We start from the raw sequence: 71564 nt of genomic DNA on the forward strand, positions 1-71564 counted from the left end.
TCTGTAATGAGAAGGGGTGTGGTCTAATGACATCAACACCCTATATCAGGTGTGCATAATTATTAGGCAACATCCTTTCCTTTGGCAAAATGGGTCAAAAGAAGGACTTGACAGGCTCAGAAAAGTCAAAAATAGTGAGATATCTTGCAGAGGGATGCAGCAGTCTCAAAATTGCAAAGCTTCTGAAGCATGATCATCGAACAATCAAGCGTTTCATTCAAAATAGTCAACAGGGTCGCAAGAAGCGTGTGGAAAAAACCAAGGAGCAAAATAACTGCCCATGAACTGAGAAAAGTCAAGCGTGCAGCTGCCAAGATGCCACTTGCCACCAGTTTGGCCATATTTCAGAGCTGCAACATCACTGGAGTGCCCAAAAGCACAAGGTGTGCAATACTCAGAGACATGGCCAAGGTAAGAAAGGCTGAAAGACGACCACCACTGAACAAGACACACAAGCTGAAACGTCAAGACTGGGCCAAGAAATATCTCAAGACTGGTTTTTCTAAGGTTTTATGGACTGATGAAATGAGAGTGAGTCTTGATGGGCCAGATGGATGGGCCCGTGGCTGGATTGGTAAAGGGCAGAGAGCTCCAGTCCGACTCAGACGCCAGCAAGGTGGAGGTGGAGTACTGGTTTGGGCTGGTATCATCAAAGTTGAGCTTGTGGGGCCTTTTCGGGTTGAGGATGGAGTCAAGCTCAACTCCCAGTCCTACTGCCAGTTTCTGGAAGACACCTTCTTCAAGCAGTGGTACAGGAAGAAGTCTGCATCCTTCAAGAAAAACATGATTTTCATGCAGGACAATGCTCCATCACACGCGTCCAAGTACTCCACAGCGTGGCTGGCAAGAAAGGGTATAAAAGAAGAAAAACTAATGACATGGCCTGCTTGTTCACCTGATCTGAACCCCATTGAGAACCTGTGGTCCATCATCAAATGTGAGATTTACAAGGAGGGAAAACAGTACACCTCTCTGAACAGTGTCTGGGAGGCTGTGGTTGCTGCTGCACGCAATGTTGATGGTGAACAGATCAAAACACTGACAGAATCCATGGATGGCAGGCTTTTGAGTGTCCTTGCAAAGAAAGGTGGCTATATTGGTCGCTGATTTGTTTTTGTTTTGTTTTTGAATGTCAGAAATGTATATTTGTGAATGTGGAGATGTTATATTGGTTTCACTGGTAAAAATAAATAATTGAAATGGGTATATATTTGTTTTTTGTTAAGTTGCCTAATAATTATGCACAGTAATAGTCACCTGCACACACAGATATCCCCCTAAAATAGCTAAAACTAAAAACTACTTCCAAAAACATTCAGCTTTGATATTAATGAGTTTTTTGGGTTCATTGAGAACATGGTTGTTGTTCAATAATAGAATTATTCCTCAAAAATACAACTTGCCTAATAATTCTGCACTCCCTGTAGTTGTCCAGGTTTGTAGGAACTGTTTTATGGAAATGAGCAGGTCAGGCTAAGACGCTCTATAAAGAAGCCCTGCCAGGGCCTCCTTTCTTTTCCTAATGGGTGCTGCTTGGTTAACAAAGCATTTTGGTTTTTGGTGTTGGCACATGCTCACTCATACACCAACGCTTTCAGACATGGCATGCATATGCTGACAATTACTCAAGCTTTTTTTTAGTTTCTTTATTTCATGAAAGTATTTAACAACCTCCCAAGTCTACATATGGTCTCACACCTCATTGACATATACTTTGAATCTGCTGCTAAGGGTTTTTTTTACACTGCTGTAATTGCAGCTACTAGAGCAGCAAACTGATCTGGGTGTTTATCACCAAAGATAAATCAATAAAATTAATTGCTTTTCAATCTGGCAATAAACTACAGGGATTTCACCACAGCGCCTACATTAACCTTTAATGTTGAAATGTATCCACTTTAAAGCTTCAGAGCGCCAATGTGCAGCTGTCACTTTAAAAATAAACTCCAATACTGAGAATTAGCGATAAAATAATGATCTACAAATAATTACTTTCCACTTTGCAGGTTAAATCCTAAGAGCAATGATTTTCTGCAGTATTCATTTCCTATGTTATTGCAACAGTGTTCTGTTTCTTATATTCTTTATTCATTTGTAATCCCTGTTTCATCATCATCTGATAACATCAACGATTGGAGTAGGCAGCGCTCATAGAGATCATTTTGTGCCCCTTTTTGTGTGAGTGCACACAAAGTCTGAATCAGAAAACCTGGCTGGTAACCACACTTGTGACTGTGATTATCTTCAGCTGGGATTTGTAAAGCCAGCCAAAGTCAAAGGACCGGCTGTGTTGAAGCTCCTTTGCAGTAAACCCCTCAGGCCTGTGATAAAAATGAACTTTGCATCTGGTACAAGTTATTCTACTGTGGATGGATAATTTCAACACTTTGAGCCAACATACTGAACTAAAATTTAAACAAAAATGCAGCAATACTAGATGAAGCAGTTGACATTTAATTTTACAAGCTTTTTGGCTGTTTTATTACTGGGACACATGTTTGGGAATCTGAGGGATGTAGATTAGATAACCAAATACCATATGCTGGGTCAAGTTCTAAACATTTTTTCCAACACATTCACACATGACACTGTAATCTGCAGGCCACACAGATTTTAAAGATGAATGCAGCACTATTACTTCAGCAGATAAAAGAAGCATATGTTAGACGTCTGCAGCTGTGACAAATATCTACAGTTTGTTTTTATCTCCATTTTTCTTGTGACTCTTCACTGAAAACACAAAGTGTCCCATTTATCATTCAGTCTCACTGTCCAGACTCTGAATCCGAGTCACTGTAGTCTGCCACCAGAGATGTGACTCCTCCTGAGCATTTACTCCGGTCCTCCACCTTTCCATTTGTCAGTTTTTTGTCTGCTTCCTCTGTAGGTCTGATATGTACTTCCTTGAAACCATCACCATTTGTCTCATTCTGAACCATTTGTTCCGATACTATACATGGGGTTTCCACTGTGGGTGTGGCCAATGAAATGTCCCCATCGCTTGTGCTGACATCATGGTGTGACTTTCTGCAGGTGATGGTGGCACACTGTTCAGTCTTGTTTCCAGACTGTGATGTCCGTTTGCGGATTAAAGGACTGTGTGAGGAACCCAGGGCTTTGGCCACAGCTATTTCTTTCCCTTGGAGTCCAAGCTTATGGAGCAGGCTGCCTGCAGCACCACCTGGTGGTGTTGACGCAGAGTTAAACCATGAACGAGAGGCGATCTCCTTCCTTTTGCTCTGCTGTTTGTCCTCATATGCTAATCGGAAATGAGGAGAAAATGATGCAGAAATTGTAAAGGATTTCAGACATTTTCAAAGTGAGACGGTAAATAATTCACTATACGCTCTTTAAATTTATATACTTGTGACAAAATATGTTGCTTACAGTCAGGTGCCTGGTAGGTAAGTAGTGCTGCCAGTTTCTTATCCTCCTCCTTCTCTGGTAACAGTGGGATGGATAAGTTGGTTCTCATCCTCACCGCATTATCCTTCTCCTCCTGATCAGCCAGAACTTTCTTCTCTTCCTATACAGCCAAGCAACACGACAAGGAAGACATTGTATGAAACTTTTAATTTTGTCATTAAAATCCAGAGCTTGAAGGAAAATTTGAAAACAAAATCCAGTCACACAGGCCTAGAGACTAGGTAGTAGCTGCCTGGCAACCACCAAATACAGGAATGTGTATTCCCTGACCAGCTGAGAGTACTATAGGTTGACTCCTGTTGGTCTGTGCAACACCGTACACTTCAAACAAGTGTAAGCTGTTGCACTGAAAACCTGTCTGTGATTACTTCAGTCAGTAGCAGATTGCCACAGTCAGCCATGGTTTATAGGAAAGGCGCAGACTTATGTATAAGCATTCGCCAACTAGCAGTAGTAAAACACCCCAAAGTGTCATGCAAACTGGAAATGAAGCTTGTTTACCTTTACAGTAAAAGTTGTGTCCTTTGAAACATGCTGGCTTCAGCAGTGGGGCACAAATTTTGTTTTAACAATGAAAACTGTCAATTTACAAGTTCTGTGGGACAGTGGGCAATCCTACAAACTATGAGCACTAAAGTTTGTACAGCACCCGCTTTCTGGACAACTTTACAGTGACAGCCAGAAACCCACAGCAACCAGCCAGAGAACGAACATTTTGGTTCTGATGTCCAGAGGCTGCCTGGTGGGGTCGCTGACAGACGTCTAGGCCCGTGATAACACAAAGGTATGTAAAAGGATGAGTAAAAGACTATTACAGAGAGTGTTGAGGAAAATGCAGTTACATGCATATTTTATTTTCACTAGCAGTAGTTTAGGTCTTTAATGTGAATATCAGTTCACAGACACGTGACTAAAATAAATGAAGAAAATGCTTGATTTTTTTGAAAACACACAAAAGAAAATATGAAAAGTGCCGCTGTAGGGGGCAACAAGATTTAGCTTTTCATTTGAAACATGCTATATTCTATGCATTATAAATTAACACAGCAGACATTAAAGTTTTACTGGCATGTGTTGTATTTTTCTTTTGAAATGTGTAATGACTGAGTGAAAATATAATAATAATTTACAATGGTGTACTTTATTTTATAATGTCTTAATGTTTTCTGCAAGCAAAGGGTGTCATTCCAGCCACCGACCTTAATTTTAGGCCTGAGTGAAACATTTAGAAAATGTTACTTCTGAATGTCTAAGCAAATGAGAAAAGTAGTATTACTGCAATGGCCAAAAGGATGTCAATATCTTACTCTGAATTTCCTACGGAGGGTGCTGTTGAGCTGGAAGTCATCCTTCTTCCCGGCCTGATAGTCCTGGATCTCTGACAGAGACGGCAGAGCCTTTTTTAGCTTCTCCTTGTCTTTCCCACCGTGGTCCAGTTTGTACATGGCATCCGTCTCCAGCTTCTCCTTCTCTGCCCGCTCTGTCCAAAGAGGAACAAGGAAAGTTACATTGTATCGAGTAGCAACAAACAAGCACTTTTTTTGTAAAAATGACATCAGATTACATCAAGTATTCAAACAACCATTTGTGGAGATGTCTTTTGATGTGATATGTGCTGTCTATATGATTCTGTCCAACACAGAAAAATGATTATTTTGTGCATAATATTTACACACAGTGCAGGTAAGAGCACTGACCAAACCATTTATTTGTTTGTAAAAGCCACAACTGTGTTACCTGTAGTGAGAATCTGTTCATTCTCAGCCATGTCCCAGCGCTCCTCCTTCCTGCGAGCCCCGCTTACTATGACATAGTCACAAGTGGCTGGATCTGTCTGCATCTCAATGTAGTTCACACAGAGATGGCACTTCATCCGAAATCTGGTTAAGGAAACAAGATTTTAATTCGAGGACAGCTTCAAGATGAATTTTACTGTGATACTGTAAAGTGCAGCATACAAACACACACGTTTATAGTTCTGATTTAAAGTTTGCACAACAGCAAAAGCTTTTTCTTTTAACAGCTGACCTGATCCCCCGTTTACCTGTAAATTGGCGTGGTGTAATAGTTCCCCACTTTCTTCTTCTCCGCGTTGTACCGAACCCCTGTGCAAACAACACATCAGTGTTGTGGAAATGAAAAGCAGGACTGATTGTACCTCAAAAAAAATGATACAATCTTATCATTCATTCATTCCAAACTTACCCATGCCAATGTGATTTTTGCAGCCATCACACCAGATGTTGTAAGGCATCTCAAACCTTGATGGAACCAAAATAGATCATTAAAACATGTAATTTGGGTGAGTTTTAAAGAAAAACCCTTATATACAAAAGCTCCAGGTTCTGTTCAATGTTTCTGCCATTAAAAGGAAACGCTTTATTTTAATAGATTCACCATTTGGCTATTTTCTGTAATTTAACACAAAAATGATAATAAGTTATTATAAAACAATAAAACTAAATCCATACAATTCTAGACAGAAAAAAGCTAAAGCTGGAGAAAAAGCCAAACAAAAATGAATACTAATCAAAAACACACAAAACTCTAATAACTATATAATACACATATACACGTACATGTATCATTTTTCTTATTTTTAATCATATGGTGATGGTGGTGGTAGAATATCATTCATGAAGCCACAGCTATACTGTGGCGTCTGTCATTTGAATGTACAAATATTTTTGTGGACGGTAACTCATACAAGACTGAAAATGTAATAATTTCCCATCTCCGGCCTCAGTTCATTACTACTCTACAAGTGTGCACTAACCTGATAATGAGGATGCCCTGGGACAGTTTCCGGGCTCTCTCACGCAGGGCGTGGGTCTTATGGTAGCCGTTGAGGGATCCATGCTAAAGATAACGAATGATAAAAATGTAAGCCGTGCAAGAAAGTAAAATTAAAACAACTGACACCCATAAAGTTTGTGTGATCTAACATACCTTGGCCGGATCAAAATCTGGAGGATAATACTTGTTTGTTCCCTTTCTTTCACCCTGTCAAGAAAACAATGCAGAAGACTTTATTAATAAAGAATACAAACTATTATTCTTTAGCTAGTATTTCCAATTGTGTGCATCCCTGGAAACAGCTGAATTAAAGCTTACCATTGTGACAACTGGAACGCTGCCCCAGGAGTGAACTCACTCCTTTTCACCTGACAAAAAAAGAAGGTCAGTCATTGACACCACACTGTAACAGTAAGGTTAATGTACCTTTCATTGTAGCAATTTAAGCGCCCTCCTTAATTATTTTTAAGAATATTTGAAAAGTATCCTGTAAGTTAGGAAACATACTGATTTCGCAAGGAACACATAGCTTTGCATATGTTATCATAGTTTCACTCCCCGAGTATCTTCTAAACCACAGACAGCATAAAACACCGCACCTCGCTACCTAATATTTCAAAAGCTGGTGAAACTGATTTCATCTGAAAGCACGTTGAAACAAATAGCCCAGTAATCTTTTAACAAACAGCTAAAGACAAAATGAAGCTCTGATTCGGATGTATAACAAAAGAAACCAACTGTCTTCGAAGCGCAAAACGTCGAAATTAGTTTGTTAAAGAGCACGTGAACACTGAAAGCATTTCTGTTACACTAGTGTCGTGTACATTAAACACTATATCAAAAGGTATTTTGACAAATTGCTGGAGAGGATGAGCTATCGCAAGCTGGCCGAAGGCTACGTAGCCTTAGCAAAGCTAGCTTGCTACTTAATGTTAGCGCCTGCTACTAGCGTGAATGAGAAGAACGTGAACACAAAAACATCCATAAATAAAAATCACTGCAGTGACATTTGAAAGATCCAACAGCTGTGATTACTCGTGGACGAAAATCTAAGGTATACTCACAAACAACCTTGGAACTGCCGTTTGTACTGCTGCTGCACAACAACAACATCAGAGGGTTGATGGGTAATGAAGACGTAATTTCCTGGCATCGGAAGTGGCGTCACGTCGAAAAGCCCTCTGGGAAGCGCCGGTATCGGGAGAAAAAACGTGTTTTTGAGCGAGCTAAAAACAATTCGCCTGTCAATGCCGCAGAAATGGAAGCGAAAGTGGACTCATACAAACGTTATATCTGTTCGTTTAGCGGCTGCTCGGCTGCCTACAACAAACAGTGGAAACTGGACGCTCACTTGTGTAAGCACACGGGGGTGAAGCCGTACTCGTGCGAGCGCGACGGCTGCAGTAAGGCGTTCTGTAGTAAGTACCACCTAGCGAGGCACGAGCTCAGTCACAGCGGAGAGAAGCCTTTCCGGTGCACCGTGGACGGCTGCGCGGAGGCCTTCACCACCAACGCAAACCGGGCCCGACACATCGGCCGCATCCACTGCCTGGAGCCGAGGAAATACGTCTGCAGGTTTGAGGGCTGCGGCCTCGAGTTCAAGAAGAACAAACAGCTCAAATCTCACATGTGTGAGCAGCACACTCAGCTGCCCCCTTATCAGTGCACTTATGAAGGCTGCCAGATGCGATTCAGCTTCCCCAGCAAACTGAAGCGTCACGAGAAGGTCCACAGAGGGTACCCCTGCAAAGAGGAGAGCTGTGTCTTCACGGGGAAGACCTGGACCGAGTACCTGAAGCACAGGAAGGAGCAGCATAGAGTCACCCTGAAGTGTGAGCAGTGTAGCCGAGTGTTCAGGGACACCTGGTTTCTGCAGCAGCATCAGCACATCCACTCTGAAATGAGAGTGGTCCTCAAATGTCCCAGGGATACCTGTGACAGGTCGTTCACCACTGCCTTCAACCTGCAGAGCCACATCAGCTCCTTCCACGAGGAGCACCGACCCTTCGTCTGCACCCATGCCGGCTGTGGGAAGACGTTTGCCATGAACCAGAGCCTCCAGCGTCACAGCGTCGTCCACGACCCACAGAGGAAGAAGCTGAAGAAGCCAAGAGCCAAAAGATCTCTTGCTTCGAGGTTAAGCGGTTACTGTGAAACAAAGAGAGTGGTCTACAAAATGCAACCCGAACATGCAGCGCATAGACAGTCTTCACAAGAGAAAGCTGACCAGCCTGGCCCTTTTGAGCTGGTGTCTCTCCTACAGGACGCATCCTTGCTGTGCAGCCCTGCTGTGGACAGGCAGGGACTTACAAACACCCTGGCTACACCATTATCAGTGTAGCGTCAAATGAAGAGGAGCACCCCAGTTTTGTGTGGACAGCAGGCACTTTTAACAGAGCATTTATAATATATATTATTTGTGACATGGTTGTTGGGAGTCTTGGTGTTGAACACTGGTCATTGGTTGATTCATTATAATTTACAGTCTTTCTGAAAGGGAATTCAGAATGAAGAAGTGGAACGTGATCCTGGTTGTCTGTCCTCTGGGTTATGTCCGCTGCAGTGTTTCATTGTAGAAAAACATTACACTGTTTTGTTTTTCCCCAGAGCCATTCAGTTATTTATGTTTGGTGTTTGTATTTAAGAAAATATTTTTTTTTTACTGTATAAAACTTGAAAAAATGTGATGGGTGTTTTGTTACTACATAATGACAGTATTTCAATAAAACCTGTGGAATGTATTTGTTTTTCTTGAGTGCTCTTATATGTTCATTTAAATAAGTGGGTCATAATATAACCTGTCCAGGAGTTCAGTACAACTAAAATGCAGAGCTCGGTGTTGACATTTATCTGTTGGTAATTCAAGTCTTAAGACTAATAATAAAACAGTCTTCAAATCCTTTGAACTCAGGGTTCGTACGGGTGCTTGAAATCCTTGAAAATGCTTGAATTTCAATGTTGTATTTTCAAGGTTTGAAAAGTGCTTGAATTTCAGATGTGGTGGAAAAATGTGCCGTGTTGACCAATCAAAAATGATATGGCAACATGTGGCATCTGGTTGTTTGGGAAGAGGGGGAAGTTTTAGGAGTGACCGGCGAGAGAGAGAGAGAGAGCAAGAGTTTTGAAACCTGAGAGATTTGTGACGTTTACCGTGTTTGGAGTCTCTTTTAGTGTGTTGTCTTGTGTGGTTAGTGTGTAGTGTAGTCGTCGTTTTGTTTTGTGTGTCAGTTCTACTAGTGAACGTCACAGTTGCTGCCTTAAAGCCACCAAAGGCAGATTGCAGTGTAAACGCTGAGTGACACACCTGCTGTCAGACCTGCAGGTTTATCCCTGTGCTGTTCTCATCTGTGTTATAGTGGACACAGATTATTTTTTGGAGTTGCATAAATAATTTGTGTGCCTTCTTCTTTGATGTAGAACACCTGATTGTTCTGTAAATAGTTTTAAATGGTTATATAAAAAACGTCTGAGCCTTGGCTGCATTTTTAGGTAAATAGTACCATATAACTTTGTTGTTTGCAAAACTTGTGCACATTTTAAAAAAATGTACAGTTTCTATTTGCATTTCAAGTTATGAAAATGATTCGTTAAACATGCTTGTGGTTTTTACAGTCAAAAATATCACTTTCTACTCATGTTTTATGCACAATATTTACATATTTACAGTATGTCAAAATGAGTAAATAACAGATTGGCAAGATAAACAGTTTTTAAAGGTGAAACATAGAGGCCAAAAGTAGTCAGAAACGGCCAATTATTCCCTGGACCCCAGAGGGTTAGACGCTAAAAGCAAAGTTGTCACCAAGTACTTTTTATATTTGTGTGTATTGCAGCTTTTTTGAGTATTAACTTGGTGCCTTTGGGTGAAATAATGGTAATATGAGGGACCGATCCATATGGTCACAAAGAATAGTCACTTGTTTCTGTGCTACCAAAGTTTCATTCAAACTGTTTATCGTCAGCACCGACACATTAAACTACTTAAACATTATAAATGTCTTCAAGCTCACACTGAGGCCTGTGGGGCACTATCAGCCGCTCAGACAGTTCACACATTTATGTGTGTTTGTATATGAATATTTCATACTTTAAGGCTGCCTGTTTATTTAAGGGAGATGAACAAAATACATTAGAATTCTACATAATAATATGACAGATGATAAATTCAATAGATTTTAAGTTTAAGCTTGTGCATTCTTAAAGTCTTATATGTTGAATTGAACTATGTGATGTGTTCAAAGCCTCCCAGTCAGTGCTGTTCTCCATGCCTGTCTGACTGTACATGATGTTATTAGCACAAACACTTTAAAGGTGATCATTTAGGACTTCAGCAATAATACAGACAGCAATGTAGTTAGCAATAAAACAGTTTTATTGGGAATTAACTTAAAAAACAAACAAACATCTGTCTCCTATTTTCTGTCACACAGGAAAGAATTTCTCATCAATATCTGATGAGAAGACTTATTTATTTCTCTTTGGGGGGGTTTTCAACAGGAGAAGAATATCTAACAAGTTGATTTGTTCACATCTTAATTTTTAAGTGAAATGTGCATTTTGAGTTTATACACTATGTATATAAGGCGCCCGTCCTTTTGCAGTATTTTTGTGTGGTGTGTTTTTCTGTCTTAACAAAAGGGGATCAAAGGTATTTAAGTTCACCTGGGATGATTTGTTTTAATTTTCACATGGTCTTACAGAAGTGATGCGAATTGAAACATGCACTTTTTTGAAGGGGGGGGGGGTTCTGGAAAAAAGCTTGAAAAGGGACCTTGAAAGTGCTTAAATATGTACTTGAATTTCACCCTGTGAACTGCAGCATAATCTAAAACACTAAATTTTTCACAGTGATGATAACAGTGGTATTTATTTGGAAATAATGTCTTGCTGTTTAGCATTTTTGTTCACATCCCAGTCTTTAAAGAGTTTAGGAATGAAAACGAAACTTTCACCCTGACACTACATGGCTAAACATAACAATAAAAACATCTGGACACGCCTGTCTATAAAATACAATAAATGAATTATATTCCGTTTTGCTTTAGAAGTGTTTCTAAGTTTCAGTTGTGTGCAGGTATCCCAGAAGTCTTAAAAATATATTAATTACATCTAATAATAAAAAGCCTTGAGTACTAATTTGTTTAAAAGGCTTTGCATCGTGATGCAACTTTGGTGCTCTACAGTTCCAGCTTTTTTTTCTATGTGAAAACCGATTACATTCTCTAACTTCAAAGTCTAAAAACCAGCTTAAAGATGGTAAAGTGCCACAGAAAAGGCCTTGAGGATGATGAAGATCTTGCTCACCGACCTGAATGTCAGTCTGCAGAAACAGAAGAAGCGAGATTAACAATAAATTGAGAAAATCTCTGAAGTCGGTCTCTGTATTTTTAAGGTGTTTTAGAGTCAGACTCAGACAACAGCATAATAATATGGACAACTTTGGTATGTTGGTATTCAAAGGGGTCTTCAGTTGAACTTTTGGCTACTAATAGACACCCTGAAAATGTTGAAAAACAGCAGTATCCTACACCCTGTGTTCAGTATGAACTTTATCTCACCCCATTCATCACGTTTGGGAAAACTGGATGAGTGTTTGGACAGGAGCAGATATCTGCAGCCAGGTTCCAAAATCTAAGAGCAGATTAATGCCAATGATAATGGAACTGCCTGCCTGTCTTATCACGTACAGGTGAAATGTCACTGTGTCATCATGGTCTAGGAGTTTTCAGCTGATGCCAACAACCTTGCACAGCCTCAATCACAGGAGAGGTGTGTGTGTGTGTGTGTGTGTGTGTGTGTGTGTGTGTGTGTGTGTGTGTGTGTGTGTGTGTGTGTGTGTGAAATCACCTGCTGCTCAGATTAGCTGGAATGAAGCCCTGTGCATTCTTGTGCCTTGATGACAAACGATAGAGCGTCTCCGCTTGGACCAACAGATTTACGGCATGAATAGGAGAAGCTCCGTGCAAGTTTGACATTCCAAGGCTAAATCCTCTCTGAATATTTCCAGTTACAGGAAGGCTGCTCCCTTCATTCCTGACCCGCTCAGCTCAGACGAGCCCTATATGGACTGACTGTCTGACCAGCTCCTCCAGGAATGCACCAGAGACTGCAGCCAATTAGTATTCATAGAATTCTTGGGGGTAACTGTGACCGAGGACCTGTCCTGGGGCAACCATATCACCTCAGTTGTACGGAAGGCCCAACAGCGCCTCTACTACCTGAGGAGACTGCGGAGCGCACACATTCCCAGATCTCTGATGTTGAACTTCTACAACTGTGCCATCAGCAGCGTTCTGACGGATGGATTTCTAGTGTGGTTCCCCAGCTGCACCAAGGCCGATCAGCAAGCACTCCAGCGGGTGGTGAAAGAAGCTGGCAGAATTATTGGAACAAGTCTGCCAGAGATCAGTAATATCTTCCCCACTCGCTGTCTGAGGAGGGTGCACAGTATCCTGCGGGACCAACATCACCCTGCGCGCCACCTTTTCCATCTGCTGCCCTCAGGGAGAAGGTACAGGTCTATACAGGCCAGAACATCCAGACTGGCCAACAGCCTGTATCCACAGGCTGTGAGGCTCCTGAACTCTCTGCCCCCCTCTCACGGACAATAACCATATCCAACTTCTTAATAGCAATGAACTGGTCTGCATTGGTGCATCATATCTTTATTCTCTTCCCCCTCCTGCCCCCCCCCCCCCTCTTTCTTAAATAGATAACTATCATATCTGATATCATATCTCACAGTACAATAATATTGAATGGGTTGCATTGTTGTATTTTGTCATGTTTCTCAGGTCTTTGTCTGAATTTCTACGAACATTATTGCTAAGGATTGTCTTATTGCATTGGAGTCACACTGGGTTAAATATGTACACTTGGGTTTTAAGGGGTATTTATTATTTTCTTCTTTTTTTTGGGTTGTACGGAAGCCCCAAACGCAATTTCATTGTTCTTGACAATGACAATAAATAAATAAATACTAAAAATATGAGTGTAACATGTCCTGTTATCAGTTCCTATTTTAAGAGCTTCCTACATGACTATTAGAGTGATAAAAGCCAAATTCATCATGTAGAACTAATTCTTCTTGGATGACACAACTGCAAAACCCTGTGATAGCTCTGCAGTCATCAACACACAGATGCAATATAATACACACGCTCTTACTTTGAAATGGAATCACACTCTTTTTCTTTGATGAACATTAGTTTCTCTGTTTTGGGGGCAGGGGTTGTTGTGTTTGTAGGTTTTGAAACCTACACTGCACACTGTGTATTAAAAAACTTTCCCCATTACATGTATGATGGTGAACTTTTCACTTCATCAAATCAGTTTTTGCAAGGCCACAGTTATCCCAGTTTCTGTCTGAACATGATTATAGGCTGATGGCACTGGTTTAAAGGTAACTGCTATACAAACTTGTATTTGTAACTCAACACTTCACTGATACTTGAAAATGTAGTTAGATTGTGGATAATTATATATTAGAAGCACACTATGTGAGTATATTCAGTCAGTTGATACAAAAAGCACAAAAAAAGTATAATTTGTATAATTTAAGAAGTGTTACAATTTTAAAAAACCTTGGTGACTAAACTCGCTTTGGTACTAACAATTGGTTTAGGCTAAAAAACTAATAACCACATAAAAGCATCTCTGAGTCCATCCTTTAACTTGCTACAGCATGGAGTGTATTGTAGGGCAATGAGGTGTCTTTCTTCGTGTTGGACTGTACAACATTTTCCCACATACTGAGACAATTTCTCACAATTTGACTTGTTCTAGTTTTTCTAAAAGCCGACTTGCATATAAAATTAACAGGTAACAGCAATTTCAAGTGTCATTAGGAGAAAATGTAGAATATATGACAGGAAGAAGACTTTAGGTCCACTGCACTTGCTTAGTGAAGGAGGTAGGAGTATCACAATCAAATGTTTAATGCCTCTCCTTACCCAGGTAGGATAATTTTCCTCATTGTTGAATGGACAAACACTAAGGAAGCAGTACACTCTAAAGGAAATATATCTTTGATTGTATGCATGTGCTTCACAAGATACAAAAAACAAGGTGCTCAGCATGTAGGAATGCAGAGGCAAAGTGTTATGGAGGGCAGTGATTTTCACTTTAAGGATTTACAATGCTTTGCAAATGTAAAAGTAGGCCAGGAACCAGACAGTTTATTAAAAACCTAGAAGTCAAAGAAGCTGTAATGTGGCCTCTGCAAAATTAGGCCAGTCTAAAGAAAATAGAAAAATACAGGCAAGCATTGTTTTTGGATTTGAAGAGGCCACCAGTACATGACCAGTGGCCATGGCTTATTGGAAAGATGTAGATTGTAGATTTCCTGTGTTTAGGATTGTTGTCATGCTGCATGCAGGACAATGACAACTTGACCAAGTTTTACCTGTCATACAGATGGCCTTACATTTGATTCTACAATACTCTGGCATACAGAGGAGTTCATGGTTGACTCGATGAGTGCAAGGTTCCCAGGTCCTGTGTCTGCAAAATAAACCCAACTGACCATGCCACTGTGCTGACAGTTTGTATGAGGTGTTTGTGCTGATCTGTTGTGTTTGGTTTTCACCAAACGTGGGAATGTGCATTATCTCCAGACATCTTCATTTTGGCCTCGTCTGTCCAAAGGACATTGTTCAAGAAGTCTTTTAGTTAGTTCAGATGAAACTCTCCAAAACAAAGCTATGCTGACATATTCATTTTAAAAAGGATTTGTCTGAATAAGGCATACTTGTTCAGTCTTGTTCTAATTGTACTCTCATGAACCTTCATGAACTGAGATGAAGCTCTTGGGGTTTATTTTGCAGTTTCTTCGGATATTGCACATCTTGGGGTGAATTTGCTGGGGCGTCCACTCCTGAGAATATTGTGGCATTGTGTTAGAACGCACCTGAATGCTCCAGGACAGCAAACGGACAAAAACTGCTGACACTGCTGAAGATCATTTAATCGAGTAAATGTGATTATCAGCACATGACTTACCATCTTATTTCCTATGTAAGCAGTAAGTGTACTCAGTTTTCCAGGACTCCATAGAGCCTGCCTACAAAGTAGAAAAAGACCTTAATGGCAAGAGGTGTTTGCAGTGGGATGAAAACAAGCAAACAAAAAAGAAAAAACTATTCAAGGTTTGCCTTCGTTTTTAAGTGGGGCGTAACAGTTTGCACAGTGCAGGGCTCCGTTTTATTCAACCAAATAAGAAAGAGATGTTTCAAGCACCTCTGCTCTACATCAGGTCATTGGTTCTCTGTGGTGCATTAAAAACAGCTAGAGACATTGACTCATTTCTTTTGAAATTTTTCTAAATTAGAAACCATGTGTAAACATCAGCAATTGGATCCACAAAATTATATATATATAAAAAAGCACAGTACTTACAGTGATATCAACCTACTTTGTTTTATTTTGACATACAGGTTTTGATACTGCTTTAAATGCTGGGTTTCTAACTTTAGAACAATATCAGTCAGTGTGCTTGATGATGTCTGATAAATAGCATCAGATTTCTATCTTTTCTGTTTTTGTTCATTTACAGAAACTGATGCCACGTTCTTTCCATTCCTGTCTTTTGACAACAGTGGAATTCCAGACGGGCTCGTCACCCTGTAATCCAAAAGGATTGCTCTTGCTCCACTGTATTTCTCCCACCACCTTCTCCCCTTTCCCTGTCTCTTCCTGTCTCTTTAAGAAGTGGAAGGAATGTGTTGGGTCCTTTGCCCTTTTGTTTTCTGGTTTTCTATGCAAATAGCTGGGAAATGGAAGCTTTCTGTAATAAAGGTCTTAATATTCTGAGGACAGCCAACTGAAAGTTTTGTCCAGGCTACATATACATTTACAATAAGACCAAAAAAGATAAGCAAGAATGGCTGGACACATTTAAGTGGTGTCTAGCTGTGGTATTGTGGTGTTTTTCTCTACTTGACTGGTCCTGTTCCAAGTCCTGAATCCATATGGCAATTTAGTCATATGAGAAAGATTTAACCTTTCACCTTTGGTTTTAAAAGAAATTGTTTGTTTTTCAATCGCATTCAATGGTTTTCATCAGAAGATGGAAGCAGCAAGTGTTATTATGTAACTAAAAAGTGGAACATCACTTACCACGTGTGACAAATATGGTCATAATGAGGGGGAGAGGGTCTGCGTACAAATAAGACTCCTGGTGTCAGATGTGAGCGAGCCTGTTGATTTATCCACATCAGTTCAGTGATTGTTGGTCATACACTCTCTTCTCCAGATCAGGAATTCATTTTAATGCCCAAATCCAGTTTCTGAACTTTGCAGACATTTTCATGTTTAAATTTAAATTCCACATACCAAAACACATAAAGAATAAGAGCTAAAGAATTACAAAAGATAAGACGTGCAAATCGTGCTGTGCTGATAGCAAGAATTACAACACAGCAATCACCAGAAAGAACATTAGTTTTACTGAGTCTTCTTAATATTAGAGGTCTGGCTTCAATCCTTTGGACAAAATGAGTGTGTCCAAAGAGATTTTAAGTGTATTTATTACTGCATTAAACAGCACCAGTTCTCATCTATTATACCACTGTTGATATGAATTACTGAGGACTCATCCGTAAGTCTTGAACTAATAATGGCCCACAAAAATTATTGCCAGGAATTTCAATAATTCTTTCAAGGATCAGGCTTTGAAGCCTGAGTAAATTTCTCGATTGAATGAAAAATGAGTATATTTTTAAATAAGCTCTTTAATGGTAAAAGCCTTGTCTATTCATCGAAGACTCAGGCAAATGTAATAATATATAATATAAAATAATATCATATTTTTTGCTCCTCCTGAACTGACTGTTACAAGTTTACCACTAATCATTTTGTCTTCTTCTCGTTTAATTTCTCTATAGGTAGAAGTCGCCACATTTAAACTAGATTTGGTTTAATTCCGTTTTTAAACATTTAAACGCTCACATAAAAACAGAGAGTACAGACTGTCCTGCGGGAAGTAATAAAATCGAAACACAAGGACATTATGTAAACTCCTCGTCTGCTAATTCTGTGTAAAAGCACTTAAAATGTTTCCTCCTGACCTGCTCACAATAACTTTAGTGCATTGGGTCTGTGCACATTTTTACTGCCGTGCAATGAAAACTTACAGGCCTTTTTCTTCGCCTTATATTTTTCAGAGCATTTCTGAATGCTCACAACTTCCGTAGTGCATGTTCAATATTTTGAATATAATGTTGTCATTCATTTGGGATTTTCATGGCATTAACTCTCTTAATCTCATATTAAACATTTACCAAGTGTATAAAATATGACCATGTTCATATTAGAAAACAATTTGGATACAATATGAGCCTTGTGTCATAAAAAGGAGACCTTTTTATAAGATGTTGCTGTTTAGACCAGCCACTTATCCCAAAAGGTGATATGACCCTTCAAAGTTTAGTCAAAAAATTTGCAGAATTAGGAGAAAACATCCAAATTAACAACGCCTGTCTCTGTTACTCTATGTCACGGATACTAGGTTTGCAGTGAAACTACAACATATCCAATCCCCAAGTTATCTCCAATGCATCCATTCGAGTATCAAAGTCTATGAATAATAGATAGAAAGCACTTAAAAGCATAGCAGAAGGTGCTTGTATGAGTGGGTGTAAATGAGGCAAGATGTATAAAGTGCTTTGAGTCCTCAGGTAGAGTAAAAAGTGCTGTATAAGAACCAGTTTATTTATTATTTGTTTTTCAGTGCTGGATTTTTGAGATAATGAGGACTCAAAAATGCAGGACTGAACAAGGCAACTTCAAAGTGGCACATCTAAACATACTCCTATATACTGTACTGTATGTAAATAATCATTGTATTTAGATACATTTTTTTAGGGTTCATTAAATTCGCTAAATTTGCTTTAGCCCAGAGAATATGATATATATACTTTCCGAAAGGAATTTTGAAGCGTTAGAGCACAGGCTTTCCACATCACCTCAGTCCATCTCTAATAATGGATGTCCCAAGCAGAATATCTTTAGTGGGAAGCACAGAGAAAGGCCAAAATAAATGCACAAAGTTTGGTAACTTACAAATGAATTTGAGCTGATTGCATATCTTCAGAATGATAAAGATCATTTGCTAAATAAGGACCAATCGGGCGTTCGCCCTGCATGCGGCTGGCAGAAACTGCCCCCAAATACGAACTTTGATGAAAACGTGAAATTCCAATAGCACTGCCTGTTTGGGCCCTATAACTGTTACATAATCCACATTCTACATATTCCACTTGTCAGCCACACATTGCTGGTGAAATCCCTCAATTTACAGACCAGCTCAAGAGAAGTCACCCAATGTGGAATGTCTGTTGAAGCAGCCCTGTTATGTTCTAATTATAGCCTCCTCTTGTTATTCTTAATGTGTTTCACATTTTCACGTCTCTTGCATTTAATCAAGAAGCAGAACATAAGAGGGCCCAAATATGAGACATTCCACAATGACTCAGTAGGTCTTTTTTATTTCTCAGCCCGTAACACTTCTCATGCATTTCCTCCATTGGTTATTCCCTGTATTTATGTTTGGATAAATTACTATCTATGAATGTTTGACTATTTGCTTGTCTGCATATCTACTGATTCACACAGTCGCACATACCTCTCAGCATTACCAAAGTGACATCACTGTCCACCACTGAGGAGCTTTTAAGAAGCCCTGAGCCTTTGGGAATCCATATTGCTAGGGGCCAGCATCCTCTGGAAAAACATCTGGGAGAATCTCAACAATAAACCAGTGATTTACATCAATTAGATAATCCCAACAGGACAAATTCTGGGTCAAGCGCCCGCCTGCCCTCCTACGCTCCCTGTCAGGCTCAGGTGAGTAGGATAGTCTGTTGGCAAGTAACGGGTTAGTGTCTGTCTCCCCGCTACACCTCCTTGCCTCATCCCTTCACCCCCCCTTATCTCCTGGGGCTATATATTGGAGGTCGCGACTCGTCTGCATCTTAGGCATCACTCGCAGACATACAAACCCACCCCACTTTGATCGACAGCGAAAAACGAAGACCAGAACATAGAGATGAGGTCCCTGTTGAAGTTTGTGGTGATTCTTTTCTGCGTCGAGAGGGGACAAGGCCACTTGCTGAGATCGCTGATTGGTAAGTGAAGACTCAAGTGACGGTTGGAACCGATGACTTTTCGCTTTGAGAATGTGAAAATGAAAGTAAATATAGTTGTAAGTGGGTTTATCAGTTGTATAAATGACTTTGTCTTTTCCAGATCTGAAACGACAGACAGCATCTGCACACATTTCTCCAGATGAGGACAAAAGGAGCAGTTATTCAGCTGTGGAAAACAGCCACATGGAAGCTTCTGGAGTCGGACCATCTTTGAATCCCATCGTACCGATCCCAGTTCGATCACGCCGCTCAGCTCTGGACTCCCAGTGCGGCCTCCACTCCATCCTGCTGCAGGTTCGGGACCTGGGGCTGGGCTACGACTCAGATGAGACTATTTTATTCAAGTATTGCAGCGGCACGTGTCCCCGTGTGCGCTCCAACCACGACCTCACCCTCACCAACCTGCTGCTCACTGGACTTCTCCCCAGCCCAGTGCTCGGGGAGCTGTGGCACAATGCACCGTGCTGCAGGCCCACCCACCACGAGGACGTGGCCTTTCTTGATAACTCGCACCGATGGCACAAGGTGGAAAAGCTGTCAGCTGCCGGCTGCAGCTGCGTGGGCTAGATGGCTGAGAGTAAACGGGTACTGTAAAAGGGGGACATGAACTTGGCGAACCTTCTCTTGTAATCTCTGTAAATGAATGAACTTTTGTTCTTTCGTGGTGTGCAGTTAATGAAGCGGAAATCAGTTCTTATGAAATGAGAAACTCAATAAGCTGAAAATAAGCTGTTTTCTTTATGACTTCTGGGTGAAAATATCAAAACTACTTAAATGTTTGATTGCAGTTGCTGTTCTCATTGACTCAGTTTTAATGGCATGTCCGCTAATAATATGTGTTTATGGGGCATTAGAAGTTATCTGTTCAAAAGTGCATTGATCGTTTTTTGTCTTTTAATGAAAGCTTTACTATTTTATTATTGCTAACTGATTTTTGTTGTAAATATTTTCTGATCTAAAAGGGTAAACTAAGCTTACGTGTCAACGCAATTCTTCAACAACAACGTGACCATTTTGTAAATACACTCATATGTATTTATTTAAACTCTTTGGTGCGATGTTGGGGTTGAATAACAGAACTGACATGTACAAAGCTGCGTAGACACGCCCAGTGGTTCGACAATCACTGCGGATTGCAGTGGACAGTTTTTTGTATGTAAGATAAAATGTATGTATGTAAGATAAGTTATTTATTTATTTGATACTTTTTTGTCATTCTCATTATATTTATTTTACAATTACAAATTACATTGCAAATCTACGATGTCCACAATCTCTGATAAAAATAAACTCTTGCTGACCACATCTGTATTTATGGGAGTTTTCTTAGTTGAAAAAGACACATGCAGTAAATGCGTTTGTGTAATTTACACAATGTTTATTATTGAAGGATTTTATATATAAAAAAAAGAATGGCACAAATACAAAAATCACTCATTTTGCAAGCTTGTCTGTTTAACTTGTGGATTTGAAGTGGATTCACAATCACAATGTTTATGTCTGTGAACCAAAGCCAAGTATTTTTCTTTCTTTACTTTTTGCCTCTATATGAGTTGGCTGGTTTGTTAAGGATTCACTTGTCTTCTCGTCAGACTGATTACAAATTAAGAATTTAGTTTACTGATGTAACTCAGCTTCAAACAAAAACAACTCTAATACTTGGAACTTTTTAAGAATTAAACAGTTTCTTTTTAAGATTTTATTCAAGCTGAACCTTTTTCACTTTATTTATTTTTGAGTGGAACACAGAAATAAAATTAAATGGAGGAACATTTCTATTTAGCTCTGATAAAAAGCTTGGTTTCTCAGGCATGTCCATTATCACTGGGTGCACACCTAATCCCATTTGATTAGTATGCCAGAGAACAGGTTCTCCTGGTAAGACTCACATAACAAACACTGGTAAGACTCACATAACAAACACTATAGTGATAACTCCAGCACCAAACCCAGTGTTTCCAGGCACAACATCTGGCTGTGGGAGGAACAGGTTTGTGCGCTTCTCTAAGGTCCGTAAGATAGACTGTATGTACAGACAGCAGGTTCTTGTTTTCACCCTCTACGTGGCTATCACATCCTCCTCCATCTCCTCTTGCTCTGCGCCCCACACTTGGACACGCCCCTCCATAGCTGTGAGGAGACGGGTCTCTGTAGGGTGGAAGGACAGGGACTGGACAACTGCTTTCCCCACCGGCAGCTTCAACGACAAAGACCCCTGAAAGTAAAACAAGCAAAAATGTTAGTTTGGATGCTAGACTGTATGCTTTTAGTAAAGAATTTTTGTGTGGGTTTGACAAATAACCTCCACTATTCATTATTTTGTCACAAAAAATCACACAGGTTCTACATGATAATGATCTGCTGGGGGTTTGCACTGAGAACGCTCTATTTCCACCCACTGTGGTTCTGACTAACTCTTGCATTTCACCTATTATTTGAACAAGACATGCAATGTTTTTCATGTATTAGACGTTTCTGAAGACGACATTTTCAGACCATTGGTTGCCATCATTTTCTGTGAAAATCCAAAAGATGTGTTTCTTATTCAGTACTTCAGTGCTTCAATCCATCCCTGTGCTCTCATTTCCAAAAGTGGGCAACATTTTGGTGGCAATCAGATTAGCAAATTAGCTGAGATTAGCCAGCCTGCTGCTAAATTTATAATCCCAAAATATATCTGCATTAGCAGTAAGGCTAAAATAAGACACTTGAATGACCAAGTGGGAACTTAACCATCAGTGGAAATGCACAGTCAGGATTAGCAAGGCTAGTTGTGCATATTAAATCCACCTCTACGCAGTCTTTTTCCAGTAAAAAGTTAGTATACCAGCTAAAAAAATATTGTTTTTGAGCCTTTAAACTCACAGAGCTGATCTGGTAACTTAGCGGGCTATTTTGAAATTCAATTCATCAGCTAATGCTATAAGCTAACCATCACTAGATTTGTGTAGCAAAGCTAGTTTACACTCTGGATCTTGCCTGCTTAAGATATCATTTATAAAATGATACATGTGTCTGGAAATGCTACTTGATTATCTTCCCTGGTTACTACACCTAACTGTGATACTAACAAATGATTACAGATGTAAAACCACATTGATGCAAAAGTGACTGACAGAATGCAGATGTTGTTCACTTCATTTAATAACAGTTGTTTTCTGCAGAGGCCCTTTAAGTACCCTTTGAAAATCAAATTCATAGTTACCTCCACCAGGTCCCAACAGTAAACGTGTCCGTCCTCTGAGCAGCTCAGGACGTGCGTGTCTTTACTGGACAGGCAGCAATCCAATTTGTAGCCCTTCATCTTGTGTCCGGTATACCTATAAAAACAAGTATATGATAAAAACACGAGTTAAAAAACGTATTTACATCAGTAAACCGTACCATTTAGAATCTTGTAATGATTCACTATAATTTAACTGCGCTCTGTGGTAAATTTCTAAATTTCATTTTATGTCATTTGGACCTGAGGTTATGTTAAATGTTGAGGTATCTCGAGTGATGTCATTCGGACATTATTCAAGAGCACAACCAACGGTCGCGAGGGACAAATGTATGTTCTCTGACAAGCTGATGGGTGGTTCCTGGCTGCTGCTGAGCGAAACTTGTTGCAAAGAAAATATTGCAACCAGTCAGCTTGTCAGGGAACAAGTTTTCAGATTTCAGTTAGTAACAAAAAGGTAACAAAAAAACAATACTTCTTGTATTGCTTTTACTTTATGAAGCCATAGTGGCAGCACATCACACTGTAAGTGAAAACAATCAGCACTCACTCTCCCAGCATTTCACCGGTGCTCTTGTCTAGAAGTCTGAGTGTTGAATCCAAGCTGGAGCTCAGGGTGCACTGACCATCTTGACTGAAACACACACAGGTAATAGGACCTGGAACGCAAGGATAAAAACACTTCAGTGGTTTTATATTTTCAGTGAAACTGTTTTGCTACAAAAATCAGTTTAAAACAGTAATATCTGCTGAGATTAAACTTTAGAGTTAGATTACTAACTGCTGATGAAGTCAACATGTAGCTGTCCCATTCTCAGGTCGTAGCGCCTCACTCTGCCGTCCACCGACCTAAAACACAAGATCATTATTATTATAAGCTACCATAGCAAAAATGAACAAAACAGTTGAATAAACGAATCAAATCTCTGTTTTTAAATTGTGAAACTTTTAACATGCAGGTTGTTTTTTTTTTTCAACTATGTCTGAAGTGCTGACCCGGTGAGCAGCTCGTGTTGTGCCACCTTGAGGCTGCTGATGCCGTCCCGAGCTTCGTCTAGAACCTGGATTGGCTCATATCTTCTGGATCTGGTGTCCCAGCACCGAACCGTCCCGTCTATGGACCCTGAATGACGAGAATACATAAAAATGAAATGCAGTAAATACAAATGTAATAGTTTACACATTTGCTAGGCAAATACGAGAAATACTAAAAAGAGTTCCATTAAAGCATGGAAACTTTGAGAATTTACAGATAACTGACTTTGACATAAAGCAGACACCGGTTAAAACATCCACATTCCATAAATAATTTAATGTCATTATGACTCACCAGACAATATGACTGTTGCCTCCTCATTAAACTGCACGCAGTTAACTTTCTGCAAAGGAAAATTTGAAAAGGAGACAGACAGTAAATATTACATAAAACAAGTACACAGGCACAAACAACAGTGCAGCCGCCATGAAAACATGCAGATGTTTTTCAAATGAAATACCACGATGCCCAAAGTGAAACAGAGCTAAAAAGAGAAGGACCCACCCCGGCATGACCCCTGAGTTTGCGTGTGACCTGGCCAGTGGCAACGTCCCACAGAATCACCGTCTTATCTGAGCTACATGAGCAAATCTGGCTGTTGTCATAGGACCTGTGCAAAGAGCCAACGAGAAAAGGTCATTCATTTATATTACTTCTGATCCTATATTCCTGAGACTAAAACCCTGTGGACAACCCAATGGTAATTCTCTCACCCATCTGCATCCAAAACCTCATATCCATGACCACTGTACGTCTTCAACAAGGTGCCTCGGCTCGTACTCCACAGTTTTAAAGACTTGTCACTGCCACAAGACAGCAGGTAGTTCCCATCAACTTAAAAGACATGGCACAGAGACAAGCTGATATAAGTGGATAACTCAGAACTGAGGAATAGAGCTTACATACTTTGAACTAATGAAATAAAGAACATATTTTATTGAGTTGACCTGAACTTGTAATATTTTATTATGCATATATACATTACAACCAGATTTAGCAATTGAGTCTGTTCAGTCTGTTCAGCCAGCAGCTGAACAGACTGAACAGATAATTTTGGTGGGGCTTTTTCTTACTGTTGAAGCGAACAGCCCTGACAGCTCCTTGCTGACAGTCTATGGTCCTGAGAAGATGTTGAGGAATTTGAGGAGCCTGAGGTCTGGGCTGAGGAAATGCCATCACTTAACCTCTGTTTAAAACACACACATACACACAAACATTTTAGCTACCCACATTAACATCTCCTTCTAAAATGAAAGTCAGAAGCAAGACAGAATACATGTGTATGAATGGGAGAGAGGCGGGTGTTATGGTGATGATGCAAAGAGTAGTAGTGGCACTGCAACACTGGGGGAGATTAGAATTAGATTAGATCAGAGAGACAGCTCAGGTCGAGCAGTTTGGAGACAAAGTCAAAGAGCCAAAGCTGAGGTGGTTTAGACCATAGTATTGAACAAAGGATGTGGAGGTGCCACGTGTGAGGGAAAAGACGAAGACCACAGAGAAGACAAACTGATGATATGAAGGACATGCTGTGGGGATCCCAAACTGTTAAATTCTTCTGAAAGTAGTAGTGTGCTGTAGATTTAAGACAAGAGGTTTACACGGCTACAAAAATTTAAGCTGGTTACGAGTATGATATTACGGAGTATATGATATTCATACAGAAAGGACAGGTTTTTTATTAGCTTTCACAAAAGCACTACATACCAACAGAAGTATTTAAACTATTTAAGTTACATCACGGATACATTTTGTCAATTTCTCCTTATTCCATGAATGACTTAAAAGACCTCTTGACTAAAAGCAGTCAATTTTATTTACTTCTATGTAACTTATTTCGCTCACTTACTTTTACTAAGACACAGTTTCAGGGACGTGTCATGTTTGCATTCTTGATTAAAAGCAACGTTTCTGCTCAGTTTGTAGCTACAACCGGCTCCTTTAAATCATTTCTTCCATGTTTGTAGCACAGACACGCAATGCATCATGGGAACACTTATTCCCGTCAAAATAAAAGCTCAAATAGCATTTACCGCTTTGATATTGGCCTATGGATTGGGTTAAGCTTTTATTGTTAAATACACCGGAAACGACTCTCTCTGTCGACGCTTTTCCTGAAGTGGCTGGTCAGCTGTCTGTCGGTTTTCGGTGTTTAAACTTATTTTCATTTGCTTACAGTAGGAACACCTTGAAACATACTATGTCATCCAACAATATGGCAGACCCGAGGAGGCAAAATAAAATCTTAAGGTGGGCGTTTAAATCAGTAAACAAGTTTCTACGTTATAGAATAGAGCTAACAGCTAGCTAACCTATATCATTTATAATGAGTGAAGCCTGAAAGGATTAACTGGGCGAATTAGCTGTAGGACTTAATATATACTGCTCTTGGTTGTTTAATTTTTTCCATGACACAAAATCGTCGTGACTAACCCAACCTGTTCCCATTTTGGTTTAACCGTTATTTACCATTGTGATTGTCAATGGGTCTCTTTTGAGTTAGCTGTCAGTCAGTAGCAGTTTTCATAAAGATGTACAATGGTTAACTAAGAAGTTGTTGTAGGGAAAATGTTAACAGCTGCAAATCAAAAACAACCAGTACCAATAAATTAGGCAATAACTTGTAAAATGTGTGTTTATTTATATAAACTTAAGACCAGAGATTTTAACAGTGACCAAGAAACAGTAAGTTTCCCTTTTAGTTGTCTTTGGTTAAAATACGTTTGTGTTGTGACAGGTACAAACCTCCCAGCACAGAGACCAACCCGACACTGGAGGACCCCACGCCTGACTACATGAACCTGCTCGGCATGATCTTCAGCATGTGTGGACTTATGCTCAAGGTGACCTACACACACACAGCCCTCCTCACACCAAAACTCTGACTTCCATCTCCTTTGTTCTCTGCATGTTTGTGTGTCCACATAAACATGTGTTGCCCAGGAAGGATAGAGCTTAGTCCCATTCATTCCATTTAGAAGATTAAAAGTAAACCTGCCTTTTTAGATGAAAGGATGAACAGCAGCTATTGACGTGACCACAAAGGACACGATGAGTGGGGGGGGAAAAAGACGATAGAGCTGAAGTCATTCATTCAAGGTCCAAGGAGAACATTTTTTTTAACTGACTTTCTTTCAATCACCAACAGGTCATTTTTACTCATTTTTGATTCAAGTCAAAAATTTTAGAAAGAGCATCTTAAATTTTAGGCAAATGCTGGGAATTATTGCATTTGGTGTTTTTAAAGATGGTGTACAAACAGTGGCAACACCTAAAAATGTACTCTCTTGCTGTTTTCACATTTGCACTTAAGCTCTGAACTTTTGTACACATTACTCAAAGGATCCCTGTGTGAGAATGCAGCTTTCTGAATCAGTTGGAGCAGGCATTAAACACACTTTACTCTCTTCCAGCTCCTCAGTATATAAAACCTGTGGTCTTATTTTGAGCCCATGTGATTCATGTTCTTTCTGTTCCATTCTCTACTCAATACTGTAACTAAGGATTTAGTGATTTAGAGGCTTGTTTGAAAACAGATTTCAGGACCACCCTTGGCTTCAGACTAGATTTTTCCTGGAATGCTGTTATCCTATTTGGACCTCTGTCCAAATGGGATAACAGATGCTTAACACAGCATAACCCCCACACGGGTTATGCTGTGTTAAGCATCTCTGTATGCTTTCTGTGATACGAGCACTTCCAGACCACATAATTGTTCCTCATGTACTTCATGTACCAGTTAAGAGCAATTTAGGAGCTGTGCTGTTAGATGCCCCTCTATTTCTTTAGCAGATTTCAGCCTTGCAACTTTTTCACCTTTTTTTTTTAAAAAAGGTGAAAAAGCTAATAAGCTCGTCAGAACATAAAGACAGTCTAAAGCTGACTCATGTGTTTGTGTTTCAGCTTAAGTGGTGCGCATGGATTGCAGTCTACTGCTCGTTCATCAGCTTTGCAAACTCCCGAAGCTCAGAAGACACCAAACAGATGATGAGCAGCTTCATGTGAGTGTACCATCCCATCTGTGGATGCACTATAAACACACTACGCAATGCATGTGTGGCAGTCCTTCGTAGATTGTTTAATATTTATCGATGTTGAAGGCATTTGATATAAAATTAACATTTTTTGGCTCGAACTGGAACAAACTTAAACTATTTTTGTTAGTTCTTAGTTATAATGGCAAGTAAAATGAACAAATGTTTAGATTATAGGAGAGGATTTTGCATTTTTGAAATTGGAGTTTAGACCTATTGTCTTGCTGCAACTGCAAGTCCAGACAAGCCAGCTTTAATGTCCAAAAGCTTTTAAATGTGTGACCTGTGATGGACTGAGCAGTGAAGGAAACTTAGGCACAGGTTAAAGTCCAAAAAAATGATTTTTTTATTTAACCCAAAAAACGTAATTGGTTAACTCATGCAAAAAGAATCAAAATCTTGGGCCCATAAAAGAGGTCAAAATAACAAAACTCTACTCAAAGTTGACAACACAACTGATAACTCAAACAAACTGACCTAACTTAACGAGACAAAGGGGAAACTTAAATAGTGGCTGATCAGCCCACAAAAACAGGAGAAGGGGTAAAAACACACAAAACCTAACAAAACCAAACATAATGAACTCCAATCCCCCCCCTGGTCCTGAGTTATGGCGTGAACCAATTTGTAGTCTTCCTTTAAAGCTCGCTCCGCCCCTTTTCCACCTCTTGGCTCCTTAATCAAGGGACTGGAACAGCTGCAACTAAGGTAACTCAGAAAACAAAAAGTTAATCATACATAACAGTGTAAATTAAAATGTGCGCACTTATTTTAGAATGCAGTGTTATGTGGATATGTGAATTAACTCTAAACCAAAACCAGTTATTTATTGTCCTGTAAATTAATTCCTATATTTAAAGAAAGAAATGTGAATGCAATGTTACTAATAAGCCTCTACACTAACATGGTGGGTATTACCACTGTGTGGCTGTAAGTGCAGCCGTCACAGACCCCTCTAGGTGGTATGTTCGCCTATAAAAGAGCACTACAGTAGGGCACCTGTCCAGGCTTCACAGACAGATTTGCAATGAGGAAAACCTTGTCCATTGTCTGAATGACGTCGTATTAAAAATGAACCTAATGCACTCAAAGATTAGTAATGCAAAATGTTTGGCTCGGCAAATAATGTCGGACGACGAGTTAAAGGCACCAGCCTTGTGTGTGTAGAAGCTGGTTCAAGGCCAAATTTAGGACACTGGTATCCTTGTGTTATTAAACAACGGAAAGTGGCTATGCAGGATAAATGGACAGTGGAGAGCAAATATGACATTGAGGTTATCAGATGAAAATGGTCCCACGTTTGTGGGTGAATTTATGCCATAGAAGCTTCAAAAGGTTCAGGCACAAATTCTACTCTTAGCTGTGCTCAACTGCAGTATTTCATAATACCCAAAGTATTCAGCAAAATAATACAATTAAAAGCAACAAGGAGTGTGTTTTTGTTTTGTAAGCAGTGTAACAATGAGTCATTTTAAAGAGCTCCCCTTTGCAGAAAAAGGTGCTACAAAGCAAAATTTTAACATGCCTTTAAAAACCCAAATTTCACAGTTTTCATGATGGTTTGAGCCCATTTTCTGTGCTGTCTTCAGGCTGTCCATCTCAGCAGTTGTGATGTCCTACCTCCAGAACCCACAGCCAATGTCACCGCCATGGTAACCAAGGGCCAATCTCAGGAGAGAGCAGAAGTTAATTGTGGATGCAGGAGTGGGTGACGGCACATCTGACTGAATCCCCCGGCCATCTATGAGCATAAACAGAGACGAAGAAGAGCATAATGTAATAGAGAGAAAACAGACGAGCAGGAGAGGTAGACAGCAAGGACAGCTCTACGTCAAGATAGAAAGATAAAATATCTTGGACTTCTGTTATATCTTGGGTTGGTAAATATCTTGGTTTCTCTGTTTTTTCTGTTTATAACCTTTTCTAAGTCTTTTGCTTGTTCATGAACTGATGTTGTCAATAAAGTTGTACGGTTTTAAAAGGATCTGCTGGCTTTTATTACTCTGGAGGAAAAGTGTTAAGGATTTGCTTATATGACATTTAAATTGTTTACTTGGCCTTAAATAAATATTTTAACATCTCATTTTTGTGACGCTCGGGTACATTTGACAGGTCACAAAATAAATAACAGACTTTGACACCTCCTATCAAGTTAATCTCTCCCCTATTTACAGTTTGGTTTATTCCACAAAGCTTCACCATCATAGTGAATTACACTAAGTCCTACTGAATCCTCCTGCGAATACTTGGATGTTACTGTATGTCAGTGTTTTGATGCGTGCTTAATTAACCAGGTATGCAAATCCCAGAAAGTTAATTCTGTACGTTTGGATGTAGAGTTTCCAGTGGGAGATACAAACGCTTCACCCAAAACTAAATCTGTCTGAACAGAGTCAACATTCTTGGATCTGCATGTCTCTCACCCTTTCCACAACTGCTAACCGCATCTGCTTTAAACTTGTCAGGTACACAAGTGTTTGTTTGCATGCCTTTCTGAACTCTCAGCCCTCTTAACCAAAAGTCTAACCATCATCAATAAGTTCTAAAACCCATCCTTAAGCTGTTGTTGGTCCCCAGATACTTCAAGGAATCCACCATCACTCCTGTCTCCAAGAAACCGGTGGATTCATGTCTTAAGGACTACCATCCTGCACCAGACAACACGAAGAACATGTCTGCTCTTCCATCCCTGACATGTTGGACCCTCTTCAATTTGCCTTACCAAAAAAACAGACCCATCAACCATGCCATCGTGTTGGCAATATACACTGTGCTCACCCATCTGAACAAGGGGAATACGTATATAAGAATGCTCTTCACTGATTACAGCTCTGCATTCATCACCATCATTGCTCTGAAATTGCTTCCAAACATCAGAGGTGTTAAGGTTGAAAGGGTCAGCAACTTCAAGTTCCTTGACATGAACACTACCAGGGGTCTCTCCTGGAACCTTTACAGACACTGTGGTCAGAAAAGCATGTCGTTGTTTAAACTTTCTAAGGAGGCTTAGGAAGTTTGGTATGAACCCCCAATATTTCCTCAACCTTCTACAGGAGCACTATCGAGAGCCTGTTGAAGGCCTGTGTGACAGGTTGGTATGGGAGTTGATTTGCCAACAGTCAGAAATCACTGCAGAGTGGTGCAGGTGGCAGACAACATCACTGGCAAGTGATGTAGCCATTACGGGCATTTATCTCCAGCCGAGTGAGCGTGAGGCCCACAGCATTATCAAGTATCATAGTCACCCAACACATAAGGACTTTTTAAAATTTTATTTTTCTATGCTTTTTTCATGGTTTTTAAACTTACATTGCTATTTATCTGGTGACATTTTTAGATGCTGAGTGACTTGTTTTGTCTTGTCATACACATTTCATTATAATGTTGACCCAATGTTAACTTACATAGGACAAATAAAAATGAAACTGAAAATAGTAAGGTAGATTACTACATTTTAGCACTCATACAATTATATTAAAAACTGGAATTCATGGAACAGTTATATTCCTCCCACCAGCAAATGCATTTGCACCCAAGTCTTATGTAATATACACGTACAGACGTGTGTGACCAAAGAAGTATGCTCACAATTCTCTTTATGAGGTATGGTGTTGAACAATTACCAAAAAATGTGGTAATGGTATTAAGGCTGCATTCATTTTTTTAATTATTGCCAAAAATATATTTTCTGAAGGTGGTGAAAGTGATCTTGATTTTTGAACTATTGGACCATAAAATTCTAATCAGTCCTTCATAAACTGGAAAAAAACTCCCCCGAGCCTCTCAAGACCTATCACATTACTATTAATAAGGCAGACAACCCAAAGGTATTCTCCTGCATATATATGCAGGAGAATATATATGTGTTCGTTTGTTACCTTGGTTATGTTCTTGACAGCATTTGCTTCCATGTCATTCTATCTGTAAATATCATAGCTTGAAATCTTTTGAAGGAATTCTGATCAAGCTTTGTAGGGCTGTGGAGTCAGGTCATGTTAACAATTCATTAAAATTTTGATGATTTATTGGTCAAAAATGGACAAACAGCCTTATAATTCAGAATGTAGATTCTTGTGTGGTGTGTCAACATATAAAAGTACCATATAAAGATTTAAAATATCATGTCACAACTGACCTTTGACCTCTCCATCTATGTCCGTAGATTTATCTGAATCTCAAACTGATAATAATGCTATATAGAGCTGTTTAACACTATGTTTCTTACTGACATTGTTTGTACTGACAACATTTATGCATATACGGAATGATATATGGAGATTCTAAATATCATGTCAGATTTGACTTCTGATCTCACTTTTACATTTCACATCTGCCTTTCTTTCAAGTTGACCCCAAAATGTGTTACATCTTTAAAAAAGTATTTCCTAGTTAGTTAGAAATATACTTAAGTACCATTAAATAATAAGCCCAAGTTATTCATGTCCACTTCTTTACAAATCAATACCTTTTATCCATTACCCACTGCTACATAATGATTGTATATTTGAAGTAAACATCATTTACTGCACTATAAACTTGTTAAATAAGGTTTTAAAAGAGTAAAGATACTTATACTTAAATGCTGCCCCGAGAGTGAGCTGCCTTGGTCGAGGTTTGCACCATCTGTGTGCTTCTTGTTCAACTCAGTTTTCTTCCTCTGGTGATCCACAAATCTCCTACATTAACTCTACTCTCCACAGTTTAGAAGCACTAGTTAAAACAGTCCACAGCTTATAAAGATCTTTTACATTACCTCAGAGTATACTTCAAAGTTTTCCGTTTCTGATTGTACACTTTTCCTTCTTTGTTGAGGAGCAGTAATCGCCGCCACACAAACACACACTCACCCTTTAGTCTTTGCTTCTCCAGTGTCTCATTCAGCAAGGGCACTGAGCACAACTCATGCAGACACCTACACTTTGTGTGCTGATGACAGACAAGAAGCTGGAGAGTCAGCTGGATGTGAGACTGATTTAGTGGCTTATGACTCATGTCCCCCCAGGCCTGGTTCCACCACAGCCATGCCAAGTGGGCACTTGAGCTGCTTGGCTTGCTGCCACATTTACAGCAGAATCCATTGGATTTTCCCCTGATTCTGTCCTGAGTCAAACTGCTAACTGAATTGTTTTTGAAGCCCTTAAAGAAGCCAGTTTTGTAGTTTTTCCTTTCCATCTGCTCCAGTTGTTTGTGATCCATGGGGAGGATATTGAATTTGGCTGAGTTAGCAGTTATCGTCAGCGCCCGATCAATGGGCTGCATAATTTGGATATTGAAAACTGCCACACTTAACTGAATGGAGATCTTAAGTTCATTGGATGACTGGCTGGAGGCAACTGTAATTAAATCTAATCTCACTGTTTTGCTCTGCCTCATCTGATCCGAGGACTGTAAAAAGACTGCTGGACAGGTGTGTGTCTAACACTAGAGGGCACAGTGGCATCACAAATGAATAAATCTCTGATTAAATAATAACACAAGTTTAGGTGAGTGTTATTAAATTCACAGTAACTTTATACATGAAATAGTTAAATATTTGACATTTTCCCTAAAATGATTTAAAGATCAAATAACAGAATAATCACTATATTTTTTAATGACGCACAAAAAGTGGAAGATGGCCTACCCTGATTTTTTTTTTACCACTGCAAAAAAAATTGTCTCACTATTATTATCATAAGGATAAAACATAGTCCATAAAATGACGTGTTGATGATATTAAAATTTCTGCATGTCCTGCTGGACTGCTTTTATATCAGTGAGTCAGTACATTACCCTTTCTTCTGCTTAGTTAAGCAGCTATTCCCCTGACAAACACAGGAAGACATGGGCTAATCCTGCATTCCACCTTAGAAACCTGTGTCATAAAGCAGGTCATTTCCAATAACTGTTTGCTTTCAAGAATGAAGAATGTGAAGTAAATTGCAGGGAAAAGATTGGATGACTTCCAAAATTATAAACAGCTCTGAAGTTATTACTTGAATATACTTTGCCTGCATTTCTTTTCTCTGTTACTGAAGGGCAAATTTTAACGATTATAGGGAGATGTGGAACCAGTCCGCTCTGCCAAAGTAAGTATTTCCTTAATCAGCTGAAGAAAACCCAGTGCTTAATTTGTCCTGAACACAGAGAGGTTGCTGGTAAAACAAATAGAGTGAAGAGAAAATTTTTGTGAATTTTGTTGAAATATTAGCACTACCTGGAATATGCTGAACAACGCATGGATGCAGCTGTTACAGCTAAGCAAAAAATGTGATCATTTTTGAAACTGCACAGCAAGTGCAGTTTTTCTGCACTTGCTGTGAGTGACAGCAAAATGCAGCAGGCAAGAGATGGTAAAGTGTCTTATGTTTGACTACAGTATGAGCCAGTTAATTATGTCCTGCTGCTGCATGTTGACAAGTCCCAACTGAATGTGGTTTTTGAGCCCGTCATTTGCATGCTGCAGTTCCAACGTGCCATGCTGAGCCAAGACATAGACTCCATACGTCACTGATACGTCTTCCAGCACATAAAAGAAAATACTGACATGTTAACAAGGTTAAAGACTTGATTTTCAAATGGGATAATGGTTAAAATTTATCAACAGTTTACAACTGTATATAAACCAATAAATAAGAAAGATTATGAAGTTTGAACATTGCACACTCTCTTAATGACACGTAATGAGGGGCTACATTTAAAATTGGTCATTATTTTCATATGTTGAATGATATGATTACAGTGATAACATGGGGTGATAAAGTTAAGTACTATGAAGCCATCAAAGACTAAAATTTTTATTGTGAGGGTAATTCTAACATTCCAACCTGGAGTTTTACCCCTGGCTGTCAGACTGTGTCCCTATTTGCCCGGTATATATTTATTTACTGTATTAGATCGCATCCTTTGCAGATTCTATAGTGCAGCAGTCTCTGTACCACAGCCCATGTGAGCTGTGATCAGGCATTAAAGTGCATGTGTGTTAACGCGTGTAAAGCTCATTGAAACCCCACCGAGTCTCTGTTACTCTGGCAGCTTTCTGCGTCCTCAAATGAGGTTAAACTGCATTTATGGCTGTTAGATGGGAACACCAGCACAGTGGGTGAGAAGATGCTGAGTTGGTATTCTGCGTCACCAGCCTGTCACGCACTCACTCTTTGTGCATGGAATAATGCCAAGACTCGGGGGGCAAGCATGCACAGAAAACTCAAATGGTAGGCTGCACAGTGTTACCGGTGCAATGGCACGGGTTTTCCATGTGCAGCACAGTTTGACACCGAATTCTAAAAAAAGAGAAACTAAGTCAACATAGGTCCTGTAGCTTTAACCTATAAATCTGCCTGAAAATGATCTCCTTTGTGATCTCCGTTGTCTCTATTTTAAGGAGACACACTGGGGAATGGACCATAAAACATAAAAACAGAGACAGAGGTGAAATAATCTAACATGGCAAATAATAGTTTTCATATATCTGAAATTTGTATCTTTATAGCCTATAATCATAAACAATCATAAAATGAAATAAAGCCAGTTCCTCATAGGTTTTAACCATGTACAGCCCTGTGCACAGATACTCTATCTGCTTCGACTCTCAGCAAAGCAAATATGAGAAAAAGCTGATGGGGGAATTACATAAACACCTCGATCAGAGCATCAAGGGGATAGTCTGAAGAGTGTGGATGAAGAAAATGAAAGAATTTATAACATCAAATTACACAACGACAGTCCTGGTTAGAAAAAAATACAATAAAAAAGTAATTTAATTTAAATAGACAAATTAAAATAAAAAAATAAGTAAAAGTCAATCAGATTTGAAGATCATGCAAGACAAATAAAGTGTCTGTACTTACAGATCACAGGCTATTATAGCCATGCTCAGTGCGTCAAAACACTACAACCTATAAATGAAGTCGATCTGAATAGTAGGAGAGAGGACAGAGAGAGAGAAGGGGGGGAGTAGTGGATGAGGAGCATCAGCCCACTGACCGAAACGTCCTTTTAAGAAGAGCAGACCACAACTGACTGGAAAAACATATCCTCCATAGCTCTCCAGTTTCCCTGGTGACTGTTCGTCCTCAAACAACATTATCGCATCTGGGCTCTTTAGTGCGCGTTGCACTGACTTTCACTGCCCGGCGGACGTCACTTTAGTCGGGATGTTCTGGATGTGAACATGGAGTTTTCCTCCCCTCCGTTGGTGGATACGTTACTGCTTCTTTTCCCCCGGTCCACCGCTCCCAGCACCGCCGACTGGTTTCCAGCCGCCTCCGCCCGAGAGGTGAACAGGTCGGGACCACCGGACACCCGGTGGGAGGGTCTGGAGTCCCAGAAGTCCGCAGGTTTAGTATTCCCTGGAGAGCAGAGCACCTGACAGGTAGGTCAGCCGCTTTACACTCGCGCTGAACAGCTGCATTAACTCAGGGTGGACATTAACAAAACATTTTGATTCCGGGAAAATCAGGTCACTTTAAACATCGAGTAAATGATGCGTGTGATTAACTTCACGCATCACTTGCCAGAACAAAAAAACATCTTAAATGAAAGTTGACATATTTCAATTATACCGAAATCTAGAATATTAATTAGCATAAATTAATTAGAATAGTATAAAATCTGCCCTGTTTGGACGAGTTTGTTTCTGTTCCATGTTTTAATTGGAGAATGTTTCATTTAACTGAACAATGAATAGTAATTGCTGAAAATGTGGGCTGAGTGATTAATAGCCTACAGTGTTAAAATTTCATGTAAATTATTAAGTGACAGTTCAGCCTTTGGAAGGTTTCTGCGTGTATTTTTTGATTTATTGACTTCTATATGTCAAGCATATCTCCTTACACATAAGTAATTTGGTGAAATGACAGCATCTAAAATTAGATTCAAATTATGTCAGTAATATTTTCCAAATAAAGCTTCATATAGTATTAAAAAACTAAGATTGAATATATCCTTCACACAGAACAATGCTTCCCTTTGTTTAGATTCTGTGTGAGACACTGCAGTGTGAGTTAAAAGAAATCAGGACCAGCTTTTAAAGACTACTGAGCAAATTTTTAAGCATAAGGGTAATAATATCAAAATGTACTAAGATAATTTTCAAATCATAAAAAGATATAGGTGTGAAAGATTCCATGTTTTTTTTTCTCTCCTCACAATCACTCCACCACTTTTGGCTAAAATCCAACCTGCAGATGTCTGTCAGAGTCCCACATGAGATATGACAAGTGATTGGCAGACAAGGCTCAAAGGAGGGCAGCGAGGAGAGCTGCACCGGCCCGGGAGCATCTTCATCTCACTGCAATAATAACTGTTTGCCTTTTGCTCACTCACTGTTGATAAAAGACACACAGAGGAGGGAAAGCAGTTTATTTACAGTCCGCTGTGGCTGACACCCTTGCATTTTTCATTGCTTCTGAGTTCCATGGATCGTACTTAATAAAGCCTGTTTTATGGGTAAGCTGCTCATGACAGAGTAAACACTAATTCAAGTCAATTCAATTTAATTCAGTTTTATTTATACAGCGCCAAATCACAACAACATTCGCCTCAAGGTGCTTTATATTGTAAGGTAGACCCCACAATAATACATACAGAGAAAAACCCAACAATCATATGACCCCCTATGAGCAAGCACTTTGGCGACAGTGGGAAGGAAAAACTCCGGCTCGGACAGTCTCGGTCGTTGTGTCCTTGGGCAAGACACTTCACCTACCGCCTACTGGTGATAGCCAGAGGGGCCGATGGCGCAATATGGCAGCCTCACTTCTGTCAGTCTGCCCCAGGGCAGCAGTGGCTACAACTGTAGCTGCCTCCACCAGTGTGTGGAATTGTACAGCGCTTTGAGGGCCCCAAAAAGTGCTATATAAATGCAATCCATTATTATTATTATTTCAAGATTTCACACAAACAAAGCACCAGAAGGGGCTGGAAGCCTTTCGCAGCAATATATGGAGAACAAACAGCTCACTTACTGATGCTGAAGAAAAAAATTACAACCTACAGATTCCTCAGTCCTCTATCTAAAGGAGTCGAGCTCATGATAGACATTGACTTTTTCTTTCCAGGCTATTATTGAACATACTGAGTCAAATCTGCTTCCGCTTGAGTGAGTTATGTAAAATCTCTACTTTCGGATCACTCCAAAGTACTACTGTAGCCAAACATAGTCCCTCTTCTCTGCTTTTCCTTACTATTTTGGCATGTGTTGGCTCAAACTTTACATCAGAGTAACATAATCAGATTTAAGTGTTATTGAACATTCACACAGAGCAGGGCTTCTCAGCGCTCACAGATATGGAAGTTGTTTTTGTAGTAATGAAATGGATTCTGACAGATGTGTGAATGTGTGATTTTTGCATTCTTGTTTACCAGATCTAATGCCACACCTGCACACCTGCCTGTTGCTTCTGGGTCATGTCTGCTTGACCCTCTGTCTCTTTAGCTATCAGTCCATCTCAGTGTTTTCCATCTGTCTGTCTGTCAGTTTTATTTAACTGAATGGAGCTTTATTGCTTTATTACCATTAGACAAAACTGGGGTGATGTTAGAGTCTGTTGCTGTCAAATTAAAGTAACAATAAACAGAAGCTGGCCAGGCAGAAAAGGCAACATTGGTAACACACCACATAATGAATATGCAGTTTATGCAGTAAACGAAGATAAACAAGAATGTACAAAATATGAACTGGTGTATTCAAATTCAAATTCAAATTCAAATTCAAATTCAAATTTTATTTGTCACACACACACAACCATACACAGTATGACACGGGGGTGAAATGCTTGTAGCTGTACAATGCCTGACCATTAAATGACAGAAGAAAAGTTTTACAATATTTACAATTTACAGTTTACTACAAAAATTTACAAATTAACTTAGGAATTTACAGTAAAGAATGTGCAAATAGCAGAAGAGATTATAAAGATAAGGATTATAAATTATAGGATTATAGGATTATAGGAAATGTGTGGTGGTGCGTGTGGTGACGTGTGTGAGAGTCCAGCCTTATAGTGACGTGTTTGGGAGAGTCCAGTCCTACACCTGGTTCAGGCCCCGAATAGCCTGGGGGAAGAAGCTCCTCCTCATTCTCTCTGTTTTGGCCTTAAGGGAGCAGAAGCGCTTCCCAGACCTCAACAGTGAGAAGAGTCCATTGTTGGGATGGGAGAGATCCATCATAATCTTCCTGGCTTTGGACTTGCACCGCTTGGTGTAGATGGACAGCAGGTCAGGGAGCTCTGATTGAATGATGCGTTCGGCTGAGCGCACCACCCTTTGCAGATCTTGTCTGTCCTGCTTGGTGCTGTTCCCAAACCAGATAGAAAGGTCATACGTATTTCAACCAATAAACGTCTCATCCGCTTCAAAACAGTTCGTATGGATGATGAACAAAAGATTCCATGGCTGTAGTCGTCTACAGTGGTAAAAGTACATTATATGGATACAAGAATTGGGGAAATGCTTAATCTTTGAATTCAGTTGTTTTCATCCCATTGCCAAAGGTGTGTAAAACCTTTGCAGTCTGCAGGATGCCACTGTTGAGGCAAGTCAGCTCATTAAATTTCTTAGAAAGTGGTATTATTGCAAAGTGGATGTGTTTAAGGACCACTGCAACTCTGCCATGAGGTTGCAGACCATGTGAAGTTACAGTGTTGTTGAACTGGAGCTTCAGTTTCTATGTCTGAGCAGCTACTGTAGATGTGATGTAGGTAGCCCAGTACTTTTATTTATATGGTGTAAGTGCACACATATTGACCTCATATTTGCTTTAGCGGGAAGTATTGGACAAGTATTTAGGAGAAACAACTTGAGTAGAAACAACCCTGATATTAGTTTGACAATGGTTTCAACCCCTCTTTCAAGTAAATGTTCTCAATGGATGAGAAATGGATGGATGCATTTTTTTTCTTTTTGTGCTCAAACATGTCCACTGTCCTTGTTTGTCCGGAGAACATTGTTCCAAAAGGCTTGATCTTTGCTTGTATGTTAATTGTCAAACAGGTTTTTTGGGGTGGACAGCAGACTTTTTCTGACATACACACCAGTCAAAAGTTTGGACACACCTTCTCATTCATGTTTTTTCTTTATTTTTATAATTTTCTACATTGTAGATACATTCTGAAGACATCAAATATATGAAGAAAGATATTTGGAATTATGCAGCAAACAAAATATTGATAAATAACTCTAAATATCTCTTATAGTTTAGATTCCTGAAAGTAGCCACCCTCTGCGTTGTTGACAGCGCTGCAAACCCTTGGCCTTCTCTCACTGAGCTTCATGATGTCGTCACCTGAAATTGTTTTCACGTCACAAGTGCGCTTGTTCACTTGTGGAATTTCTCGCCTTCTTAATGAGGTTAAAGGTCAGATAAATGCCACACAGAGTTCCAGTAGCAGACTCATCTCTACATCAACTGTTCAGAGTAGACTGTGTGAATCAGGCCTTTATGGTCAAACAGCTGCTAAGAAACCATGACTAAGGAAACGCAACAAACAGAAGAGATTTGTTTGGGCCATGAAACACAAAGAGTGGACATTAGACCAGTGGAAATCTGTGCTTTGGTCTGATGAGCCCAAATTTGAGATCTCTGGTCCACCTGCCGTGTCTTTGTGCGATGCAGAAAAGGTGAATGGATGGTCTCTACATGCATGGTTCTCACTGTGAAGCATGGCAGAGGAGGTGTGATGCTGTGGGGGTGCTTTGCTGGTGACACTGTTGGGGATTTATTCAAAATTGAAGGCACACTGAACCAGCATGGCTACCACAGCATCCTGCAGCCACATCCAGGCTGTGTAAGGGCTACTTGAATAACAAGGAGAGTGATGGAGTGCTGCACCAGATGGCCTGGCCTCCACCGTCACCTGACCTAAACCCAGTGGAGATGGTTTGGGATGAGATGGACCGTTGGAAAACCATTTCAGGTGCCGACCAGCACATATTGAGAGAATGCCAAAAGTGTGCAAAGCAGTAATCAAAGCTATTTAAAAGAATCTAAAATATAAAACGTGTTTTATTTCCCACTTTTTTGTTTACTACATAATTACCCATATGGAAAAGAAATAGTAAAAACTTATATGATTTACTCATGAAAGTGGCCACTTTCTCATTACTTTCATATATTGTTTTAGTAAGTATCCAAAACATACAAGTTTCATTATATAATTTTTCTTATATCTGTTTTCACTCTTGTATGCTTTTCATACAAGTTTCACACAAGACAGATACAAACTTTATAAGATTTATATATATCTTTTCCATATGGGAACATATGTGCTCATTCGTAGTTTTGATGCTTCTGTAAGAATCTACAATGTAAATAGTCATGATAAAGAAAACCATAATATAAGAAGGTGTGTCCAAGTGTTTGACTGGTAGTGTATCCCTGTTGCAGGGCAACTTTGCTCACTTATGCACTAAAGTGTTCAAGGATTCTTAGAGACATCTTTTGCTGAAATTGGTGGACACTGGTTTAAATTATTAATTTCAAATAATGCATATTTATGCATCCACAACCTTTTTTTCTTGAAAGCCTTGAAGAGGTCTTTAGATCTCACTGTGACACTACACTTAATTATCAAAGAAAACACCTGATCCTAGAGGTCTGTTAGTGGCTGAATAAGATTTGACTAACAGCTAGAAAGGGTTGATTGCATGTGTTATTTGTTTGTCAATGTCACGCTTATCTGTAAGCTGTATTACCATACAAGTACAGGTTCACAATTATCTCCATAATGCTCACAATTCAATGCAAAATGCCCAGTGATTGTTTGGGATTTAATTTGTCTGCATGTTCTCCCTTCCAGGTAGGTCCTCTTAATAATAGTATGACGTAAATAAAATGCTGTTGTTATGGGTGTGCTGGGTTTCAGGAAAGCAAACAAGATACTATGCTCTGGATCTTATGTAGTAGTTCGTATGACAGCTGAAATTAAACCCAAAGTAAATATGGGCAGGTTTCAGAGGAGCAGTTGTGAAAAGCAACCATATTCCATATCTGTATTTTGATTAAAAAAAATATTTACTTTAATGTATTTTCTGTTTGTCTTTATATGAATTCAACTATTCAAATTTATAAGCTGAACTAAAACCTCCACCACCAGAATAATGGCTCTCAGCACGTTGCCAGGGGGTTTTATTCATGTCCAGAACTAGTGTGGTGACTCACTGGGACAGTTTACAACTTAATTGAGCTTTCTCTAGCCAAATGATTCCATCTAAGCTTTTGTTTTCTGTAGCGCCATGCTGGTGGGCTGATTGGCATGCAAGTCAGTGTGATGTATTCAATCCAAAAAAATGGGGGCATCATAGGATTTGGTTTCTAAATAAAACACAGATATTTGTTTCCTTGTATAACTACCATAGAATATTGCTAATGTCATTTTTGTATGCCCGGTGTGTTTGGCACTTAGGCAAACCCCCACCCCCTTCTGTTATCCAGGTGTCTGGATAAGAGACGCATGCTCTGTGAATGTACACTGACTCTTTAACAGTCCAGCGACCAAAAAGAAATAGCCAAACTTCATTCAGCTCGGCGCTTTTACTTCTCTGCATTTCCACCTGGGAGATTTCTGCAGCTGAGAAGACAGAATTTTATTGCACACCAGAGTTGTTTGTTTGCATTTTCATGACTTTTTTTCTTTTTATTTCAGTTGACTAAAATGCTATTTCACAGTGAATTGTTTTGTTTTGTCTTGGTACACTATTATAACCATATTGCATGCATGGCGACCGTTACCTCTGCAGAGGCTCACATACAGATGCAATTGCCACAATTCATATATCAGTAGTAGTACCTTTTCTTGACATTGAATCATGGTTAAAAAGAATTTCAAAATAAAAGTTGAACCAACATCACAAATGTTACTACAATGCTGGTTTGATGTACGTCTTCACTGTCTTCGAGATATCTTTGTCAGACTTTTCTAGCAAGAGAAATTTTGATAGAATAAACAAAACAACTTAATGGGTTTGAAATGCAAACACTGGGGAGAGATAAATGATATTTGTAATGCTCTGAGATGACGGTGTGTGTTTGTTGTTGGGTAACGTGTCCGTTCTTCCTCTGAAACACATAGTCAGCTAAGTTGAGAACACAGTTCCTTTTGTTTTTTAAGTTTCTTTCCCAAATAACCAACATGTCAGTATTAATGATTCTAATTTTTTGTTTTGTGGTGTTTTGTTTTAACGCAGACTCAGCAAGGCTACAGTCAGAGTCACCATTCGGGTAATTAATCTTAGTTAAAGGAACTGAATGTGTATGCTCAGTTTCCGATTTGTAATAGCCTCATATAGCTGATGCGAGAGGAGGAAGAGTCGGGCGTGTTAGCATTCACCTGCGCCTTAATGGATGCAACAGTCAGGAAGCTGTGACCTCAGAGGTCAGTTTTTTGTTTTGTTTTTTGTTTTTTTGATGGGGGAGCAGAAGCAGGTCAGCAGCAGTCAGGCTCTGTAAGCTGTGTTAGGCTGCTAAATGGCAAGTTGCATCACTTTTATCCCCACTGAATGAGTGATGGACTGAACAATGGGGCTTTCTGGTCTATTTATGACTGACAAATGTTGTTAACCAAATAAGAATTTTGTCATACATTTTTATGGGCATATGATAAATGATGATATTAAATTATTGCCCTGCCCTAGCCTTTGTTAAACTGAATGGCCTTTCAATTCAATGTGACTCTACCTTCTTGCTGTTATTTAATTTCCTGTGGTGGGACAATTTAATTTTGCAATAATTAATCACTTGGGGTTTATTTAGCTGCTCTGACGTCATGTTTTTTTTTTAAGTTTCTATGGAGGGTGTGTAATATAAATATATACATGCACTGTTACTGACACTCACTAATGTCAGTAGACTGAATGCATCCCATGCAGAGATTATCTGTTTTATGTACAATGATAATATAAAAGCATGGTGGTTCTATAGTTTGCACTTTTAGCTCAAAGCAAGAAGGGTTCAAATCCAGGCTGTGGCCTTTCTGTTTGGCTGTAGGTGTGAATTGGTTGGATGCACCTCACCTCCCCCCCTACATTATAAAAGACTGGATAGGCTCCTGCAACCCTGAAGTGAATAAGAGTAGAATGAATAGACATTGGTCCTGTTGTGAAATAAACACCCCCATGTTGTAAATATCACTTTACACACTAGATAAACTGTTCTTCATCTAAGTCTCTAAAAATGTGGATATAAATCTGGTTGAAAATCTGCACCATGTTTATAGATTTAAACCAGATGTAAAGTATTCACACAAATGCTGTACTTTGCCTTTCCAGAGCCAGAGACAGTCCTGAGATTCAGGTAAACAGCTTTCCCAAGACTCTGAGGCATTGTTTTCTCCTCTATTCTTCTCAAATCCACCAAATCTATGCCTCTTTAAGTTTTACTCAGTTTCTGCAGGAGCTTTGTGCCTGCTTACGTGGCAAGGCAAAGCAAACTGTGTTCTAATCAGTAATACTTTCGCTCCCTAAAGGAGGAGACAAAATACTGAAAAACATGACAGCTGACTTTGAATTAAACCACGTAAACAAGTTGTTTGCAGGGTGAGTCATGTTTAATTGAGTGAGATAAGTCTTGCTGCTCATTTGACTGTTGCTTTTTGTTGGAAACTAAAGTTCTAACGTCAGCATATCAGCAGTGAGCAGGATGGATGAACGTATTCAGTTAGCTGTGTGATAACAGCTAGCTGAATACCTTCATCCAAACGAACCGTTTCATTTCTGAGAAACTGAACAGCTTCATTATTTAATTTATTAGGCATTCAGAAAAGTCACTGTGCGTGTTCACACGACAGTGGACTGTCACATGAGGAGGCTTTGCTCAGACTGCAACAAACCATGTAATAGAAAAGATGGTGTTTACTTTATAGAAGTCACATTTATCAGACATATTTCAAATCTCCATGTTTTGTTTTGTTTTTTATGCATAAGTGATAATTAATCTGCACAGTGAAAGAAGGTAGTTATAATACTCTCAAATGACATTTGATCTGGAGGTCCTCGCTTGTCATTGTGCTGATTGTGAGATTCGAGGCTATTGTTAGACCTGGTTATTATACTCAGGTGAGAGTGGGAGCTGATTTCTTGCAATCCAGCCTAAGCTTTCACTGAAATTCACTCAAATGGTAGAAAAGGTTGCCCAAATTACCACAATCAACCAAAGATGCCTTTTGCCTAAATAAAAAGGAGGTCCGTTTTGCAGAAAAATGCCTAATCTTAGATAACTGGTCCCCAGTCTGATTCGGAGTTAAGTGCCAGGATTGTAGCTTTAGAGTATAAGACCTGCACTTCTTTGATTTTTACCACATCTTTACCACATTAAAGGCTATCTGTAAAAGATCACATCAGTTGAGTGCGGTTGTAGCTTCCAGCTCCTTCTAGAAGTCCTTTAGCAATGTTATTTTTCCCATGTGGGTAAACGGCTTGTAACTGTTAGGCAGTGTAGACTGGCCCTCTGTACTAGATATGTACAGTATGGAGAGTTGGAGTAGTTCCCCGCTAAGACCAGAAATGCAAAACCTTCCGACTCTTTGCTTGTCAATCCCTGAGGGAGGAAGAGAGGGACACGGCGAGTGAAAGTGAGAAAGAGTTTTGCTTCATCTGCATGGCTCTGTCTTTCCCTCTCAGCAATTAGTCATTCCTCCACTCGTCTGTCATGTCCACTAATCTCTCCCACTCCCCACTCTGTTTTGCTGCCTCTGTACCTTTCATTAAAGCGCACTCTCCACCACAGTCACCACAGTGCCTTTGGGTGACTTCTGGTTTCCTGTTTTCGCTTCTGTCACACTGTTTTCTGTCCTTTTTTGCCCCCCTCCCCCCAACACACACACACACACTTTGTTTCTCATCTTCCCCCTTCTTTACCTGTCCATCACCCTCTCTGTCTCCCTCTATAATGGCTTCTTGTACCTCATGTCTTTGTGAATCCTCAGTGTCCTTGTTAGTTCTAGGTTGCCCTTGCTCTGTGGTATGTGCATGGTCCTCAGTTTTGTGTGTTCTCTGCTGCTGCCCCTAATATTACTAGACCTGTGTTATTCAAGCCCTGCAGCACACACACACACACACACACACACACACACACACACACACACACACACACACACACACACACACACACACACACAGAGAGAGAGAGAAACACACCCGTCCTCAATCACCAAACAAACTCCTTACCATTGCAGTATGTCTCATCTTTGTACCTGCAGCGTGTGAACGTAAATCTGTGTGTGTGTGTTGCTGTCTCTGTGAATTAGTTTTCGCTTTACACCATGTCAGGGAGAAATAATGCGTAATGCACTGTCAGCAGGTAATGGGTAAGGGAAAACGCTGTTTCCATTATCCACACAGTTATAGACTCACATAAACACAAAAACAGGGGGATTTTTTTCTCTTTTTTGCAACTGTGTAGTAAAAAATGAAAATGCCAAATTAGCGCCATTGCAGGCGTTGCATTAAGAGAGTTTCTGCTTAAACCGCTCACCCACCCTTATTGCTCCCCATCCCTTCATCCCTCTCACTTTTGGTTTGGCCTCTGCACTTTTATTGATCACCTGCTTTATTAATGCTCTCCTCTAACTCTGTAGATTTGTATTCTTCATTTTTTCCTCACTTTTTTTCCTTTTTCCTTTCTTCTTTGCTGAGGGTAACAAACATTATTTTACTTCCCCCTGGCTGAACCTTAATATTAGAAACAAGCACTAGAGTGTGAAGAACAGAGCTGCAAAACCAAAGCCAGTTGCAGTTTTGCCAAGCACACTGGAACACAGAAATGAAGTCCAATCACAAACAGTCATCTGAAAATGTGGAGTCCCAGGACTTTTTGCAGTACTGTCAAAAATTAAGTACATGTAATGATTCAGCATCTTGCAAAACCACCTAGCAGCAATAACTTCACACAATCCTTTTCTGTGTCACTTTGTCAGACTCTCAGTTCATTGCAAAGGAGCTTTGGCTCATTTATACTCATTTATAAAACTGTGCAAGGTCCTTGCACAGTTTTTCAGTCAAGTTGAACAACACCTGCATGTTTTTTCAGCCATTCTGTTGTAGATTTGCTAATGTGTTCGGGATCATTGTCTTAACGTATGACCAAGTTTGGGTCAAGCCGTAGCTGATAGGCAGATGTCCTCACATTTGACTCTAGAATACTTTGGGATACAGACGTCATCATTAGGTGCCCAGCTCATCTTTACAACCTGCTAATTGCTATTGGGCCTTAATGTAGGTGTCGTAACTGCTGTCTGCAGACTAAACAATACAACTTTTGTATTTGTCATTAAATAAAAACGTTCTGTTTCTAAATTACTGACTGCGTTCTACTCTGTTGTTGCCCTCATGCTTCATAGTTGTTGTGCAAAGTACTCTCCAACCCAAGTGTTCTTTTCTCAAACCTCTGAAATTGTTTTGCTCATTTTTGCTGTTAGAGCTGTACCCTCTTAACTGTTCCCTTACACCTCTGGGTTCAGGACTAATGTAAGCTGATGAGCACAGTTACAAAAAAAGCAGCTGCAAATGTATTCGGTGGAGCCTGCAGCAGAGCAGCAGATTGTTTATCATGATTTAAAGAATGATTGTAGAGCTTTGTTACAGCTCGTAGAGTCAGCTAAAGAAGAACTAACTTGACTTAGAAAAAGATATCAAGAAATATTCAATGTTTGATTTTGATGTTGCTTTCTTAATTAATTCTTTTTATGGCTCTGAAGATAAGAAGGCTGTACCACAAGCAATATTTAAAAAGGCCACAACTGCTAGTTCTTCTGTTTTCTATTAATTCTATCAAATTTAGCCTTTGTTTGAAAAATGCCTGGACATGTGACATGTTGTCTGACCAAGAAATACAAGTTTCTACCCATTTTGAATGGCTACATGAAAAGCAAGATTTAAAAAAAGAAAGTGATCATATCCCAGTAGTCGATTGTGTGTGCGTCTTTGTTCTCTCTGCACAGTGAATTGCATAGCAGGTACAAACAGCTCTCAATTTTGGACGTTTTTTTGTCCTTGAAGGGTTCATGATTTTGCAATCAGTTTTGTTCATGGTAAGTGACAGTGATAATGACAAGTAGTATACTGCCTACTTTCACGCCTCCACACAGCTGGCCAGTCTCTGCATGAAGTGCTTTTGCTTGTCTAATTATTGGTTTTGAAAAGTAGCAAAACAAAAACCCCAAACAGTTTCCTGTGATATTCAAATCACGTAATAGCTGCAAATCACACGTATTTGTTGAAAGTGAAACAGTTACTTAGCAATGCTGTTAATCAGCTTTTACTACTCCTTTTTAAGTGTTCACAGTATATTCTCATAGTGCCAGATGCCTACATTCACAGACATCATAATTCTCTTGAGACTCTTTGTTTTGAGCAATCTCTTAATATCGTACTCTTACTGAACTCAGTGCAGGTCAGGAATGTAGTGCGTGATAATTAGTGGTAATTATGTTTGTTTCCTTAAATAATCAAAAAATCATTTGTTTTGATATTGTTTCATTTATTGTTTATTGTTCTGCTATTGCTTATGTACCTTATAGATATATAATATATATAATAGATTTTTTTAACCTCCACAAAGTTCATTGCTTGTTACTTTTAAGATGGACTGCCTTATTATCAGGTTACCCTAAAAACAGAGTAACTAGATTACCATCAGTGACAATAAAGACCATATTTCTCCCACATTAGCTTCTCTTTGTTGGCTCCACAACACACATAAATTCTTCTATTTATATGTAAAATCTTGAACTCTAAGGACCTTTCATATCTTCTCCCTCATCTCTTTAATCTCATAGCAACATCCTGTCCCAGTAGAGTTCAGACTGAAGGTCTACTTGTATTTACTAGAGTGAATGGGAGGATAAAGCCTTCAAGGTATTGGGGTCCTCAATTGGAACCAGCAGTTGGGTTTGGGACACAGACACATTTCTGGTTTTAAATTTGGCTTCCCTTTTTGATGCAGGTTACAGGTAAGGCTGGATCAAGTGGCCCTGAGCCATGCCTTAGTTATGCTGCTGTGGACTCCAGCTGCTGTGGGACGAGATCTCCTCAGATGCACTGTGCATTTCTCCTCCACTCCCCTCCACTGCATTTGTTGTCTGTAGTTTGTGACAGCACCAGGGTCAGGCTTGCCCATACAAGATTTTCTGATCAATGGAGTTTCTCCTCTAATTTGGCATTTTTGGAAAGATTTGAATTTTTTCTTTGAACAATGAAAAATGATGGAATAAATATATTGCATTCAATTTTCTGGGTTGACTGTTGCAGCTTTATAGTGAAGGTTCTTTTGATTATTGAATGCCTCTCTTCTGTCTCTCTTTTCCTTTTCTTTCGACCCTTTTCCTCCAGCTCCATGCTGTCCCCCCTCTATCAGGACCATGGCGGTTCGGGGTTGTGGCCTCAGACTTCATCCTGTTCCTCTTCCTCTCAGGGCCTTCACCGGCCACTACGCTGCCACCCGCCACCAATCAGCGGGAGCAGCGTGGGCCCCAACCCCACATACTATCATACTGTGTATGACGTTCAGGTGGAGCATTACAGCGAAGTGCCCTTCAGTGGTGGAGGTGACAGCTACGGGCGTCTCTCCAGCCGGGACTCCATGTCCCTCGTTACCAGCAACAATGATCCCACAGTTCCACTGATTCGGCGGAGGGGAGGACTGGTGGATCACCGGGATGTTATCTTGGCACACCAGGCGCACAAGCTGCACAACACACCACAGGCCAGGAGGAAACAATGGGAGTGAGTAAAGCTTGTGTTCTGAGATCAAAATAGGTTGTGAACTGGGAGGACATTTTTCTTCGTTTAAGTTAATCTTGAACTTTTCTCAGGGTTCCTCCTGGGAAAACAATTACACTATATTTTTCCATATATAAGTAATTTTCTTATGTGTCTAAAAATAATCATTTTTTCTGTCATTCTGGTGTGACAAGCTTTAAAAACCACTTTACCCATCAGTCTTGGCTGGCCTGTGTTTCACTGAATTACAAACTCAAATATGACAACACTGAACTCAGAGCTGCGGGTTCTGTTAAAAAGAACATTTTAAGAATAGTAACTAAAATTGCTTTTTGGGACTTATATTATTTACTTTTTTAGTGTCCAAAGGTTAAGACCTTTGACTTTTGATTGAAAATACACCTTGTTTTTTGCATTTGGCACTAATGTTTCAGCCATAATTAGAGTATTCTATCCGAGTATCCTGCTGTTCACGCTGTCAAACCGTAAGTTAATATGCCATAATTTATTATGTTGACTGACTAAAACATTAATTTAAGAGCCCAGTGTTTTATGTCCTGTTTCCGGGAACAAATGTAAAGCTTAAAACATAATGTAGCTAATAACACTGATGGTAACTGAGGTGTGGAATCAGTTAATCAGCTTCAGTCAACATTAGTACGGTTTCCCTCTGTTCATGTCTTTCCATGCCTTCCTGCCACCCTCATCCTGCTTTCCATAGAGACATTTTTTTAATATTCTGCACACCTGCACGTGAAAAACACAGCTTATCTATTACCTGCCTAACACAGAACTCTGCACATGTTATCTAGAGAGATGGAAAATCCAGAATACATATTTACTATTCTCAGTGCTGACTGCATTAATCATATTGAGGATCTGTCTTATGAAGGTCCCAGTTCTATAATTATTTATAATTATGTGTGTGGTTAATAACTTCTGGGTGGTGAGGCACTTTAATTAGTTTTTCACCATGAGATTAGCATTCATACAATCCTTCAATCTCTTTCAGTTCTAAGGTTTCATATATCTGGACATAATAAAAAAATCATCAGGTCATTAATAGGTCATAAAATTGGGTAAATATGAGCTCAGATGAACAACAACACACGATATTGTGTATCAGTCCTGATTCTTTCCTCATTTCTTTATATTTTGCTGGGAAAATTGGAAATAGTTCCAGCGATTTATTGAAATATGTGCAATCATAGATGGAAACAACATGCAAGGCAACAACAGTTTGCACAATTCTAATGAGTTTGAACGTCAATATTCATCTGGTTTGGTCTTATTTTAAATAGTTTTAGTTATTGTTTTAATTCTTTTATTGGCCTATTATTGTTCTATATTGTTATTATTGTATTACATTGTTGCTTTTAATGCCATTTCTATATTGTTAAGCACTTCGTGCAGCATCGGCTGTTTGATATGTGCTATATAAATAAATTTGACCTTTGACCTTGACCTTAATAGGACCACCTTTATTCTTTAACACAGTCTGAGCTCAATTAGACAAGTTTTCTTGTAATTTCTTTAAGTAATCTTCAGTTCTTCGTGCTTCTTTTGATGTTGGCTACCTTCTGTGCTGTTCTCTGTCAAAATGATCCCACAGTAGTTCAATGATATTCGTGTCTTGGCTATGGGGAGTTCAGTCCATGACTGATAGTTTTCCACTGTGTGTTTTTCAGTCCAGATATGGTTTAGTTGAGATCACTGTCATAGTGAAAATGAAGCTGATCTGTAAACACTCACTGTTGTACCTCTCTCCTGACCTCCACTGTACACGTCGACTAAGATTTGAACCAGAAATTCCACATTAGGATTCATCACTCCATAAGACTTGTTGCCACCGATTTTTAGTCCAGCTCTTGTGTAATTTGGAATACATTAGCCTTTTCTTCCTTTTTCTCTTCCTTAAAAAAAGGCTTCTTGACGTTTTCCTTCCACTGATACCATTAAAAATCAGGCTTCAATGAACAGTGATCAACTGAATGGTCAGAGACATCAATAAAGGTCCTGTGTCAGGTCTTTAGTGGATCTGTCTTCCCATTTCTTAAGGACATGTAGGTAGTTTCTTTCAGACCTCCCACTTCTTTTGTTGTCCACTTGTCCAGATTCCTCAAATTTCTAATGATGTATGCTGCCACCATGGTGAGCTACGCCAGCACTTTGGAAATCATCTTGTTGGTGAAAAAATACTATTCATGCCTGTCAGACTGTCTGATCTTTGGTAGTTGTTGTAGACTCAACTAAAGAAATGTGAACAAACTATCTGTTTTTGCAACAGACTGCTAAAAACAAACTTCCTAACGATACAGTTTAAAATGTGTTCTTTCCTAAATTGTCTGTCATGTCTGCCACAACACCAAATCATCCTTTGGGCTAGGAGGCTATTTAATGCTTGAATGATTCATGTGTCAGTGTTAAATGACTAAACAAACAAAGAAACAACCAAAGATTTCTGGTCAGGTATAAGGACTGGATATTATCATTGTTTATTTATTGGGAACTTAATCAAATGCAAAAGCAGGATGTGGAAATACTGAGTACACCTCACGTCTCAGCAGATTGTAGAAACCACCTTTAGCAGCAATAACTTGAAGTAATCATGAGGTTGTATTTACACTTTTCATTTTAAAACACATGATTCTATTAATGCGATTAGCACTGACAATACTATAATAAAAAAGACGTGTAAAACCTTAGAATTGAGATATTTTACACTAAGGATAGAGAAGACTAGTAAACCTGGGAATGCATTAAATGGTCATTCGGCCAACAAGAAAGAATGTAAACATCTGTTACCAGATGGACACATAGCTCTTAGTCCAACATACAAGCTGAGGGGATTGTTTTTACTGTTTATATAAAAATGTCTACAGTTTGAAAGGAAAGTCTTAAGCAAGATATGAAGAATATCTTGTCTGTCCCAGTATAGCCTGACCATGTACCAAAACATCTAAATGTTTATTTCATATTCTTTACAAAGTTGTGCATATTAATTTTTGCATTTCTTTCTAGAAATAAATTAAGAGGTTTATGTTTATTTTATTCATCCTTTTAAAATAGAAATAGAAACCAGTTATATGATTTTCGGGGTTACGCTAAATCTGGCACTTTGGCACTACAATTTTGCTACTTGTGCCGTATCTCTCACTTGCAGTCACTGGCAAAAAAAAAAAGAGTCTGCAGGTTTTACTTGCAATCAAATCCTGCAGCAGCTGATTTGACTGAGTAACACCTTCAGAGAAGAAGCAATCAGTGAAATGAAAGCGAGTGCAGACTCTTTCGTCACAATGGTTAGAACGTGTTTATGGATTGGTGAAAGGATGACACTCAAATCAGAAAAAAAGATCTTTAATGAGAATTTAGAGGTAACAAAAAGTACTGCCCAGCTGTAACATGAAATTAATCTCAATACGAGGGAAACATGGGGAAAGACACCTAAAAACGTCTGAGGAACGACAGGAGTAACAAGGCACAAGTGAGCTCAATCAAGATAATTACACGGATGGGAAAAGGAACAAGGGAGTGAAGTGAAAACACCAAATACCCATGATCGCCAGGACAAAGGAAGAGCTAAAAATATAACACAAACCAAAGATCATACAAGTAGCAAAATTACAAAGATCTTTACTCGCAGTACCACATGGCAGATAATAATTCAAAGCAGTTACTCTAATCATTACCTGACCTGACCTTCTTACCACCCATAAGGCAAAAGTTTCCTTTTTCCATCACATGTCCTTGAGCCAACCAAGTACTGAGATCTGTAATAGAGGCAGAGAGCGGTGACAGACAGGGTCTTATTCTGCCTTTTTGTTTTTTTTTTGTTTTTTTGACAGACAAACAGGCAGAACGATGGGCAGGCAGACAGCTGCTGACCCAGTTGTAGATCAGACCAGGTGTGTCAGCGAAGCCTGAGGGGGCGACGCTGATTTTTATTAGACATGACAGGTTAAAGCCCCACTTACCCTGTCACGCAGTAGATCTGTGGATGGAAAGATTGCCGATGGGCAGGATAGATTTTGTTACCCTCTGGTGCTGTGTGTCTGTCACTCCATCTCTTTTAATGCCAGTCTCAGAGGTAGCGCACGTCTACTAGCTGATCACACCCAAATGGCAAGTAATGCAACAGCTGTATCATCTCGTCTATCCTCTGCCATTACTCCCCTCTAATTGTGACTGAGAGCATGTTTACTGCTTCTGGTGCATCACCTGTCTGCTGGCTCGCTGTCTTTGGCATCAGTTCAGTTAAGTGAGTTCATTATTGGCACAATACCGAGTTCCATGTGTTGCCAAAAAAAGATAAAGTCATTCAAATGACACTCCTCAACTGAATAAAAACCAGCAACAGCAAGAGAACCAGAGAAATAGACAGAAAAATAGATGTGAGCTCTGAATAGAAACAGACATGGTTGAATTTTAACACAGCTGTGTCAGTCTACAGCTGTGTCACACACACAGAGCAGAAACTGCAATTCCTGGAATAGTCACTTGGGCCTGGCCCCAAAAGCCTATTGATCCCAAGGGGCTGAAAGATGAATTCAACATTCAGGCAAAAACTGTAGGGGTCAGTCCCAATAGACTCCCATGTTAAAATGTCCAGCTTTACAATGTTAAAAACCACATTTAGAGCCTGATACACTTTTGATCTCTATGGATAGTTATTATAATTATTGATAAGTAATACATCTAACCAATTTTACCAACCAAGCTATTTTACCCATGTAAGGTTTATATATATGCCACATATTTGTATTTTTTGGTCTTAATTTGCAATTTTATCAAATGTTTAGTGGACATTGATGAGCTAAATGAGCTAAATCCTGACCTATATTATGGTGACTAAGGAAAAACTTAGTGGGTCAACAAAACAGAGGGTAAAGACAAATCATGAGGCCTTAAAGTTATTCATATGGCTAAGTTTAGCTAATTATTCATTATATTTCATGATATGCTAGTTTAATTAAATTTTTCCAGCATAATAAAGGATTGTTTTTTCTCCAAAGCCAGCTTTGAACGTCAGCTGAGACACTGCCCTGGCCAGACCCCTCTTACTGTTTGCTGTCACTAGCACTCAGTTACTGTACATGTTTTTTAGGCTCTGACATTGTTTAAGGTCACGGCTTGTTGAGAATGTCTGTGGTTTGAAAACACAAGGCAAAAAGACACAAGGGCAGGGCCCAAAGGAAGAGTTGACAGTTGTATATTCTGACCTATCAAGAAAAACTAAAACATCAGATAAGCTTTTATTTTTGGAATTTAAAAAAATGTATTTTTTCTTATTTCCGTTGTGTTTTGTGTGCTTTTGCAGGGTTTTTCTTATTGCTGGTGTTTTCTTAAGTTGCAGTCCATTTGGCCTCTCAGGGCCACCATATTGATAGTGTATATCCTGGATGAATATACAGCTTTCAAGCAGGAGAAAAAGAGGAACCACGGACAAGGACATGCAGAAGATCAGTGTGACAGAAAAGGGTGCTAGATATAGGGTGAGATGGAGGAGGATACATCCACTATGATGACCCCCAAAATGACTGCTTTCGGCACAAAGGCACTGAGACATGGACTTCCAAAATCAGAACCGACCAAGATGGAGATTATAAAGATGTGGGACATTTAGAGTTAAGATTATGTGTAGAAAGAAATTTGAATTACAGTTTATTACTGTTTCATGAGAAACGGTACACAATGAATGATTACTCAGCAGGCAGTTTGTGAGTTTTTAGTCTACAACTGTGACCTAGGTGAAGATCAGACCACATATCACGAGTGTTTCCTTTTCATAGCTGATGGATATGCGACAGTGAATTGGAATTCAGGTCACAGGAATCCAGAGTTTTAACCACTACACCAATAATCATTACTCAGAACAATCATAATTTGCTCTGATTAGCTCTCTGTCTATTAATCAGAAAACTGTTGTTATTCAGAATTTCTACATCTTCAAGCACTCCTTGTTGGTCCTTCCAACAGGATGAGAGGGACGTGACGAAGAGTAGTCTGTAGTGTTCCTCATTAGTATAGGAGACAGGATTTCTGGCTATCATGATCATGATCAGTGTTTGATAAGGAGTGAGTTTTTGCTTTGACCATCATAAAAAGCAGACATCTAAGCAAAAGTATCCGCACTGTTGTTTGGTTCACATGCATTAATCAATAAATAGGAAAGAAAACATTTAGATGAATATGTAAACTAATTATTAGAAAAGACCTCAACATTAGACTTATAGCATTGTATAACCTTTTCAGTCCATTTCTGCTGTTTTGTTAACTTTGAAAACAAAGTCTAGAAACTTACTTACACAGATTATTATATCTTTGAAAAACATCCTTTACACACACAACTCTGTTTGTTTTAATTCCATGTAGGAATATCATGTTTGTTTATCTCTTAAGAAGCAGTCGTTTAATCGATTAATCAAACAGGCATTCAGCCCAGGAAAGTTCATTGCAGCAGCACATCTCAACATGAAAATAATATTTTTAGCAATTCTGTAACCAGATACCTGTGGTGCTGCATTTTCTGTAGGTGACATTAATTATGGCTAATTAAAATCATCTGCCTGCTGCTGTGTAAAGACAGCAGACCGTTCGAGGATAACACGAGAGACTTGTCCCAAAATCGGATACAGTGAAACGTCTATCACCTATAAATCAACATAGGGTACGTTAATAATGCAATGAGTTTTATCTCCATAGACAACTTTAACTTAGATTATCTTGATTATGTGAAGCATCAGTTTAGAACAGATAAGTCTCTCTGTAGCCATGTAACCATGGCTACGGTGTTTGTATCCATTTGTCATTTGCCAATACTTAGCTTTGCCAGATTCTGTGATTTTTCTAGTGAGTTTGTGTTTAAAAGGAAATGACAACAAATGGGAGAGCTAATCCAAGTGATTTAACAGTGAAGCTCAAAGCACCAAAATTAAAGTATAATTAAGCACAGAGATGTTTCCAGCCCCGTCTCTCTCCTCCTAGATTTCTTCTTATTTCTCTTCTCTGCCTTTTCCTTAGTGGCAGCTATTTGCAGTGCCCTCACGCCAAAGCTGCAACACCATGCCAAAATCTGTCACCCCAACACCACAAACACATACTCATAAATCATTTCGTGTATGTGTGTGTGTGTGTGTGTGAGATGGTGTGCTCAGGCGGAACACTCTTCTTTCAGGAGCATACTAATAATCTGCCTGCATTTCGATGTAGCTGAGGCCTCGGTCACACAGGCCTAGAGACTCCTGGCACTCTGCAGTCGCTAGGGAAAACGTGTATTCACCATTGGCAAATGGTTGCTGGAGGTTGCTGGTTGTAACTGGATGAAAATTGGTCACAAAGAGGATGCTGCACTAAAAACCTTCTTGCCATTGGTCCAATCACTTGGAAGTTGCTTCTCCTGGAAATGGACAACATTCACTTTCAATGTAAAAGCCTTTTGAAATGTGATAGCTGCAGCGCTAAGGCGTAACTTGTACTTTGAAAATCAACGGTTTGGCATCCTCACCTTTCACAGATACGCCACCTGCTTAATGATTAGTTTGTAGATAATTTGCCATGTGCACACAAATGAGGAAGGACTGTGGAAACCTGCTAGTAACCAAGGCAATGACACAACTTTTTTGGAGCACCTCTTGGCCAGTTTTGCAGTTGTTACATAAGAAATGTATTAAATATCACATTACTGGCTATTCTTAAAAGTAATGCAGTACATTACTTAATTATTTGCCAGAAAAAGAAATTCATTACACTACTCATTAGATTATTCTTGCTGTATTCTATCAAATTACCTGAAACAATATAAACCTATAGGCTGCAGTCCCACATACTATAACGAATCTCTATCCTAATGAGGAAACACATACAATATGAAAGCCTGACTACAAGCCTGACTGCTCCTGCTGAAGTTCAGGGTCTGGCTGCTGAGCTGAGGTTGGTTGATTGTAGGATGCCAGGAGGTCACTGACAGATCTCTACGTCTGTGTCATTGAGGCTTTAAGAAGTGTCTTTCATCCCAGCCGGTTCTGCTCTGTGTTGGCTCTTGCTGTTGCTCTCTCTACATTATGAGTTCTTCATATGTGCTTGGAAGCACCAGGAAGTCCCAGAACATTGAACACAATGAATGAAGCTTGAGCAATCAGTTTCACAGTGACAGCCAGCATCTTCTCACAACCAGTCAGGGAATACATGCTATTCCATGATGACTGGTGGTTGCCAAGGAGTAGCTGACTGGTCTCTAGCTCAATTTCCTTTTGTTCATTCACTTTTAAATGTAATTTAGAGAAGCAATTCAGCACTGAGAAAACAAGCTTAAAATTCAAGATAGAATATGTGTGCAACATTCACATGTAAAAAAATCCAGTTTGTTTAAAATTCAAACTAGGGCTAAGTGAAAAAGAGCAATATGTAACAAGTTTTTATCGATTACACAACATCTTGAGTTTTATCGCTCGTTGGAGTATGCTATGATAGTTGATCGTCATGTATGAAAGCTACAGACATACCACAGCCAAAGCTCTTCTTGATCCTCGCTGCATTCATGTTGCAGATAAAAGAAGGACATAAGATATTAATTTACACCAGCGCAGATTTTTGGATTAGCAAAACTGAGTTGTTTGTTGCAACTAAGACCTCCGTGCGACTTCTTTAATGCCATAAAAATCAAACACATTATAACCTGAATCCTTCCAATGCCACCAGTGAGTATGATCAGGACGATGATTCCTCCAAAACATATTTGATAAAACAGCAAAGAGCAGCGGTTGGATGTTTTGGAGACGGGGTTATTTGAGGGGCAGATTGTGGATGGATTTTATAAAGAAGGGAAAAAGTCAAATGTACTTGCCCATCCCTGTCTCTCCTTCAGCGGCTGGCTTTCTGTTGAGTTGTATTAGTGCCAACATCAGTCAGTTTGTTACGCTGGCTTGACGACACCACTCTGCTGCCAGCTGCACTTCTGACTGGAGAGTGCACATCATTCATTTTAATTTTTACCCCTATTTTTTTCTTCTACGTCACCTTTTTCCATTCATCCATCCGTCCTTCTCTATCCAGTCTTTTGCTCCTTTTTCCTTCCTTCCCTCCCCTTTGACATTTCATCTGATTTATCACTTCTCAGTGCTCATTTTTCTAACAGTTTTTCTCTATTTCTTTCCTCTCCCCTTACTATCAGTTTGTGGATTTGTGTTCTGATTTGATCTGATGGTTTTTGGTGCTCATGGATGTCACTGAATCTATAAAATACATTAATGACATTTGTCTTCAACCAAGGTTATTATTAGTACTTTCCACAGTTCCGCAGCTACTTCTAATGAAACAAGCTGTGTGAGCTGTATTTTAATCATTACTTTAAAGCGTTTTCACAATTCAGTACACTGACTGCCTGCATCCCTTTCAGCTGTAAAAAGGCCGGACAATTCCCAAGTTGGAAATTCTGTTTATTTGTAAATTACTTTAGTGTTTTTCTGTGTCTCTTAGGAAGCGTTTAAGACTACAGACTACATAAAATCTCTTATCTGACCAACATCAATTTTTCACACATGTAAAAATTGTGTGAATTTTAATTGTGTTAGATTTTAACAAAAGAGGGCTTAGTCCACTCACAGTTGCAAAACTTCACTTTTGCAACTGTAAAGCAGCTGCTTCTGACTTTGTCATGTTTCGGCTGTGTGCAGGCAGGAATCGGACCCAAACGCAAACGGACTACAAACAGGATTGAACTTAAAATGGCAGCTTTAATTGCTGAACAAAGAACGTCTACAAAACCTAATCTGAGAAGAATCTAACAAAACACACACACAGGGAGAAACACACAGCATGAGGGACAACACGACACTAACTCAGAGAAACACGGGGTTTAAATACACTGGGAAGTAACGAGGGGAATGAGACACAGAAGGAAGGCGCAGCTGGGAGAAATCAGGACTGACGAGACAAGGAAGCAAAGTAGGATACACTCACATGAGACCTTCAAAGTAAAACAGGAAGTAGCACAGGCGCAAACTAGACTAGGGGAGACAGAGCAACTAAGAAACACAGAGAACAACAACAAAGAGACACAGAGGGCAGCTACTAAATACTCAGAGAACTAAACAGAATACAAGAAGGCCAAACTAAGACACTAGACTATAGAATAAACTGGGGCAACAAAGAACTAAGAGCATAATACAAAAACTCAGAGACACAAGAAACTCAAAACACTGGGTCACCGACCCAGGACCGTGACAGACTTAAGCTTCAGTCACACAGGCCTAGAGATCAGCTGGTAAGCCCCTGGCAACCCGAGTTGCTTGGGTGGTGAGTGATTACTGAAGGTTAAAGGCTGTCCCTGAACAAAATCGGTCATGAGCTTGCTGCACTAAAAACCTAATGGTGATTGCTTTGACCGTTAGCAGATTGCTACAATTATATGACCCCCTATGAGACAGGCACTTTGGCAACGTTGGAAAGGAAAAACTCCTTTTTAACAGGAAGAAACCTCCAGCAGAACCAGGCTCAGGAAGGGGCGGCCATCTGCCGTAAGCGGTTGGGGTGAGAGAAGGAAGACAAGACAAAAGACATGCTGGGGAACAGAGCCAGAGATTAATAACAAGTGTGATTCAGTGCAGAGAGAGTGTATTAAGAAATACTGAGTGAGAAAAGTGACTGAAGATGCATCATGGGAATCCCCCAGCAACATATACCTATTGCAGCATAACTAAGGGAGGATTCAGGGTCACCTGGTCCAGCCAGAACTATATGCTTTAGCAAAAAGGAAAGTTTTAAGGCTAATGTTGAAAGTAGAGATAGTGTCTGTCTCCCAAATCCAAATTAGCAGCTGGTTCCACAGAAGAGGAGCCTGAAAACTGAAGGCTCTGCCTCCCATTCTACTTTTAAATACTCTAGAAACCAGAGAGTGAAGTGCTCTCAGACTGTGACACAACCCAAAACCCAAAAACATTTGTCTTCAGAATAAAAACTGTCTCCATTTCCAGTTTGCATCACAGTGTCATTATGTCTTTACTGAGTAGTTAGCAAGTGTTTGCAGACAAGCCAGGATCTTCAGGAAAAATTACTGGCAACTACTGCAATCTGTGACCAAAGCAATCCCAAGGACATTTTGGTGCAGCACCATATACCTGTTGCTAACTAGTTTCACACATTGACTAGATGGATGCAAAGAACACACCCAGGTGGTTATCAGTCACTGACAGGTATCTGGACCTCTGTGACTGGAAGCAGCGTTATATCTTTTGTCCCTGCCTGTTCTATTCTGTGCTGATTCTTGCTACTTCTTTCTCCACTTCATGCCTCCTAACAAATGCATATTCAGGGGTCAGCATGTCCCGGAACAGCAAACCGAGCTATTTCACCAATTACTTAAATAGCTTGTATCCTTCTTTAACCATCCGCTTGTTTACTGAAAAGGTTTTCTTTTGAATCTTAAAAAATATTAAAATTTTAAAAAAAAACATGAAGAAATAAAAGACTAACCATAAACACCATACATAAAAGACTGCTTTAGAAATCTGAAAAGACAGTCTGGTTGTGCTACTGTACACAGTTGTTGCAAACAATGAAAAAATGATTGCACTCCCAGATTTCACAGCTTCGGCCTCACAAGACCTCCAGCTCACGCTGGGCATATAATCTCTAGAGCTCTCGCAGTCTACAAGCAAAACAGCATGTCTGCAGTGTAGGTAAAAAAAATTTTTAGGTAATTGTATTTTTTTTTGTGTGTGTGTGTGTGTGTGCATTGAATCAGGTTTCCCCAAAAAGCTTCCCCTTCCCCAGGGAAAGGTCCAATAGTGGAATGGGACTCATACATGCCTTCACCTCTCTGTCTCAGTCTGCCCCTCTCCTTCTGTTTCTGTTTACATAACCAACATCCAAACCCTCAGTGACTCACCCCACTGTCTATCCTTCACTCTACCTCGACCTGCCAATGTTCACAGACACACGCAGCCTGAACCGCACTAGCAAGTCAGTTTGATCAAAGGGCTGATGTTCCTTTGACTGACAGCCACTCAGAAACACAAGAGGGAGTGTACTCTGGCATGAGGAGTAGGTAATGGAGCACTCAAGTGGGAAGCTGCTGCCCTCTTGTGCCCATGGTGGTGAAGTGTGAAGTCGTTATCAGTGATGTGTGTTTGATTTTATGTATCCAGAAGAATAAATCACAGCTCTCGTGTGTGTGTGTGTGTGTGTGTGTGTGTGTGTGTGTGTGTGTGTGTGTGTGTGTGTGTGTGTGTGTGTGTGTGTGTGTGTGTGTGTGTGCGCACGCGCGCGCGCTGACACATACTCTGACGTAGATGGGCTCCATGCCCACACAATGGACACGATTTAGGGAAGAGAAAACCTTCTCAGGGTTCAGAGCTGTTGCAGTGGGCTGTGTCTGGATGTGCTGAGGGAGGCAGCAAAGTCAGGGCTTGTGGCGACCCACTAGAGGGCTCTACTCACACCCAATCTTGGAGGAGGGGTTCTAGAGCTCCTGTGTCGTGTGCCCCATGCCTCCACAGGCTCATGTTACAGTCGTGTGAGATTATAATTCTGACTTGAATGTGTGTGATTAATGTTTTTTAATATCACATTTAATACAGAAGCAAACAGTACCCAGTTAAACACAAAATAATGTTCTAGTGAGTTTAAAGCTTCTTATCTCTCACAACACACCGTAGCGCAAAGTTATATGTTTACATATTTTATGCGATAAAAAAATCCAAATGTTTTCATGAAGATGAAATTCTCAGTCAAAAGTGTGAAAGCTGTCACAGCACAGAAAACATGTTGCAGCACTGTTACACATGAAAAGATGAAAAGAAAGAAGAAGAAAGATGGTGATGTAGTAAAAGGAAAAGGAGAAATGCAAACAACAGCAGCAGAGAAACCAGAGAAAAGGAAATTCATTACATGTGAAACAGAGCTGATTGCTCTCTACACTAGCTGGACCCTGTTTTTAGGTTTTTGCACCTATTTGCAAAACCTTATGCAACCACAAAGTGTCAGCAGAGGACCATCACAGTATCATCCGTGCTGAATCAACACAAACTCTCACTGTCATTCACTCTGTCATTAGATGCAAACACAGCAACTTCAGACTTCATGTACTGCACATGCTAAAGCTGATAACACTTTTAAAAATCTTAATTATTAGCAGCTTATCATTCATGCTGTAAATGGTACAGCTGCAAAAATAAAACATAAAATAAAATAAAAGCTCCGTATTTTCACCATCAGTCCAAGATAAATCAGTTCCATCAATCACATTTGGCTGCTACAATAGGAAGAGTTCAGGTGTAAGATCTAAGGTTTGTAATCTGCAGCAGAGGCTTTATAGTTTTTCTGCAGAGAAAGCATGAAATCTCAGCAATTTCCTTCCCCGAATAAATAGAAGGTTTGGAAATCATTGATTCGTCCTTTATTTTAATGAGGAGAAGTCCACTGGGAGGGCGTACACGCTCTCTGAGGATTAAACAGTGCACAAGACAGCAGTTTAAACAAATATCCTCTTTCAAAACACACAGAGGAAAATACATGTACTTCACGCATTAATACCCGCCGTCCTACAATATGGAAACAACAAACCGTGTCATGTGACGCCATCTGTCTCGCATTTTTGATCCAAAATTGATAGTTTTTCCACAGTTGCTTTGGCTCACTTCTCACGTTGTTTTTGAAGGTCTCAGCTCTGCCTGCTGTAAAAAAAACATAAAAAGCTGAAACTGTCACTTTATTAGGTACGCTTGTTCAACTTCTCTGATCAGCCAATCACGGGGCAGCAATTTAATGCCTTTAGGCAAATAGTCATGGTCAAGATGACTTGATGAAATTCAAACTGAAGGTGATTTAAGTGAGTTTGCTCCCCAGGAAACATGTCTGTGTGGCCACACTGTGGATCACTTCAAGTGAACTGTGGGGATGTGTGGCCAGGGAAAACCCACAGTGGGCTTCAGAGCTCCTTTCTGTGGGCAACCCATAGTTGGCTCCTCAATAGCAATCCCATATAGGGGCCCAAAAGGACAAAACTCCTGTGGGTTCTGTGTGAGCGCATCCATTTGGGGCCCACATCACACAAGTGTGGATTTGCCCCCTCACACAGGTGGTGTTTTTGGTTTTTTGTTCAACATTCTGACCCAAACATCATACAAGCTGTGGCGGTAATGGACCTTGGGGCACACCTGGGCACCACACTGTTGGGCATGCTGTGAATACACTGCAGCAATAGACCCCACTGTGGGCCTCTCTCTGTGTGGGCAGCTCACAGTGCTACATTTCTTACCAGTACTGTACAACTCACTGTGGCCCATGTAGATCTGCCTATAGTGACCCACTGTAGTAGTTTCTATTTCTGCTAAATCCTACAGGCTGGTCCTTTAAGACAGTGGCCTGCCTCCTACGTTGTTACCTGTATAAACAACTTTCCACTTCCACTTTTTATACTATTACAGTGGTGGTGCTGTAAATCAAACTGGGGACTCAAAGGTGGAGGATTTTGGCTCTATCCCAGCAGAGGTCAGTGGGAGGATGGTTTATTTGGCTATTTCATCTGCACTGTTTCCATTAGAGCACACTCACATTTTAGCTTGTGAAAACAGGTTTGCCTTTTCAGCAATATTTTTTGTCCACTGAGCTTTAAGTTTAGATGTACTCTCAGAATCATTGTGCTACACATAAATATTATAAAATGATATCCTCTTTGAGGTGATTTTTTTTTTCTTTTTTTTCTGCAGAGGAAAAAAAAGGCCCACTTTTTTTTTTGTTGTTGTTGCTGGAAGTCTCCACGTCTGAAATGATTATTGCAGATGCCGGATGTGTGGGTTTTGTTGTGTCAGCCTGGATGGACAGCTACAGCCAACACAGTCAGCCTATCAATTAGCTAATAGTCTTAGTCACAGCTATCTTCCTGTAATGACACAGCCATTTCTCTGCCTGCAGAGAAGGAATTGGAGGGGGTGTGTTTAGTTTTGGGCTACTCTGCATGCCGACATTTGGCATTTGTTTCCTTAGCGAAATTGATGAATTTGCTTTTATCTGCAATCTAAAAGAGCAAAGTGCTAATCTATATAGGGCTTAATTATGGCTCTGTTGCTGACCTGCATTTAGTCATCTCATATGTAAAAAAAAAAATGGCTTAGATGCTGAGTGTGAAATCTGAGATGTCAGAATTTTTTAAAAGTTGTGTTTTGACCACAAGATAATTTGAATTAACTGGGCAGCACAGTGGTGCAGTGGTTAGCATGGTTAGCACCTCACTCAATAAGGTTCTGGGCTCAAATCTATCAGCCAGCTGGGGCCTTGCTGTGTGGAGATTTTATGCTCTTTGCCTTCATCCCACAGTTACAATATACAATATAATATACACCCTATACATATTAGGTTCATATGTGACTCAGTGGATAGAGTCACACCAATCACAGCTGGGAAAAACTTAACAGGAAGAAACCTCCGACAGAATGGATATTCAATATGTAAAACCTTGAATGCAAGTTTGTAAGAGACATTTAATCTTTTTGGTGACATTGCATGGATTGCCTTGTGGTTCCAGTTTGTCCAGTTTTCTTTAAACTATTCAGAATTGACCATGAAACACACTTTTTTGACTTGATTTTGTTCCGCTTGAAAAGCATGCTGTAACAAGGATTTTGAAAACTGGTCTGTAGTAGAAATAGTAGCAGTTGTAGCTTTCATTACTGTGTCTCCTTACTGATTTTAACGATCAGATGTTACTGAATTCTGTGACAGTTGAATCCAGTTAAAACTGCAATCATTGACCCAAAACAAGTTTCTGTGAGTACTGGTCTGTATAAATCCATCTGTTAGACATCTTGGTGTTTGGTTTGATTGTACTCTGAACCTTGACCATCCCATTATGCTGTTGTGATTGATCATATTACTTTTGTGGACTGACTTCGGCGGCCTGGTTGTCCTGGAAAAATGAATGTTGATTGCACATGAAAGGCCCGAGGTTAAACAAACATTATTACACAAGAATGATGAACCAAAAAGAGACAAACCGCCCTGTGCCTTATTTTTAATTAATTAATTTGAGTGTTGCGTTAAAGTTTATAGTTTATGGCCTCTTTCATCGCCTGCAAAACTGAATGTTGCTGACGGTGAATGCTGAACGAACGTTGCTGTCAGTTTCACAGCCGTCTTTTGTCATATTACCAATGAAGCCCTCAGATATGAACCTGTTGTTGCATTGAAAAGGTTAACAGAAAAATGACTTTGTACGGCCTCCTCAAAGAAACCCAACGCCTCGGCCGCCAGATCTGCTTTTTACAGTTGAACGACTGCCAGCTACCCTCATTTAGTGAGGCCACCTCCCTACCCTTCATGCCTCAGCTTTTTCTCAATGAAACCTTTATACTAAGGACATTCATAACACACATACATATGGCTGCATTCACTTTAGGCTTGATAGATTGATGTGGTAAATAACTTATACTTCCAGTGGCCTGCCAAGCTTGAAGCAGCTGCACTTAAGCAAGATTTTCATTATTTTTTTAAAATTATAAAAAAGGTCTGCCTGTGTTCTTATATAAACATCATTACTCAGGTCGCGTTATAGTGACGAGCCAAGAGTCATGGGCAAAACTGACTCCCAAACAACAAACAAAGCCAGCAGGTTTCCAGCATTCACTGCTTTCATTGATCAATAAGCATTTTTTCACTGCTATAGTTCATGATTCCTTCTGGTTTCTGAAGCAAACCTCCTTTTCTTTCTGTGTTTCATGTTTGAACTCAATCGAATTATTTCCTGTTTTATTTGGTAATTATACTTTGCACTTTTGCACACTTTATTTACTTCTACTTCTTTTCGTCTTTTTTCCCCTTGTGTCAAAAGTGCATTTTTGACTTTTATCTGCTTCTGAACATGATAGTGCTTACCCACTATCCCAATGAACACCAGCATGTACAGAAACCAAGAGCTGAGGAGAGCCAGTTAAAGACAATTAAAGAAGACAAAAAGCAGACAGCAATGAGGCCCAATGAGAAAAAAAATGGATGACAGTTTATGGAGGTATGTTAGAGTGAAGAGGAGGAAGACTTCCAAGGAGAAGGAATGGAAACGAGGTATGATAGTAAACGGGAGGAGAGGGGACATAGAGCTTAATTCAGTAGTTAGGAATGAAGGAGGAAATGAAAAAAAGGAGAAAAATGTTAGAAAGCAGGAAGCAAAAGAATGGAGGCTAAAAAGATAAGAAAATAGAAAGATGAGGGGGGAGGAATGGAGAGGAGGGAAACAGAAACACAAGGAGAAATGTGAGGATACAAGAAGGGGAGGGAGGGCAGTGCAACAGAAGGAATAAAGGATAACGGAAAGATCTGGTTTACCTCTGTGTCCTGCTCTACTTACTGCAAACACACACATTTGTACTTTTCTACTTATGAGGACCACATTTTATCACAAACTATAGGAACTACTCTGCCCTTCAGCATAACCTAGGAATCACCCATTTAAAATCAAAGATTGTGAAGGGTGTAACTGGAAACCTGAGCAATCAGACATTCAGATAAGTTATAAATGTGACTGCAACATTTGTTTTCTTGCAGCAGATGCAACTCTGAAACTCTAATAGTTTCTAATAGCCAAACTAACAGTCCTAACCCTCTAACAGACCTCTGCATAACTAAGAACCAAATAAAATGTCCTCTTGTTCCTTGAAGCCTTCACTGTGAAGGTCTCAGAGAGACAGAAGTACAAGACACACATACTGTGCAAGAGTTTCAGGAGCTAAAAATAAGCGAGCTAGCTTGTTCTTGGAGAAAACCAGACTGGTTCAGTGATGTTGGCTCTTTTGGGGCCACACCATCTGTTACAGGACTCTGTGTTCTTCTTGTCGTTTCATGACTCTGGGGAAACTGTCTTAAAATGTGGGACCAATGGTACTGTATGATGGATAACAACGGAAAAATATCAGTCCCTGAAACCTTTACACAGTGCTTTTGATAAGGCAAAAATGGCATGGCATCACAAAGTGTATCACTCGCTATTCTCCCTTAAGGCTGGTGCGTATGACCAAATGAGAGGATGTAAGCATCAATGGCATCACCCTTTGCTGGTCTGGATGTACAGTTCTCTTGATTGGCAGTTTCCTAAATAACAGTGATCACTATGAGGTTTGTAGATTTGTCATAATTTCTGAAAGGAGAGATTAGAGTGTGCGTTTCAATACTTTGAGCGCCACAAACCGAGCGCCATCTGCAAACACACATGTATCAGCTGTTGATGTCTGCCTTCTCTTGAAGACGCTGGAGGCAAACTGTTAGAAAATAATCTAGATGGATGAATAACACTTAAATTTGATTTCAGAGTCAAATGTCCCTTTCGCACACAGATAACAGCATGCTGCTTTGGAGACATGGAAATGTAGAAATGTCACCACACATCATGTCAGCACAGGCCACGCTCGCTGTGATTGGTCAGTCCTGTTATGCGTTTCTGGATACTTCTTCTTCTGCTCCTGTTTTATTTATTTTTTAATCAGCTGGAAGAGAACGGAGAGATTCCCCACCACCAGTTTGTGTTTTGAAGGCAAAATATCAAATCAACACAGGAACAGACATGCAGGTATAACTGTGGTTTTTGTCCTGTTTGACGCACATCGAAGCTTCATTTTCTCCATCATTTAGTCAAGCTGTTGCATTCCAGCTCTACACACACTCATGGCAATATACTGAAAAAGTATCAGGCCTTTTTTTCCTACTCAGGCCACCTCCAGATTCACAGAGCACCTGAAGCAGGACACAGGAACAGCATTTTATTTTTTTTAATAAAAGCTCTCGTGCAAAGCTCTCAGGCTGATTTCTGGTCTCACTATTGCCACGTCATATGCATCACATCAAGTGCACCTTACTCAGAGCTACTCATTTATCAAAAGGCAGTAATTCACGTGAATGAAATAGAATCACTGGTCAGTTATGAAACCTTTATTTCAAAACAACAAGCGTATCCAGTTATCATTAACAAAGACACGGAGGATGCAAACTGTCCATGGTAAATGGCCTGTATTTGTATAGCGCTTTACTAGTCCCTAAGGACCCCAAAGCGCTTTACACATCCAGTCATCCACCCATTCACACACACATGATGGCAAGCTACATTGTAGCCACAGCCACCCTGGGACGCACTGACAGAGGTGAGGCTGCCGGACACTGGCGCCACCGGGCCCTCTGACCACCACCAGTAGGCAACGGGTGACGCGTCTTGCCGAAGGACACAATGATTGTCTGAGCCGGGGCTCGAACCGGCAACCTTCTGATTACAAGACAAACTGCCAACTCTTGAGCCACGATCGCCTCCATGAATATTCTCTGTGCTCTTTCTCTTTTCTTCCTGCCCGGTAGCTCCATCTATACCACATCCATGGTCCAATATATCCACATTTTGTAAACCTTCCTTTTCACTCTTGCTGCTGCCCTTCTGTAACAAATCAGCCCAACACTCAGTTCCACCCTGACTCTCGGATTAATAAATATAATGATGTAACGATAATTAGTAAACAGTTAAAACAATTAACTTGCCTTTAGTAAACAATAGTTATTATGGTCTGCAATTGAGAATATAACAGCAGGATGCAAAGAGCATACCATCACACAACATAATAATCATACACACACACACAAATACACACCATATAGTGATGGTACAGTGAAAACAGGCTGTTCTTTCCCCCTCCCTCCCTGCCCTCATATCTCCTCTCCTCCTCCTTCCCACCTTCGCACTATCTCACTTTGTCCCTGTTTTCCTCTTTTTCACCTTCGTCCACCTCCTTATCGTACCCACTCAATCGCTCGCTTTCTCCTCTCCTCCCCTTGTCTCCATTTTGTCATTTCACTATCTCTCCTCTCTCAGGTCCTATCTGGTCCTATTTCCTGCTTCCTCCGTGCCTCTCCTTACCTTCCACTCACCTTCTTTTCATCTCATTTTTAGCGCCTTACTTTTGGTTTTGCCCTCCACATCTTTCCTGCTTTCTTTATGTTGCTTTTGTTTTTTCTTCTATCATATACTTTTCCCCTCTTCTATAGTCTTTTCTCATACCCTCTCTCTCTTTTACCATCTTCTCTTCTGTTTTCTCTGGTTTTAATTCCCCAATCTTGACTTTCTGTCAGTTTCTCTCCTCGTTTTGTTTTCGCTCTGACTCTGGAGGCATTCGATGAGTGAAGAAAAATTGTTCACATGGATATGCTTTTTTTTAGTGTTTTATAATTATACTTGTCTTCCTATCTGCCAGGCTTTGGTGATGACACCTATAACAACTGGAAACCATCCGGAAAGTGGAAGGTTTATTCCACCACACGGTGCCATAAATAGACTAAAACTCAGCAGAGTGCTGCAGTACTGCTCTTGAACCTACTACCCACTGAGACATGGATGATTCAGATTGTGAATAAAGTTTGAAGAACAACTAATTGGGCCCTGGTATGGGGTTTCATCCATCCACCACTGGGTCTCTGGCAGCTGCCCAGTACAAACTGTACTGCAAAAAAAAAATCACATCACAGCCGCAGACTGTGTGAAAAGGATGAATGCAGCCACCATGACGTCTAACACTGGTTTGTGGACTACAGTTTTGAAGCCTCAAATTTAGTGCCACTCCTGTTGCTAGCTTGGCTTCCTTGAAGTTAGCATGGGCGATATTTCAACGATACCTTGTAAGTTGTCAGCAAATGTAGCGTTAGCTGGCTTGGTTAGCAAGAAAAATTCATACTTTTACCACAATGATAATTAAGGGGAATTTAATGTTTAAGTAAAAAGCAAACTTAAAGCAGAATAAACTTATTTGAGCACATCACCATGCATACAGGCAGCATGGTGGCATGGTGGTTAGCACTGTTGCCGCACAGCAAGAAGGTCCTGAGTTCAATTCCACCATCAGGCCGGGGTCTTTCTGTGTGGAGTTTGCATGTTCTCCCCTTGTTTGCGTGAGTTCCCTCTGGGTACTCCAGCTTCCTCCCAGAGACATGCAACTTGTGGGGATAGGTTAATTGGATAATTCAAATTGCCACTAGGTGTGAGTGTGAATGGTTGTCTGTCTCTGTGTGTTGGCCCTGCGACAGACTGGCGACCTGTCCAGGGTGTACCCCGCCTCTCGCCCTATGACAGCTGGGATAGGCTCAAGCTCCCCCCGCGACCCTGAAAAGGATAAGCGGATGGATGGACCATGCATACAATGAGCAAGATAAAACAGCACACTTTGTCAAGTATAACTTAAAACCTTAACACAGATGAAATTGATGAGTTTTTAAAAAATAAGTAGCTTGATAAAGAAATTCTCCCTCTGTGGAATTAATTGTATTTATCTATTTATTTACTTTTGAGGATAAAATATGTCCTACTTGTTGGGAGATTTGGGATTGCTGTTGATATGTCAGTCCTCAACCTTCTCATGGCAACAAACATGCTCCATATAAAGGCACCAAAATATCACAGTTTCCTGACTTTTGGAGTACTAAAGCATCCCGGTGCCTTAAATCTCCCTTCATAAGGTCTTCTCCATGCTCCCAACACACACCCACACAGACCTGTACTCACGTTATCACCATTATCACTATTCCTTGTCCAAACATATCAAATATATCTGAGCCCAAACTGACCCTTGACCTCCTGACTGCTCCTCAGACCTGATTCTGAGATCTACTCTTACTCACTGTCACTCTCATCAAGTTCACTGTGAGGGTGTCCTGCCATAAAAATGTGTCGATTTCCTGTAGGTTTGTACAAGTTCATCTTAGTGCATGGTTTGACTACTTATATATGGCTTATATATCACTAAGCATGGTCAAAAATGTTAATAAAGAGGTTCTTCTGAGGATCCCGATCCCGCACATCTGAGTCGGATGATCAGCTAGGTATAAAATCCTCCAAGTGCCTGATAACAAATGTCTTGGAGCAAGGAAGAACCCCAAACAGTCCCCAGAACAAGAGCAGAGAACCACAGCTTTAGCTATTGCCCCCAGGAAAAGTGGCTTCACTGCAGTTTTGTCCTGAGGCAACAAACCAAAATGATGTTGTTTTAGTAAATAAATGAAATCAAAACCCGTCTTTAAACAGACAAATATATTTCTTTGCATAGTAATGCATGAGCACATATATTTTAATATGGTTACTTCAATTTAAACATATACAAAACTGCAGTTTTCTGCCACAGAGGGTTAGGATTATTACACAGTTTCTCAGTGACTTTATATCAGAGGTGCCGGGAAATAGCCAATTACATGTATGCATGAAA

At 39.9% G+C, this 71564-nt stretch overlaps 5 protein-coding genes across 6 annotated transcripts; 3 read left to right on the forward strand and 2 right to left on the reverse strand.

The window, feature by feature from the left end:
* Positions 1–1677: 1677 nt before the first annotated feature.
* Positions 1678–7345, reverse strand: yju2b (YJU2 splicing factor homolog B). 2 transcript variants are annotated; one of them, XM_085355555.1, is made up of 10 exons: positions 7287–7345; positions 6541–6590; positions 6376–6429; positions 6203–6285; positions 5632–5687; positions 5471–5531; positions 5164–5306; positions 4734–4906; positions 3388–3526; positions 1678–3259 (listed from the first exon to the last, which is right to left on the reverse strand). In XM_085355555.1, the coding sequence occupies exons 2-10, from the start codon at positions 6541–6543 to the stop codon at positions 2766–2768; spliced, it is 1206 nt and encodes a 401-aa protein (XP_085211681.1). In that variant the 5' UTR covers positions 6544–6590; positions 7287–7345; the 3' UTR covers positions 1678–2765. The 2 variants fall into 2 exon arrangements, with proteins under 2 accessions (XP_085211681.1, XP_085211682.1); XM_085355556.1 differs by having other exon boundaries at positions 7294–7340.
* Positions 7346–8717, forward strand: LOC146630052 (transcription factor IIIA-like). The gene has a single exon (XM_085355557.1). It carries the CDS (start codon positions 7346–7348, stop codon positions 8561–8563), a length of 1218 nt encoding a protein of 405 aa, XP_085211683.1. The 3' UTR covers positions 8564–8717.
* A 10550-nt stretch (positions 8718–19267) lies between these two features.
* Positions 19268–19934, forward strand: LOC146630053 (persephin). The gene is made up of 2 exons (XM_085355558.1): positions 19268–19346; positions 19468–19934. Exons 1-2 carry the CDS (start codon positions 19268–19270, stop codon positions 19932–19934), a joined length of 546 nt encoding a protein of 181 aa, XP_085211684.1.
* A 1303-nt stretch (positions 19935–21237) lies between these two features.
* wdr83 (WD repeat domain containing 83) lies at positions 21238–25567 on the reverse strand. The gene is made up of 10 exons (XM_085355559.1): positions 25476–25567; positions 24700–24812; positions 24340–24460; positions 24131–24236; positions 23921–23969; positions 23587–23713; positions 23372–23439; positions 23141–23249; positions 22573–22687; positions 21238–21582 (listed from the first exon to the last, which is right to left on the reverse strand). The coding sequence occupies exons 2-10, from the start codon at positions 24800–24802 to the stop codon at positions 21427–21429; spliced, it is 954 nt and encodes a 317-aa protein (XP_085211685.1). The 5' UTR covers positions 24803–24812; positions 25476–25567; the 3' UTR covers positions 21238–21426.
* A 155-nt stretch (positions 25568–25722) lies between these two features.
* On the forward strand, positions 25723–29638 carry wdr83os (WD repeat domain 83 opposite strand). The gene is made up of 4 exons (XM_085355560.1): positions 25723–25876; positions 26364–26469; positions 27530–27627; positions 29250–29638. Exons 1-4 carry the CDS (start codon positions 25827–25829, stop codon positions 29314–29316), a joined length of 321 nt encoding a protein of 106 aa, XP_085211686.1. The 5' UTR covers positions 25723–25826; the 3' UTR covers positions 29317–29638.
* The last annotated feature ends 41926 nt before the right edge of the window (positions 29639–71564 follow it).

The sequence above is a fragment of the Diplotaxodon limnothrissa genome, linkage group LG6 (assembly GCF_057381915.1).
Source record: "Diplotaxodon limnothrissa isolate DT_005_m linkage group LG6, D_limnothrissa_male_GT1.1, whole genome shotgun sequence".
NCBI lineage: Eukaryota > Metazoa > Chordata > Actinopteri > Cichliformes > Cichlidae > Diplotaxodon > Diplotaxodon limnothrissa.

Coding starts and splice junctions, on each gene's coding strand:
- yju2b (XM_085355555.1), bottom strand. Junction 5,307..5,470: donor TACACCACGCCAATTTACAG/GTAAACGGGGGA, acceptor TTCCTTAACCAG/ATTTCGGATGAAGTGCCATC. Junction 3,260..3,387: donor TACCTACCAGGCACCTGACT/GTAAGCAACATA, acceptor ATTTCCGATTAG/CATATGAGGACAAACAGCAG.
- LOC146630052 (XM_085355557.1), top strand. CDS start 7,346: ATGGGTAATGAAGACGTAATTTCCTGGCATCGGAAGTGGCGTCACGTC.
- LOC146630053 (XM_085355558.1), top strand. CDS start 19,268: ATGAGGTCCCTGTTGAAGTTTGTGGTGATTCTTTTCTGCGTCGAGAGG. Junction 19,347..19,467: donor CTTGCTGAGATCGCTGATTG/GTAAGTGAAGAC, acceptor TGTCTTTTCCAG/ATCTGAAACGACAGACAGCA.
- wdr83 (XM_085355559.1), bottom strand. CDS start 24,802: ATGGCATTTCCTCAGCCCAGACCTCAGGCTCCTCAAATTCCTCAACAT. Junction 24,237..24,339: donor GAGGTTTTGGATGCAGATGG/GTGAGAGAATTA, acceptor CTCTTTGCACAG/GTCCTATGACAACAGCCAGA. Junction 21,583..22,572: donor ACTGTTGGGACCTGGTGGAG/GTAACTATGAAT, acceptor TTTTACTTTCAG/GGGTCTTTGTCGTTGAAGCT.
- wdr83os (XM_085355560.1), top strand. CDS start 25,827: ATGTCATCCAACAATATGGCAGACCCGAGGAGGCAAAATAAAATCTTA. Junction 25,877..26,363: donor AGGCAAAATAAAATCTTAAG/GTGGGCGTTTAA, acceptor GTGTTGTGACAG/GTACAAACCTCCCAGCACAG. Junction 26,470..27,529: donor TGTGTGGACTTATGCTCAAG/GTGACCTACACA, acceptor TTTGTGTTTCAG/CTTAAGTGGTGCGCATGGAT.